The 71,466-nt window shown below is 42.4% G+C and overlaps 4 protein-coding genes across 8 annotated transcripts; 1 reads left to right on the forward strand and 3 right to left on the reverse strand.

Annotated features, from left to right (window-relative positions):
• Positions 1-3,665: 3,665 nt before the first annotated feature.
• zc3h10 (zinc finger CCCH-type containing 10) lies at positions 3,666-12,479 on the reverse strand. Of its 2 annotated transcripts, none has more exons than XM_017684292.2 (3): positions 12,190-12,479; positions 7,678-8,985; positions 3,666-4,542 (listed from the first exon to the last, which is right to left on the reverse strand). In XM_017684292.2, exons 2-3 carry the CDS (start codon positions 8,848-8,850, stop codon positions 4,030-4,032), a joined length of 1,686 nt encoding a protein of 561 aa, XP_017539781.2. In that variant the 5' UTR covers positions 8,851-8,985; positions 12,190-12,479; the 3' UTR covers positions 3,666-4,029. The 2 variants fall into 2 exon arrangements, with proteins under 2 accessions (XP_017539781.2, XP_017539782.2); XM_017684293.2 differs by lacking the exon at positions 12,190-12,479 and adding an exon at positions 10,716-11,342.
• A 2,597-nt stretch (positions 12,480-15,076) lies between these two features.
• LOC108412307 (cytochrome c oxidase subunit 6C-1) lies at positions 15,077-19,462 on the reverse strand. Of its 2 annotated transcripts, none has more exons than XM_017684286.2 (4): positions 19,343-19,462; positions 17,633-17,747; positions 17,396-17,522; positions 15,077-15,215 (listed from the first exon to the last, which is right to left on the reverse strand). In XM_017684286.2, exons 2-3 carry the CDS (start codon positions 17,735-17,737, stop codon positions 17,397-17,399), a joined length of 231 nt encoding a protein of 76 aa, XP_017539775.1. In that variant the 5' UTR covers positions 17,738-17,747; positions 19,343-19,462; the 3' UTR covers positions 15,077-15,215; position 17,396. The 2 variants fall into 2 exon arrangements, with proteins under 2 accessions (XP_017539775.1, XP_017539776.1); XM_017684287.2 differs by having other exon boundaries at positions 19,270-19,372.
• A 2,812-nt stretch (positions 19,463-22,274) lies between these two features.
• On the forward strand, positions 22,275-36,075 carry tomm34 (translocase of outer mitochondrial membrane 34). 3 transcript variants are annotated; one of them, XM_017684291.2, is made up of 8 exons: positions 22,275-22,790; positions 22,945-23,079; positions 24,139-24,238; positions 26,965-27,117; positions 29,127-29,284; positions 31,025-31,163; positions 32,537-32,663; positions 34,515-36,075. In XM_017684291.2, exons 2-8 carry the CDS (start codon positions 22,950-22,952, stop codon positions 34,614-34,616), a joined length of 909 nt encoding a protein of 302 aa, XP_017539780.1. In that variant the 5' UTR covers positions 22,275-22,790; positions 22,945-22,949; the 3' UTR covers positions 34,617-36,075. The 3 variants fall into 3 exon arrangements, with proteins under 3 accessions (XP_017539780.1, XP_017539779.1, XP_017539778.1); XM_017684289.2 differs by having other exon boundaries at positions 22,277-22,790; positions 31,022-31,163; XM_017684290.2 differs by having other exon boundaries at positions 22,276-23,079; positions 31,022-31,163.
• Positions 36,076-43,619: 7,544 nt separating this feature from the next.
• Positions 43,620-58,756, reverse strand: ywhaba (tyrosine 3-monooxygenase/tryptophan 5-monooxygenase activation protein, beta polypeptide a). Its single transcript, XM_017684288.2, has 6 exons — positions 58,605-58,756; positions 50,640-50,940; positions 49,352-49,475; positions 46,669-46,832; positions 46,397-46,492; positions 43,620-45,526 (listed from the first exon to the last, which is right to left on the reverse strand). The coding sequence occupies exons 2-6, from the start codon at positions 50,931-50,933 to the stop codon at positions 45,470-45,472; spliced, it is 735 nt and encodes a 244-aa protein (XP_017539777.1). The 5' UTR covers positions 50,934-50,940; positions 58,605-58,756; the 3' UTR covers positions 43,620-45,469.
• Positions 58,757-71,466: the final 12,710 nt, after the last annotated feature.

Below are 71,466 nucleotides of genomic sequence, written 5' to 3' on the forward strand. Positions count from 1 at the left end.
AATAACAACTTTGCTGTCTTGAGATCTTGACTTAATTGTAATGATTTCAAGATAGCAAAGTTACTATCTTGTGATCTCAAAATAACATAGTTGTTATGCTGAGATCTTTATCCTGTGATTTCAAGACAACAAAGTTGTTATCTTAATATAAGTTAATTGTTAATCCAAAATAAGTTATCTTGAGATCACAAGTTAATTGTACTGTGATGTCAAGATAAGAAGGGCTGCTGTCTTGAGTTCACAAGTTAATTATTTTGTGATTTAACTATCTTAGTTATCTTGAGACAAAGTTATCTTGAAATCATGAAAATTATCCTGATATTAATTATCAAGATAGCAAAGTTGGACTGCTGAAATGTTGGATAGTAAGAATCAGTAAGTTTCCAACAAAACGTTTCACATCAAACCACTCCGAACGACTTCAGTCACATCCTGATCACGGAATTATGCAGGAAGTGTGAGTGAAATTCTCCTTTAATCTATCGATCTGATTAATTTAATCTGTGGATCTGATTCATTTAATCTATGGATCCAATTCCTTTCATCTATGAATCTGAATCCTTTCATCTATGAATCTGAATCCTTTAATCTGTGGATCTGAATCCTTTAATCTGTGGATCTGGTTCCTTTAATCTATGGATCTGATACCTTTAATGTATGGATCTGATTCTTTTAATCTATGGATCTGAATCCTTTAATCTATGGATCTGAATCCTTTAATCTATGGATCTAATTCCTTTAATCTATGGATCTGATTCCTTTAATCTATGGATCTGAATCCTTTTATCTATGAATCTGATTCCTTTTATCTATGAATCTGATTCCTTTAAGATATGGATCTGATTCCTTTAAGATATGGATCTAATTCCTTTAATCTATGGATCCGATTCCTTTAATCTATGGATCCGATTCCTTTAATCTATGGATCCGATTCCTTTAATCTATGGATCCGATTCCTTTAATCTATGGATCTGAATGCAGTTCATGATTTGCAAACTGTGCCTCATGTTTAGTGCTGTGGTCTATTTAGTATTCAGCACACACTTGCATGATTCTGCCTACAGCCTGTGTGGATTTCTGCACCTGGAAGGCCACTTACCTTTACACTGGTGGTGATGGAATCCAGGCGCCACCATGACTACAACACAGATATAGACATTTTATTTACCATCCAGAACCACCAGAGAACCTACATGAGTCTTGAGTTTATATGGAATGTTGACGACAGTCATTCCAATTTCTTTGGGGAATGTCTTGCCATGAATGTACCAGATTCCCAAATATCTCAACCAGATTCCCAGAGGATATGGAAGAAACAGCCCCACAGTAAGACTGATCCACCCCAGCACTTCAGTGTGGATTAGATTCCTTGTAGTAACTGCATTCAGGCTCCTTCTCCACGGCTGCTAATGCCAAACCCAACTCTGGTGCTTCCTGCTTTTGTCTCACCTCGGTTCCAGTGATATTATCAAACTCCAGTCTGACTTTTGTGGCGTGATGACGGCAGAGGGTTCTGGCGAGTTCTGTAAAACAGCCTGTTGGCATGAAGGTGGAGTCTAGTTTTAGTTGCGCAGACTTTGTGACCCCAGAACTCCAGCAATTTTAACACTTAACCATCTACAGCACGTTCTCCATCAATCTGAAGAACCATTTCACAATCCAAAGAACCCTTTATTCATATAAATGAACCACTGTCTTTACTAGAACCCTTCAAGAACCCATCTTTAAGAGTGTAGAATCTTCAAGATATTGTCATTTTGCAACTTTCACAACCTCATAGCAACACCCTAGCAACCACTTGGGATACCCTAGCAACCATCTGGAATTGCACAGCAAATGCCTAGCAACACCCTACACACTTAAATATGATGGATCTCAAGGGTTCTTCAGTAAAGGGTTCTTACTGTTACAATGTCAAGCTAGCTACACTCTTAAAAATGAAAAAAAAGGCTCTATATAGAACCATGAACACGCAAAGAACCCTTTGCATGATTAAATGGTTCTTTGCATTGTGAAACCATTCTTCAGATTGATGGAATCCTCTCTGGTGCTGTATAGAACCACCTAAAGCACATTTTATCAATCTGAAGAACCCTTTCACTATGCAAAGAACCCTCTAATCACGCAAAAGCTACTTTGACTGTTCATGGTTCTATACAGAACCATTTTCTTTACTAAAGAACCCTTGAGGAACCATCGTTTTTAAGAATGCAGAAGCCTCAAGGTATTAGTCATTTTGCAATACATTCACAACCTCATAGCAACACCCTAGAAACCACCTAGGGTATCATAGCAAACATCTGGGGCTGCACTGCGAATGCCTAGCAACACCCTAGCAACCACCTGGAATGCCAGAGCAACCACTTAGCAACACCCTACACCCTAAAAAAAGTGATGGGGGTTCTCCTCAAGGGTTCTTTAGTAAAGAAAATGTTATTTTCAAATCAGAAGATAATTTACTTGTTATCTCAGGATAACAACTATCATTTTGAGATCACAAAATCATTAACTCGTGATCTCAAGATAACTTCGCTATCTTAAGATGGAACCTGGGATACCACAGCAACCATCTGGGGGTTGCATAGCAAACACCTAGCAACCCCCTAGCAACCACCTGGCAACATTCTACACACTTAAATATGATGGTTCTCTAGGGTTCTTTAGTAAAGAAAATGGTTCTATATAGCACCAAAAAAGGTTCTTCTATTGTTACAATGTCAAGCTTGTTACACTTTTAAAAACAATGGTTCTTCCAGGGTTCTTTGATAAAGGAAATGGTTCTGTATAGAACCATAAACACAAAGAACCCTTTGCATGATTAAATGGTTCTTTGCATTGTGAAAGGGTTTTTGAAGTGTTCTATGTAGCACCAACAAAGGTTCTGTTATTGTTACAATGTCGAACCTTTTTTAAAAAGGTGCTATATAGAACCACCTACAGCACATTCTCCATCAATCTGAAGAACCCTTTCACAATGCAAAGAACCATTTAATCATGCAAAGGGTTCTCAGAGTGGTCTTCTATAGAACCCTTGAAGAACCCTTGTGTCCAGGTTTTTCTCCAGGTGAAAAGTTGGTATTTGTTCCTTTTCATAACCAAATGTTTTAAACCAGAGCAGTAGAGTAAAGGCCTGGAGGCGAGGCAGGGTGTGTGGAGTCAGTACAGCTTAGAACAGATCATTTCAGTGGAATATGGTTCCGTATGTTCCCTGACTAAAGGGACTGAGATGGAGCCTTGAGGGTTCCACCCCAGTGACGAGAGGGGAACTGCCCCAGAGACAGTCTAGAACCTTTTTAAATACATTTTCTGAATAAAATCTCAAGTTGTATATTTACTGATCCTGTAAAGCTGCAATTTTGGAGATATGGAGATATAAAATGTCACTGCTTTCAAAACAAAGTCTCCTATCTCTGAATACTAACTTCACAGGGAAAGGAACATACTTTACTTTTAATGAAAGTCAATGGAACCAGACGGTCATTTTTGGACCATTTCCTTTGATTAAATCATCATGGAACGTTCACATACTGTAAAGGGCAACAATCATTTTTTTAAATGGTCAAAAACTGAAAAACAGCAAAAATCAAAAACAATTTTCAGAGCTGTAGCTGCGAAGCTGCCATGCATTATTTAGTCCCTACGTGAATAAAAGACCACAGGCCTCGTATGGTTGACATTTTCATTCATTTTGTGCAAAAAGATCAAAAAATCACTTCACATAAACGTAATTCCACAAAAAAAAAAAAAGACCACAAATGAGAGCAAACGTGTAAATTTCCAGTAAATCGACGGGTAATGGAATACGTTACACGGACAATTCCGCGTTCAATGACGTTCATACGTGACTTTAGTCCAAACACGTCACTGGTTTACAGGCTGTCAGAAGCAACTGATCATTAAAACTCTTCATCAGAAATAAAGGGAGGTGCTGGGTTCCTCATAGCTCAGCGTGCTGGTGTGCAGTAGTCATTTCTCAGGTCCATGGAGAAGCTGACCGGCTGTATGAGTTCTGACCGATGCTGGCGTCTGCTAATGTGGCAGTGTGGTGATCCTCATACTCTGACTTGCGATGGGATACGACACCATCGGCGTTGTGGCGTGACTCATCGTGATGCCCGGTAACGGCTGCGCCATGGACACGGCAACCGGTGCCACAGAGACCGCGACAGGTGCCATAGAAACGGGCGGGGCCATGCCCTGCGCGATAGTCTGAGCGAGCGCAGCAGAGAGGGGGGCAATCTCTGGGTTCAGGTGGGGCGGCGGGGCGGTCGGGGGCGCGGCGTTGGCCGGCGGGGCCGTAGGCGCTCCTGCCGGAGCGACCAGGTCCTGCTGGGTGACGGGGCGAGGCTGGAGGCCGGCACTGCTCAGGGTGGTGTGAGTCTGGGCAATGCCGTGGTTGTAAGAGCTCACAGAGCCAACAGGGGGCGCCAGATTCTGCTCAGACGGGGCAGGGGTGGTGGACAGAGTCATGACTTTAGCCTGGCTGCGGAACTGAGCGTTCTGCTCCAGTAGGACTTCGTTGGTGGCGATGAGGTTGGAGACCTGAGGTGAAGAAAAAAAAAACAAAGGCACACATCAATAAGAATTTATTCAGTACAAATCAGCAAAACAATTATTAATTATGAAACTGCCTCGGTTAATCCTTCCACCGATGCGGTGCTGAAGGAGGTGTGTGTTGCAGATTTTCTCAGCATACACAATTTGTTTGAGATGACGCCAGAGATAAAAGTTAGATACACTTTACTTCCTACTCTCCAACACTAACTTATATCTATTTTCCACTTCAGCCTCATTTATGTCTAGTCCCATTTCTGTTTCTGCCTAATATATGCAAGTTATCCATACATCTACACATCCATCAGTCTGGCTGTCTATCAATTAATCAATAGATCAATCAAATTATCTATCTAGAAATTAATCAGTCTGACTGTCTACCAATCAGTTTTTCTGTTCATCCATCCATTCATCCATCTGGCTGGCTATCAATAAATCTATGTATCCATCTATCCATCATTAACACCTTCTCTACAGAAGCAACACAACATAAAATATTAAATGTGGCCTGTGCAGTTATTTTATGGCACATTTTATATCTTATTTGTCCCCCCAATATGTTCAATTCTGCAAATAAACAGTGAGTCTGCATTAAAAATGCAAAAGTGTGTTCTTCATTATTTAAGCCATTGTAAGGCTGGGCGACGCATCGTCTACATCACCGTATACCGTGATACTGACGTACTGACAAGCAGGAAAAAATAAAAACCTCTAGCACTGCTGACGTCTCAGTAGCTAGCTACGTCAATTTTCCATTCCACCTTAAGTGGTGCAGCAGTGCTGATGCCTGAAGTGCCAGAATGTAACAGCTGCTTCATTTAAGGTGAAATGGGAAAAATCGAACCAGAATCTGGTGAATATCTGACTTCAGCTTCACATCACTGAAGAATTAGGGGGGGTGATAATAAATAATTGCCCCCTCTTTGAAGGCTTATGATGCCCTAAATGTAACTAAAGCCCAGCAGTGAGGAGCTGAACTTTCCCCTCCTCTGCTGTCCCTGCAGACGGGCAGGGTCGCCTACAGAGCGGCGCTGGTAGCTGTTAATGAAGTGATGCTCTTTTATTTGAGGGTCTCATTTCAGAGGGAAGATCTCAACCACTGCCCTGTAGCTCATTTCCATGGTTGGACTGAGAAAGACAGGACAGACTGACCACTGCAGGGCACAGAGAGCACAGTCCTCTCTAACCACATCAGAGAAATATGATCAGATTTATCACGGTTCCAGACTGAGTGACGCGGCCAACATCGATTCTCTATTGAGAATCTACGTCATTTATGATCTCGCTGCGTAAGTGACTATGACTGATCTGCTCCTTCAGTACAGTTTCTCTTACAAAGCACCTTCCAGAGATGCACTTTTACCCTGGACTTACCCTTAATTAAATAGGAAGAGGTTAAATGTGCATGGCATGTATGCACACATGCATCCTAGTGATATACTATATTTAAGAGCTGAGTGTGTGAATGACATACAGCCTGAATACTATTGATAAAAGCATCCTGATATGTCCAGGTTTTGAGTGTGAAAAGGGGCTTAAAACATCCACGAGGTCAGGGGTCTTTAATTACAATTCAATAAGGTCCGGTTAGAGAAAATTTCCTCCTGCGAAGGTCCAGAACCTCATAATGTCTAACCTGCATCATGACTCAGGGCCATATGCTGTTTACTGAAGTAGCCGAGTAGGAATATCAGCATCTTATACAGTCGACAGCTGAATATCAGATCAAATAAAGTCCAGTTCGGTCAGATTTCAACAACATTTACTGAACATCAGATCAAATAAAGTCCGGTTCGGTCAGATTTCAACAACATTTACTGAATATCAGATCAAATAAAGTCCAGTTCGGTCAGATTTCACCAACATTTACTGTCAGTTTTCTCTTTTTAGATCACGTCATGTAGAATAACTTCCCTCTGACTCACTTTCTTCTCTGACTGCTGTTTCTCTCCTCGTCCCTCCCTTGTGTGGCTCACTCACTCCAGTCTCAGGGCTCATCATAATGCACAGATCTGATTGGCTGAGCAGCATCACATGTGATATTTACAGTACATGCGATTGGTCAGTGAGTCTCCAGCTGCTAAAACTACCGTAATGACTAGAAAAGTTATGCAAATTAAACAGGACCAGCCCGTCAAAATGAAATAATTCTGCATAGTTTATCGGTTACAGGTCCAGATCCACATAGGGCAGCGTCTGGGTCCAAACTCGGACCGCGGTACGCCTATTAGTGACCTCTGCACTTGAGCGCCTCCCTTCATAGGGCTGATAAAGTTCAATATCCTGATGTTCTCTGAAAACATCACAGCATCAGACGATGTAAACGGACTGATTTGTTCCATTTTCTTCTCTTAACATAACAAAGGGAACCTTTCAGAGTTCTGCAAACCAAACATTTCCTAAAAGGAAACCTACACTCTCAAAAGAGATGGTGCTTCAGGGGTTCTTTAGTAAAGAAAATGGTTCAACACAGAACCATGAACACTCAAAGAACCCTTTGATTAAATGGTTCTTTGCATGGTGAAAGGGTTTTTCAGACTGATGGAGAACGTGCTGTAGATGGTTCTATATAGAATCTTTTTGAAAATGGTTCTTCTGTTGTAACAAGCTTGATATCATTTCTTTTAAAAGGGTGCTATTTAGAACCACCTAAGGCACATTCTCCATCAATCTGAAGAACCCTTTCCCGATGCACAGAAACACCCTTAATTGTGCAAAGTGTTCTTTGAGCGTTCATGCTATATAGAACTCTTTTCAAAAGGGTTCTATATAGAACCATCTTCAGCACGTTCATCAATCTGAAGAACCCTTTCATGACAAGAATAACCACTTATTCATGCAAAAGGTTCTCTGAGTGTTCATTGTTCTATATTAGAACCATTTTCTTTACAGTATGTACCGTTTACTAGGTTTCATGGATTTTAAACTGTTCTTTCAAAATAATCTGAAGCTTCCAGTAAATGAAAACACTGCAGGTAACCGTCAGGTTCCGGATACAATCAGTAAAGAACCCAGAATATAATTTAAAAAATAAAAACAAACCATTCAGTGAAAGGAATGGTTCTATTTTATGGCACTGTATCGTGGATATGATGCTCACTGTGTTGTTCTCTTTCTCCTCACCTGTTTCTTCAGCTCCTCCACCCTCTTCCTCAGTAAAGCGTTCTCCTCCTCTAGGAGGCGGTACTCCAGTGGCCGGGTGGTCAGGGTGGCCTGCACCCCCAGGTCATAATGCCCTCCACCAGCGCCCTCAGCCAATCGCAGACCCTCCAAGCGCCTCCTCTTCAGCTGGAGAGCCGTGTGGTCCACAGGGGTCTCCAGCGGCCCAGCCTCAAACAGCCCATTCTCAAAAAGTGGGTCGTAGACTGAACAGGGACCCCTGTCGTAGCGTCGCTGGCTGGCAGCCCCCACAGACAGACAACTGCTCATTGAGCCTCCTACACCTCCCCCACCGCACAGTCCCTGCTCCCTGCAGCCTCCTAGATTAGGGCTTCCCATCCCCATCAGGTTCCCTCCACTTCCCCCAACCAGCCCGGACATCCCACCACAGACCCCACCTCCACTCCCCACTCCGCCACTGCCCACGTTCACCATCCCACTCACCCCGCCCGAGACCCCCATCATGCCCCCCATGCCGACCCGCGAGGCCTCGAGTTCGTGGTCTTTCCGCACGTGGCGGAACTTGCACTTGTTGCCTCGCTGGCACTCCCCTTTCAGGTAGTCCCTGCAGATGGGCGCCTCCCCCCGGTTCTGAGGGAGGTCGGTGGGCGACAGGCCGAGACCCGCAGCCACTTTCCACCTCAGCCAGAGGGGCAGCTCGCCCGTCTTCTTGTAGTAGTCCTCGTCCTCCTTGGAGCCGTGCACGAAACGGCAGTTGGTTCGCACGCACTCCTTGTTCTGATGGTCGTGGCAGAAGATGAACTCGTTCTTCTGCACGCCCAGGTCAGGCACCTCATTGAAGTCTGGGTGCCGGAAGCGGCAGCGCTTGCCGCGCTTGCACACGTTGCGCAAGAAGTCCCGGCATACGCCGTCTAACGCCAGACCGGCCCCGAAGCCCCCGCCGGCTCCACCGCAGTTATGGCCGTTACCCAGGGCCCCGCCGCATCCCATGGCCCCAGACACGCTGCTACTCCCGCCACAGCCAGCCGAGCTTCCACCAACTCCCCCTCGGCCTTCGCCGCCTCCGGGCAAACCCGAGCCGGCTCCCCCGTCCTCACCAACTACCCCTGTGCCCACCCCCGCCGCGCTGCCGCCCCCACCGCCGCCTGCCAGGTAGGCGCTATCCCGGTCAGGCATGGCGCTCAGCGCAGCCGAGAAGAAATCCTGCGTTCATGTGGGCCAGACAGAAGGAGGCCTGAGTAAAATTCAAAGGCCCGACGGGTGTAGAGACGTGATTGGCTCAGACTCCAGTTAGATGCAACAGCTTGGCACCTGTAAGAAAGACGTGCACAGAAATCAAAATAATAAATTACAATACAGTAAGTTACAATGTTTGTTGAGACAATTACAGCCATCATATTACTAAACTGGTTTTCAGAGCCTGTAACCTGTACTGGACTATAGCTGTGTCCCAATTCAGGGGCTGCATCCTTCGAAGGCTGCATTTGGAGGCCGACTGCATCACAGCGGCGCGACTAGGCTGTCCCATTTCGAAGGCTCCTTCATACGCGGCCTAGAAACGTTCTTTTGCATACCGGGTGGATCCTTCACGAGCCAACGGATCCCGTGGTTCACTGTGTGCTGGCGAGGATTCGAGAACATGATGTAGCAAGCAGAGGAGCGAAGGACGCAGACCGTGAATTGGGACACACCAAACTGTCTCGTTTTCCAATGTCGTTCTATTTGTGTTGCCATGTTTCATCTTTGCCTTCCTGAGATTTGTGCAACATTTTAATGTAAGCATCGTTTGGGTCCTTATAAAGTGCTACATAAATAAAAGGCATTATTCTTAACCAAATCAGCATCATATCATATATTATTAAGTCTATTAATATTACTGCCTTTCAGCAGCTGTTCGATAAGGAAGTAGTTTTGCTCAATTTTGTCCAGTTCGTCAGTTTTTCTTTCTGATCATTATTTTTTAGTTTTACAGCTAAATTAGTTACTGTAAATATACATATCACTGTTGGCGGAACCCTCGCATCTCCAAAAACATTACAGGACAGGGAAATATAAATACATCAATCAGGCATCACATTCTGACCGCCTGCTCGTTTCTACACTCATTGTCCATTTGATCAGCACCACTTACTGTATAGCTGGTCTTTGTAGTTCTACAGTTACAGACTGTAGTCCATCTGTTTCTCTGATACTCTGTTACCCTGTTCTTCAGTGGTCAGGACCCCCATGGACCCTCAAAGAGCAGGTACTATTTGGGTGGTGGATCATTCTCAGCACTGCAGTAACACTGATGTGGTGGTGGTGTGTTAGTGTGTGTTGTGCTGGTACGAGTTGATCAGACACAGCAGTGCTGCTGGAGTTTTTAAACACTGTGTCCACTCACTGTCCACTCTATTAGACACTCCTACCTTGTCGGTCCACCTTGTAGATGTAAAGTCAGAGACGACAGCTCATCTGCTGCTGCACAGTTTGTGTTGGTCGCCCTCTAGTCCTTCATCAGTGGTTACAGGACGCTGCCCACAGGACGCTGTTGGCTGGATATTTTTGATTCTCAGTCCAGCAGCGACACTGAGGTGTTTAAAAACTCCAGCAGCACTGCTGTGTCTGATCCACTCAGACCAGCGCAACACACACTAACACACCACCAGCACGTCAGTGTTACTGCAGTGCTGAGAATGATCCCCCACCCAAATAGTACCTGCTCTGTGAGGGTCCATGGGGGTTTTACATACACATACATTATATACATACACACACACACACACAAAAGTTAGTGCTGCTTGGCAACAAACATATCAGACAGTCAGAAGTCTGGCTTGGGAGACTAGTGCGTCACCAATTAGGATGCTGTGCTATATCTAAATTTTCATGGCCTGGCCCAATAGATAACACAGTAGTGGGTCATACTATTAGGAACAGTTTTTAAGGAAAATTTTAGGCTCTTTCTAGCAGAAACCCGGACAAACAAACATGCTGTTCAGGTTGTTTTGGTACAAAGACTGTATCTGGTACACATGACCATGTTGGGCATCTCAACTTACCCTAAACAAACAGAACCAGCAGGGGTGTAACGTTAAACACTGTATAACGCTTGATACGATTCTGGGTTCTGAGCCCAAGATTCTCAATATTTTAGATGTTAAAAACGTCGGGGTGTAATAAACACTAATTGCTTTGGGGGAAAAATGTGGACTTTAAACTGTTCTTTCAAAACAATCTGAAATATTCAGCATACTGTGGACGGCACGTTTAACCACCAGGTCCTGAATACCTCGAGTAACCGGTGTAGAAGATCACGCAGCCCTGCAATACACTGTTCTGATCTTTGGATACTGCATTTAAATTGCTGAATCATTTAATCCGCACTAGTTTATTCCCAGTAAACCCGCATGGAGCACCTGTCTTCATGTCGAGGATTGGCTTTAGATACTTTCTACTTCAGTAATAATTCTGTCTGTTTTGCTGTTGGTATGGAAGCTCGTTTCCACCACTCGAAAAAAAAATACATTGCAAATAAGTCGTAATTATGAGTTTATAGGTTTTCCATAATTTTAACTTAGCATATCAAAATGACGATGTAGTATCTCACGTAGATGATCTAGTAGGTCATAATTGCGACTTACCATCTCATTATTATGACCTAGTATGTCATATAAATGACCTAGTATGTCATAACTACGTTGCATCTAATAATTATGACTTACCGTGTCATAATTATCACTTAATCATGTTGATGACTTGGTATCATATATACACATATATATATATATATATATATATTATAATTATGAATTAATATTTCATGTGAACGACCTACTATGCAAAATTACGGCTTATCATCTCATAATTACAACTTAACATCTTTTAATTATGAGTTATGTTGTCTGAATTACTCATTTCTGTCTCTTAATTCTGAAATATGATCTCATAATTGAGTTAACATCTCAAAAATGACTCAGTTATGACTTGGCATCTCATATTTCTGACTTACACCCTCATAGTTTTGACTGAACATCTCATGGTTATGACTTATAATTAATATATGACTTATAATTAATATGATATATAACATATTTCAATCTTATCATTATGGCCTTCACACCAGCATCTCGGAGTAATGAGTAAGTCGTAATGACTTGGTATCTCATAATTATACTTTCTGGTGATTGTGAGTAAAATGTTTATGTATCACGAGATATTAAGACATGATTATGTAAAATGTTTCGAGCTAAAATGCACATTAGCTGCCTCAACACAACAACACAGCACATCTAGACAGCGCTGTGGTGGCTGGCTAGCGGTAAATATAAGCTCTATAGGTCACTATTATGTGTCCGGCTTCATATTCGACCACAAGTAAACAAAACCAGCCCGAACAGTCCGAGTTTGGAGCGAAACTGACCAACAAAGGCCTGTTTACCAGCTAGCTAAGCTAGTGGTAGCCGGACGGCGATCATTAGCCACGAAGCTAACACTAACTTGGCAACCCACAGATAAACCGGCGGCTTAACTCACCACACGTTCACACTGGGCCGAACGGACCGCTTAAAAAAAACGAATCTCCACAATATCGCTTTTCTGGACGGGTCAGAAGGAACGACGAGCTACCGCTAAGCTAGCTGTCGAGGTTGCTACACGCTGAAGTTGGTTCGACAGCGACGTCCGTTCGCCAGCCCGCTGCTCGTTTCGCCGATCTCCAAGTCATGGTCAACGGACAGTCCTCGGCGTGTATGATATGTAGATCGCAGGACCTGCGCAAAGCACCGAGTCCGTCGAGCTCATCTTAGCTCCGCCGATCTACAAACAATGCGCAGGCGGGATATGCTGCCTCCACATGGCTTGGAGATCCGCGGACACCACAGCCTCGTTTGAGATCAGATGAAAAAAACACCCTTCACAATAAAAGCTTGTCTAAAAGGGGAATTCCACCGATTTTTCAAAATTTCTGCATAGTTATTCAGAGTGGTTTGATGTAAAATGATTCATCGTAGAGAAACCTGCCAACTTAGACTTCTTTACAGTGGTGGTGATGGGAACCAGATGTCGCCATGACTACAACACAGATACAGACATTTCATTTATCATTTAGAACCACCAGAGAACCTACACGAGTCTTCTGAGCTCTATATGGAATGTTTATGATGGTAAAATAGTAAAAAATCTGATTTTTTTGTACTATTTAATCCTGTGTGTACCTCTCTATAAATGTATCAATCCATCCATCCATCCATTATTTTCCACTTCTCTGGGGTTCGGGTCACGGGGTCAGCATCCTAAGCAATGAGGCCCAGACCTCCCTTTCCCCAGCCAGGACCCAGGACACCCTGGTGTGACTATATTGCCCAGCTGGCCTTGGAGCGCCTCAGAATCCCCCCCGCTCCCTTTCCCCAGGGGGGGTTCTGAGGCGCTCCCAGGCCAGCTGGGCAATATAGTCACACCAGCGGGTCCTGGGTCTTCCCCGGGGTCTCCTCCCGGGTGGACTTGCCTGTGACACCTCCCGAGGGAGGCGTCTAGGTGGCATCCTAACCAGATGCCCGAACCACCTCAGCTGGCTCCTCTCGACATGCCTTATGGCTCAGCTCTTTTTTTACCACAACAGACCGGTAAAGAGCCCGCATCACTGCTGACCCAGCACCAATCCGCCTGTCAATCTCCCGCTCCCTTGTATCATCACTCGTGAACAAGAGCCCTAGATACCTAAACTCCTCCACTTGAGGCAAGAGCCTATCCCCGACCCAGAGAGGGCTCTCCGCCCTTTTCCGCCTGAGAACCATGGTCTCGGATTTAGAGGTACTGATCCTCATCCCGGCCGCTTCACACTCGGCTGCAAACCGATCCAGCGAAAGCTGAAGTTCACGGCCTGATGTCCCCAATAGGACCACATCATCTGCAAACAGCAGCGATGTGACCTTGAGGTCACCAAACCGGACATCCTCCACCCCCTGACTGCGCCTAGAAATTCCATCCATAAAAATTATGAATAGAATCGGTGACAAAGGGCAGCCCTGACGGAGTCCAACTCTCCCTGGGAACGAGTCTGACTTACTGCCGGCCATGCGAACCAAACTCCAGCTTTGTTTGTACAGGGCCTGAATGGCTCGTTCTATAAATGTATTAAAAAGTATTTTGTGTACAAATCTCAAAACTATCCTAAAACAATGTGTCACACATTATACAAAGTATTTGTCACCATCCCACCAAGGTAGGAACCTTCTGTGAGGAGCTTTTAGAGGTGGACGTCTGGTTCCTATCCCCACCACTGTGAGCAATTCTGACTCAGCAAGTTTATCTAGAACTGAGTTTTTCACACCGAACAACTCTGAGTGACTCTGTTTACATCTTTATCATTGAGGATTATATTGGTATAATGTATAGACATAAGACATAGCGATACTCTGTGGGTACATCTGGTTTCAAAGATCTGGATTAAGTCTAGTTTAAGAATCAAATAAAAAACCAATGGCATTTAATCATTAAAAATACAAGCTTAGACCTAAAGGGGCATTTTTAATTTTTCATTGTGTTCTGATGTAAAATGTAGAGAAACTGTGATAGGAACCAGGGGTCACCATGACAACACAGATATAGACATTTACCACCCAGAACCACCCGTCAAACTAACCCGCCTTCTTTCTACGTGACGTTCACAATGGTTTAAAAAGGTGGAGAAGCTATTTTACCTGACAACATCCTGAATGTATCCCTGCGCAATGAATAGTGGATCTATTTTACTCCAATCTAAAGACGTTTTAGGCCTAAACTTCATCACAAGAGCACCATAAAAAACGTCTCAGACATCAGGCAGTGAATTCTACGGAGCCCCGCTGGTGACATCTTGTATACATGAAAATAAGTCGTGGCCACCACTTAATCATCACATTCCCACGCCTTACTATGTCATGGCCATGCATTAGGATCTCGTTATTTTTATTTATACAGGAGGTCAGCAGCAGGGCTCCGCAGAATTCATAACCATTCCCTGTAGGAACTTTCTGTGAGGAGCTTTTAGAGGGGGACGTCTGGTTCCTATCACCACCACTGTGAACAGCTCTGACTCTGCAAGTTTCTCTAGAACGGAGCATTTCACACCAAACCGCTCTTATCTACAACCAGCTTGTTAAAATTTCTTTAAAATACTGTACGGCAAACTGCTACCAGGAATTTTATCCATTACATGGAGTTTCTGTTTCTGGAGTGGCACAAAAAAATTATGTGTTGAGAAAAACTTGGAAAAACAAAAGTACCATGTTAATTATTCACTCACTACAGTGGGACAATAGTTTGGTGTTTATTACATTAAATACTTACCAAAGCATCACATGGCTTTTACGATTTAAATCGCTGTCATGCGTCCCGTTTCATTTGACTAAATGGGCACAAACTAAATGGGGCCAAACACACGGAGGGTCAAAAGACATTTTATTTTACACAGACGTCCCAAAACATCATCGCAGTAGGACAGAAGTTCAGAATAGGTTATTTGTTCACATCCAATAATCAGGGTGCGGGAAACAGACCAGGAATGCAGAGGTAGAGGCCACCTGTAAAAAACAGAAAGAAAGAAAGAAAGACGGGGGGGGGGGGCAGAGAGAGAGACAGACAGAGAGAGATGGGGGGAGATGGGGAGGGGGAGAGAGGGAGAGGGGTGAGATTGGGGAGAGAGAGAGAGAGAGAGAGAGAGAGAGAGAGAGAGAGAGAGAGAGAGGGGTGAGTTTGGGGAGAGAGAGAGAGAGAGAGAGGGGTGAGTTTGGGGAGAGAGAGAGAGGGGTGAGTTTGGGGAGAGAGAGAGAGAGAGAGGGGTGAGTTTGGGGAGAGAGAGAGAGAGAGAGGGGTGAGTTTGGGGAGAGAGAGAGAGAGAGAGAGAGAGAGAGAGAGAGAGAGAGGGGTGAGTTTGGGGAGAGAGAGAGAGAGAGAGAGGGGTGAGTTTGGGGAGAGAGAGAGAGGGGTGAGTTTGGGGAGAGAGAGAGAGAGAGAGAGGGGTGAGTTTGGGGAGAGGGAGAGAGAGAGAGAGAGAGAGAGGGGTGAGTTTGGGGAGAGAGAGAGAGAGAGAGAGAGAGAGAGAGAGAGGGGTGAGTTTGGGGAAAGAGAGAGAGAGAGAGAGAGGGGTGAGTTTGGGGAAAGAGAGAGAGAGAGAGAGAGAGGGGGGTGAGTTTGGGGAAAGGGAGAGAGAGAGAGAGGGGTGAGTTTGGGGAAAGAGAGAGAGAGAGAGAGAGAGAGAGGGGTGAGTTTGGGGAAAGGGAGAGAGAGAGAGAGGGGTGAGTTTGGGGAAAGGGAGAGAGAGAGAGAGGGGTGAGATTGGGGAGAGAGAGAGGGAGAGAGAGAGAGAGAGAGAGAGAGAGAGAGAGAGAGAGAGAGAGAGAGAGAGAGAGAGAGAGAGAGAGAGAGAGATAGTGAGCAGACGGCCTTTATACTGAGCTGAACCATAACACTATCTCCTCTCTGATCAATACACACTGCAAAATATCACAACTATTACTGTAATGACACTTTTCACTGCACTTCACGTGAAATCCTGAAGCAGCTCAGAGTTAGTCACGTCTATAATAACTGCTGTTAGACCTCACACCACTCAGTGCCTGCTGTCTGTAAATACAGCAAATCTCTCATCCGCCCTGTAAATATTCTTTTATACTTCCTTTCATTTCTCTTGTACTTTAAGTTCTGTCTAGATTTAGTTCTATTTTGTATTTTTCTGCATAGTTTGTATAATAATATGTTTTGCTACCGAAACACTGCGATTTCCATCCATCCATCCCACTCACAAATGAGTTTTTAAAACGTGGTTCTTTGGGGAACCAGATGTAGTTTTCTTACAGCACTGCTTAAAAAAAAAAAAAAAAAAAAACACTTTTTAAATCATTTATTTAAAAGGTGGTGTGACCACATATCTTTGGACAAACAGAGTGTATAAATAAACATCTTTTTTAATCTGTGAAGCTACATACATTTTAAATCAGAACATAAATTTGCATATACGTGCTCAAAAACTTTTTTTTTTTTTCTGAATTTTGCATTTTAATTCTTATTGTACTGGTTTATGTGGATATATGAACATGTACATTTTACTTTAGCAAGTATCTAAAATAGTAGTTGGTATACAAAATTTAAGGCAGGCCAACATACTGTTCACTAACCTCATATTCTCCAGGGTATATTTTGGTTTGTCCATCTGAATTTACATGACCAAATCAAGGCAAATTATTCAGTAACTGCATGAAATAAATGTAAATTTTATTATTTTTTTTAATAAAAGCCCCTCAAATGACCAGAACGTGTGCTTAATGATCTCCACATATCACTATACTCTTACAATTTACTGCTGAAAGCCAAAAATCTCCAACGCTCTTTGTGTTATTTTCTAAAAGTGATGTTTCCAGAGCAGATCACTGAAGAGACGCCGTCTGTTTATAGTTTAGAGCCCAGATTTGGGGAAAAACGGGTCGACTTTCAGTAGAAAAACAAAGTTCAGCTTCTTTTATTCTAAGGGTTTAAAATGACATCACCGTCTATTAGACTGGAGAGAAGAGCTACAGCCTCACACGACGCCCAGCTTCTGAATGGAGCTTATGGAGTATGAACCTTATGAAGAACATATAAAGTCACCACAAATTTTGACACAGAAAACAATGACATCCAGGTGATTCTCACAATCCCAGCCACGTTTTTATATTATGTGCTATGGGCATTTTAATGAAAGGTATGATCAAACAGCAGGACTCACTTTATTCACCAGAGGGCCTCACGCTTTCAAAAACACCAGCTTCCCTCATGGCGTTGAACTCCTTCATGGAGTCATAATTCTTGTAGAAGTCAGCGTAAGCCCGTTTCCGGGGGTCTGCTACTGCAAACTGCATTAGAAGGTGAGGAGAAGCAATTAGAAAATCAAAACACAGATGATTTGTTTCATATGCAGGTGTCACCAACGCTCGGTTTGAACCGCTATAATGACACAACTGACCTTGAATGCAGCTGCAGCCGAAAGGGCCAGGACGAAAGCAATGGGCAAGTGAAACCTCAACCTCTTGGCAAGGAGACCTCTCATCAAAGGCTTGGTGAGGGACATGGTGAAATATCTGGACAGACAGGGAAAAACCAGCACTGCAGCTGCTCGTATGGAACGAAGCATTAAAGTGCGATTATAGCCGTACCGAGTATTAAGGACATCACATATGTACCGTACAAACAAAACGTCAAATATTACTACAGTCTCCACTTTATTTAGTATAATGCAGCCCCTAAGGTGACATGGTGATAAGGTGGGATCACAACATAATGTAGGCCACACATTAAATTTTCGCAATAATGTGTGGCCTCAATATTAATTTGTGGTCTGGATGCAGTAAATTATAGCCTCTATCCATTCATTTATGACCTTGCCTTATTAAAAACAAACATCTTAGTGGCTTTAACAGTTTAGTGTGTGGTCCACCTTTATTCTCCTGGGTATGCTTTGGTTTGTCCATCTGAATTTAAATGACCAAATCGTAAGGCAAATTATTCAGTAACTGTGTGAACTGTAATTAATTAATTAACTTAATCCCCCCTCAAATGAACAGAACGTGTGTTTTATGATCTCCACATATCACTATACTCTTACAATTTACTGCTGAAAGCCAAAAATCTCCGCCGCTCTTTGTGTTATTTTCTAAAAGTGATGTTTCCAGAGCAGATCACTGAAGAGACGCCGTCTGTTTATAGTTTAGAGCCCAGATTTGGGAAAAACGGGTCGACTTTCAGTAGAAAAAGTTCAGCTTCTTTTATTATAAGGGTTTAAAATGACATCACCATCTATTAGACTGGAGAGAAGAGCTCAGCCTCACACGACGCCCAGCTTCTGAATGGAGCTTATGGAATATGAACGTTATGAAGAGGTTATAACCTGCAGATGTTGACGTGCAGCACCGGTCACCTCTGAATGGTGGCTGTTTAATGTCATGACACTGTTTCAGCTACTAACCCTGCACTGCTGTCATTATAATAAGATGACCACTCAGAACAGACAGGAGGCGCTGAACCTGCTCGCTTTAATAAAAACTACACATCGCTGATGTCGGATCAAAACCTCGCATCTCCAAAACGCCAACTTTACAGGAGAAGGAAAAAACCCACCTCACTTTTAATGCAAGTCAACGGAACCAGACGTATTTCAAAGTGATTTGGGGTCATTTGTTTTGGTCCATTCATCATGAAATTTACAGACAATACATAGGACCACGGGTATTTTCAAATTATGCCAAAAACTGAAAAATGACAAAAATGGAGATATGAGGTCCAACTTTAGCTGCTGTTAGCCGAACGGGCTCGGCTGTTATTACCGCTTTCGCGCTAGAGGGGAATGAGGATCTAAGCTAAGCTACAGAGCGTGGCTCTATATTTGGATATTCAAGCTGAAGTTGTAAAAAAAATTAATAAACAAGTGCAAAACCGGTGATTTACATGGGTTAGCTATGCTATGCTATGCTAAGCGAAGCGAAGCTAAAGGAACTTGCCCGCTTCCCGTTGACACACAGCGCGCACTCGATTAGCATTTTAGCGCAAATTATGGGTCAAAATTTCCCACATACTGCCTTCAAAATATGCCAGGAACATGTTTACCTTAAACACCCGATAAACTACGACGTTTGAGGGCTTTAAATGCAATAAAACCGGACCGGACCGAACCTCTCACCTCTTCGCTTCACGACCTTCACTGGAAACGACCGCAGCTCTACAGCAGCGCTGTGACACCAGGCCCGACCACGGCGCGCGGCGAGGGACAAACTAAAGGCGAAGCGAGAACGAGGGCGGAGTGAAGAGCCGCCTACTAAAAAGTAACGGAGAGTACTTAAGTAAATGTAATTGGTTTCTGTACTTTTTTCGTGTATCTGTACTGAAGTTTCTCCATTCTGGGCGACTTTTTACGTTTATGTTTATGAACAGAGGCCTACAGATCAACATAGTAAAGGAGCTCATCTGTGATCCTGAGTTTAAAGCCAGTTTTTATTCAACTTAAACTTGGAACTAAGTTGTAAATAAATCTGAAACTGAAACTTTGCTTGTGTGTAAAAAGTGATTTCAGAGCCACTCGGTTCTCCCTGATGGAAACTGTTTACCTTCAGTGTTTTGTGCTTCTGATCATTTTAATAGACGTCAGCGTCACTAATTAATGACGTTCTATTAAAAGACTGGTTTACCAAGAGAGACGCTGGAGGACTTTCACCTGAAATGAGTTCATGAAGCCAGTCTGGTTATAAAAATGATAACAGGACATCAGAGCCAGAATTACTCTTTTAGTACTTTTACTTTATACTTAAGTACATTTGAAGGTAAATACTTTAGTACTTTTACTCACGTGGAGCTCTAAAGGGAGGAACTCGACTTTAACTCAGGTACATGGTTTGTAATTCGTCCACCTCTGGAATGCAAACCTCTTTGTCCAAACTGAAAACGAAATGCCTACATTTGCAATTTCATTTTTCACATTAGCATTAGAGTAATTTGCGACAAAAATATATTCAGATATTGAAATTAAATTCCAAATTGAAACAGAATTGCACAAAAGGTCATTTAGTTTAATATTAGTTATCAACTTGTTTGGTTGTTTTTGTTGGCGACTTTCGCTTGTGGTTTATCTTTAGTATGGATGTCCATGAGTGTAATGATATTTAATTCATGAAATGGTTCAGATGTCTTTACAGTGGTGGTGGTGGTGTGTTAATGTGTGTTACGCTGGTATGAGTGGATCAGACACAGCAGTGCTGCTGGAGTTTTTAAAAACCTCAGTGTCGCAGCTGGACTCAGAATAGTCCACCAACCAAAAATATCCAGCTAACAGTGTCCTGTGAGCAGCGTCCTGTGACCACTGATGAAAGACTAGAGGATGACCAACACAAACTGTGCAGCAGATGAGCTGTCGCCTCTGACTTTACATCTACAAGGTGGACCGACAAGGTAGGAGTGTCTATTAGAGTGGACAGTGAGTGGACACAGTGTTTAAAAACTCCAGCAGCACTGCTGTGTCTGATCCACTCGCACCAGCACAACACACACTAACACACCACCACCACGTCAGTGTTACTGCAGTGCTGAGAATGATCCACCACCCAAATAGTACCTGCTCTGTGAGGGTCCATGGGGGTCCTGACCACTGAAGAACAGGGTAACAGAGTATCAGAGAAACAGATGGACTACAGTCTGTAACTGTAGAACTACAAAGACCAGCTATACAGTAAGTGGAGCTGATAAGATGGACGGTGAGCACAGAAACAAGGAGGTGGTCAGAATGTTATGCCATAAGGTTCTATATGGAAGCATATACAACACATTCTCCATCAATATTTCCACGTAAAAAACCATTTACAAATTTACAGGGTTCTTTGAGTGTTCATGGCTCTATATAGAACCACTGTCTTGAGGAACCGTTTTAAGAGTCTAAATAGTCTACAAACCTGCTTCTCCAGCAAAACGCAGGGTCTTAATAACGAGTTTGAGCTGCAGTAACAGCCTCTAATCTTCTGGGAAGGCTCTAGATGTTGGACATTGCTGTGAGGATTAGATTAAGCATTAGTGAGGTCAGGTGCTGATGCTGCATGGTCATTTCTGGATCAGAACTCATCCCAAAGGTACTGGATGGAGCTCCATCACTCCAGAGAAGTGCTGGGGGGCTTTATAGTCCTCTAGCCCACAGTTGACATTGAGCATGGAGACCTTAGAGGCTCATTGATCAATGCCTCTCTATAGAAATGACCACCTGTGTCACCAAAGGAGGCGTCTTAATGTAGCCGAATATATTCATTAGTGCGGAGCCTTCAAGGTGACAGGGTGATTACTTTTTAATAAGGTTGGCCACACATAACTATACTGAGACCACAGATTACTATAATGAGGCCACAAATTAATATATTGAGGCAATATATTTCTGCACTCAGGCCACACATTACTTTATTGAGGCCAAAAATTAAGAAATAGAGGCTACAAATGACTACATCCATCTATCCATCCATCCATCCATCCATCCATCCATCTATCTATCTATCTATCTATCTATCTATCTATCTATCTATCTATCTATCTGTCTGTCTGTCTGTCTATCTATCTATATATCTATCTTAAGGCTACCAGTTACTATATAGAGGCCACAAATTAAGATATGGAGGCCACAAGTGACTACAATAATCTATCTATCTATCTATCTATCTATCTATCTATCTATCTATCTGTCTGTCTGTCTGTCTGTCTGTCTGTCTGTCTGTCTGTCTATCTATATATCTATCTTAAGGCTACCAGTTACTATATAGAGGCCACAAATTAAGATATGGAGGCCACAAGTGACTACAATAATCTATCTATCTATCTATCTATCTATCTATCTATCTATCTATCTATCTATCTATCTATATTAAGGCTACTAATTACTATATTGAGGCCGTGAATAAATATATTGACTCCACAAATTCATATCTGGAGGCCACTATTTACTATATTCAGCCCACAAATTAATATATGGAGGCCATCAATTACTGTATTCAGGTCACAATGAACTATAATGAGGCCAGGAGTTATGAGAAACTTCTGGCCTCAGTATATTAATTCGTGGCCACGCCTTACTAAAAAAATAATCAGCATGTCACCGCAGGGGCTCAGTAAGGTACCTTAGACTACATTCGGGATCTCTGTGTTCTCGGGATTCCGCACTAGTCAGTCGGTGTTTCTGCTCCTGAAATAGCGGCGGGAGGGAAACCGGATCCGGCGAGCGGAGAACTGAAACTGAAACCTGACACCGAGTCCGGGGCTCACAGAGCCGGTCAGCGCGCTGAGCTTCACCGGGAACCCTGCGAACTCGCCGCTTTTCTAGAGTTTTCCTGAATGAACTGGAGTGTGCAGATCGGCGCCTTCTGCCCAGAGGGAGACTGAAAGGCAGGGTAGCGGTCTGTCGGCTGAAGTATTGAAGTTATTCAGTTAATTCTGAGAAGTTCGGTTCCGGTTTCAAGCTAAAAGGCGCGGCACAGGAACCGCGGAGCCCGAAAAGCCGCTCGTTCCTTCGGTTTCACGTTAGCCACATTCGCGCCGGCCCGCGGCTCGTTAGTGTTTAAACCAGTTTATTTCTTATACTTCCTCGCATTTCTGCGGACCCTCAGGTAAGACTCTGTTACAGGTCCTCACTGCAGGTTTTATTAGCGCTGTTCACTCGGCCCAGTGGACCGAACCTCCGTGGCTAAGCACCATGTTAGCGTTAGCTCGTTAGCTTAGCCGCTAGCGCTAACCCTCCGCTCTCCGTCTCGTCCGATCCAGAGAAAATGCCCCAGAAGCGGCGCTCGCAGTCCTGGGCTGAGCTCAAACAGGCCGGCAACGAGCGCTTCAAGACCGGCCAGTACGGAGAGGCCGTGTCCCTCTACAGCCAAGCCATCCACCTGCTGGAAAAGTCGGGTAAGAAAACGCACAAAGCCAAGAGAAAGATCTCGTAATGACGGTTTAGCGTGTCGCACAGGCGGTTTAGCATCTCACAGTTTTGGCTCAGTGTTACATGATTACGAGCATTGTTTACTCAGAGTCACGAGAAGGTGATTATTATGACGTACCAAGTCATAATTATGAGATGCTGTGCCATAATTGAGATATTAAGTCATAATTTTGAGATGCTAAATCATAAGTATAAGATATAAAGTCACACATGAGACAGTGAGTCGCAGTTATGAGACAGTGAGTCGCAGTTATGAGATGCTAAATCATAATTATAAGATATTAAGTCACATATGAGACAGTGAGTCGCAGTTATGAGACGCTAAATCATAATTATAAGATATTAAGTCACACATATGAGACAGTGAGTCGCAGTTATGAGACAGTGATTCGCAGTTATGAGACGCTAAATCATAATAAGATATTAAGTCACACATGAGACAGTGAGTCGCAGTTATGAGACAGTGAGTCGCAGTTATGAGACAGTGATTCGCAGTTATGAGACGCTAAATCATAATTCTAAGATATTAAGTCACACATATGAGACTGAGTCGCAGTTATGAGACAGTGAGTCGCAGTTATGAGATATTAAGTCACACATAAGAGATAGTGAGTTGCGGTTATGAGACAGTGAGTCATAATTATGAGATGCCGTGCCATAATTGAGATATTAAATCATAATTGTGAGATGCTGAATCATAATTATGAGAGGTTAGCAAGTCGTCATTATGAGGTGAGTAATAATTCTAAGATGTTAAGTCATAATTATGAGATGCTTAATCATAATTATGAGATATTAAGTCACACAAGATATGCTGAGTCGTGACTCTGAGATGCTGAGTCGTGACTCTGAGATGCTGAGTCGTGACTCTGAGATGCTGAGTCGTGACTCTGAGATGCTGAGTGGTAATTATGTACTATCAAAAACTGAACGCTGTGTTTTATTTATTCAGTATTTGGGATTAAATGCAGTTAAACTGGATTCATCATGATGAGCCATAACCTGTTACTCAATTCCATTTACAGGTCAGAAGAAACCGGAGGATCTGAGTATTTTGTATTCAAATCGGGCAGCCAGTTACCTGAAGGATGGAAACTGCAGTGAATGCATTAAGGATTGCTCAGTGTAAGTACGTTCATTAATCATTAATAAATGCGCCTCGTCTGTAGGCATTGGAGCATTTTGACCATTTGACCAAAACTTCTGAATTGTTTCTTCTGAATTGAAAGGTACTAATACGTCGCTGTGAAATGAAAACCATGTGTGTCCATTTTTGCTGATTTTTATTTTTCTACATCATTTCAACCCACCAGCTGTCCTTTACGTTATCTAAAACAATCATAATAGAAATAGAAATGCTGTAAAATCACTTGGAACAAAATCTCTTTACATTGACGTACATTGAGAGGTAAGAGTGTTTTTGCCCTCTGCTGTAAAGTAAATATTTTGAAGATACTTGTTTTTCTACAGCGATGAATAGCGAGTTTGTGCTGCAGTAACAGCCTCTACTCTTCTGGGAAGGCTGTACACTAGATTAGGGGTGCCCAAACCTTTGTTTTGGGGACGAAGGTGCAGTGCTGGTGGTGGACCAAAAACAAACATCAACACACAAATAAAAAAGCTAAGTAGGTTTTAAATCGAGTTTAAAAAAAAATTTCACAATGTGTTCATAATATTACACAGCATTAAAAAGATATTTAATATTTATTGTAATAAACGGTGGATGTTGTCAGTGCTTAAAGAACACCTACATGTGTATATATATCTCGCTGTTGTCGAAAGAAAACCTTGTATCTCCAAAATGGTAACTTTACAAGAGATGGCAAAAAATACTTTTAATATAAGCCAATGGAACCAGAATTTTTTGCAAGTAATTTCAAGTTGTGTGTGTGTGTGTGTGTTTATAAATATATATATATATATATATATATATATATATATACACACACTGCTCAAAAAAATAAAGGGAACACTTAAACAACACAATATAACTCCAAGTAAATCAAACATCTGTGAAATCAAACTGTCCACTTAGGAAGCAACACTGACAATCAGTTTCACAGCTGTTGTGCAAATGGAACAGACAACAGGTGGAAATTACTGGCAATTAGCAAGACACACTCAGTAAAGGAGTGGTTCTGCAGGTGGGACCACAGACCACTTCTCAGCACCTTTCTGCTTTCTGGCTGATGTTTTGGTCACTTTTGAATGTTGGTGGTGCTTTCACACTCGTGGTAGCAGGAGACGGACTCTACAACCACACAAGTGGCTCAGGTAGTGCAGCTCATCCAGGATGGCACATCAATGCGAGCTGTGGCAAGAAGGTTTGCTGTGTCTGTCAGCGTAGTGTCCAGAGGCTGGAGGCGCTACCAGGAGACGGGCCAGTACACCAGGAGACATGGAGGAGGCCGTAGGAGGGCAACAACCCAGCAGCAGGACCGCTACCTCCGCCTTTGTGTAAGGAGGAACAGGAGGAGAACTGCCAGAGCCCTGCAAAATGACCTCCAGCAGGCCACAAATGTGCATGTGTCTGCACAAACGGTTAGAAACCGACTCCATGAGGATGGTATGAGGGCCCAACGTCCACAGATGGGGGTTGTGTTCAGCCACTGGCGCCCTGAGCTCTTCACAGATGAAAGCAGGTTCACACTGAGCACACGTGACAGACGTGACAGAGTCTGGAGACACTGTGGAGAGCGATCTGCTGCCTGCAACATCCTTCAGCATGACCGGTTTGGCAGTGGGTCAGTAATGGTGTGGGGTGGCATTTCTTTGGAGGGCCACACAGCCCTCCATGTGCTCGCCAGAGGTAGCCTGACTGCCATTAGGTACCGAGATGAGATCCTCAGACCCCTTGTGAGACCATATGCTGGTGCGGTTGGCCCTGGGTTCCTCCTAATGCAGGACAATGCTAGACCTCATGTGGCTGGAGTGTGTCAGCAGTTCCTGCAAGATGAAGGCATTGAAGCTATGGACTGGCCCGCCCGTTCCCCAGACCCTGAATCCGATTGAGCACATCTGGGACATCATGTCTCGCTCCATCCACCAACGGCACGTTGCACCACAGACTGTCCAGGAGCTGGCGGATGCTTTAGTCCAGGTCTGGGACGAGATCCCTCAGGAGACCATCCACCACCTCATCAGGAGCATGCCCAGGCGTTGTAGGGAGGTCATACAGGCACGTGGAGGCCACACAATACTGAGCCTCATTTTGACTTGTTTTAAGGACATTACATCAAAGTTGGATCAGCCTGTCGTGTGTTTATCCACTTTAATTCTGTGTGTGACTCCAAATCCAGGCCTCCATTGGTTCATAAATTTGATTTCCATTGATGATTTTTGTGTGATTTTGTTGTCAGCACATTCAGCTTTGTACAGTATAGAATACTTTGTAAGTATTCAATAAGAATATTTCATTCATTCAGATCTAGGATGTGTTATTTGAGTGTTCCCTTTATTTTTCTGATGCAAAGCTGTCTCAGTTACACTCCTGGATTCTGTTTGCTTTCAGAGTTACAAACCAAACTAATCGGCGTATTTGTATTCCAGGTTTTCATTTAACTGCTTTTATTTTATGAAGACTTGTTGGCTTATTATTGTAAAGCCCAGTGCTTTTTCCACAGAGACGAGCTGTCTGTGCACAGTTGAATGCCTGTGTCAGTAATTGTAGCCCCTTAGGGTGATCTGCTTTCTAGAATGGGTGTCTGGATACTTTTGAACACATGGTGCAAGAGAAAGTGATTTACATTGAACTGAATGATAAGTGGGACTGAGCACATAGATTGAAGTAATGCTCACTGGAACATCATTAACCTGAATAAATTCTGCTTACTGTGAACTGGTTATAACAGGTCCCTGGAGCTGGTGCCGTTTGGGATTAAATCCTTGCTCCGCCGCGCTGCAGCTTATGAGGCTATTGAGAGATACAGACAAGCCTACGTTGACTATAAAACAGTACTGCAGATCGACTGCAATGTACAGGCAGCTCACGACGGCACCAACAGGTAGGTGTTTGTATAAAGCATGAATCTTAGATGAAGTTGATCTTAACATGTTGTGGTTTTGAGAAAACCGTTATAGTTACATTTACAGAGTTTAGCAGACGCTGGGATCCAGAGCGACTTACAGGAAGTGCTTTGTCCATCTAGAGAAAGTATCTTTGCTAGTTACCAGTAGGTTGGAGAGAAAGACGGTCCTGAGCTCAGATACTGATAGAAACACAGTCACTGTAGATACAGAGAGAAAGGAACCGAGTGGAACACAGAACAGTGCAGTACACTACACTACACTACAATACACTACACTACACTACACTACACTACACTACAATACAATACACTACACTACACTACACTACAATACACTACACTACACTACACTACAATACACTACACTACAATACACTACACTACACTACAATACACTACACTACACTACAATACATTACACTACACCACAATACAGTACAGTACAGTACAATATACTACACTACACCACAGTACAATACACTACATTATAATACAATACAATACACTACATTTCAATAAATGCAGTACAACACACTACAATCAATAATTCAGTGCTCATTTAAATGTTGTATAAAGAGGTTCAGCGGGGACCTGCCGCACTGAATCCGGTCAAATTGCACTCTGTCCAGTTTTAGTCCCCATGTAATAAATAAATTAACGTGATCTCCCTGTAGAAATCATGAAACATGACCTGTTCAAATGAAATATCTCACCATTTAGAATTAATAACAACTGCCTGATTATTAGGTCACTTCTTACACTACTACAGGAAAGTACACCAGCAAGCAAAAGTCTGGAATCACTGTTTTCATTAACTTTTTAACTCCTTGTGACCACCAGTGGTACCAAAACCCTCTTGGTCATGTTCTTCATAACGTTCATATTCCATAAGCTCCATTCAGAAGCTGGGCGTCGTGTGAGGCTGTAGCTCTTCTCTCCAGTCTAATAGACGGTGATGTCATTTTAAACCCTTATAATAAAAGAAGCTGAACTCAGTTTTTCTACTGAAAGTCGACCCGTTTTTCCCCAAATCTGGGCTCTAAACTATAAACAGACGGCGTCTCTTCAGTGATCTGCTCTGGAAACATCACTTTTAGAAAATAACACAAAGAGCCTCTGAGATTTTTGGCTTTCAGCAGTAAATTGTAAGTGTATAGTGATATGTGGAGATCATAAAACACGCAGACTGAGGAATATTTATTCTCACTCTACTCAACAGTCTGATGAAAATCTCTGTTTGCATGCTCACTACAAGTAATCTGATCCAAAATGACACGCATGTGTAGACAACTGTTTAGTGTAGACGTTACCATGACAACCAGCATCACGTGAGTCCAGTCAGAGTGAGATGAGCAGCAGTGAGCAGTGATTGTGTTTTTAACTGCTTTAAAATGACGTCAGACTCAGGAAAACGTCCTTCACATTAAAGAAGGCCCGAGAGGAAGATGTCATGTTCTGAGACACATAAGCTGGACGTCCGTCCCACCGCCGTCTTTTAAAGATCAGAGCATGAACTTCGTCTCCTCTACAGACCAGTTTCTGCTCCGCCGTGTTGAACAGTATAGATGCGATGCACATGCAGCACGGACTTAAACTTTCCGACTGGGAATGTAATCGGAATGTGGTGGTGGTGTGTTAGTGTGTGTAGTGATGCGTCTGATCCACTTGTACCAGCTATGAAGTAAAGAATATGACGAAGCACGCTTTGGAAGCACCGGTGCCCCAAAGAGTTAAGAAGGTTAATAACTTCTTATCCACAGAATTCTTGAAATATTAAATAAAACATTTGCAAAAAATATCTTTTGGCGAATAATAATATTGTAATAAGTAAATCCAAACTGATTAAGTTATTATTGTATATAAAATAACACATTGATAATGACAAGTGATTCCAAACTTTTGAACCATGGTGTAAACTAAAACTGGAAATTACAAATAGTTAATCTTGTCTTTTATTTATTTGTTTGTTTGTTTTGTTTTTTTAGAATGACGAAGGCTCTGACCGACATGGATGGACCAGCTTGGCGTGAGAAGCTCCCTCCGATCCCCACTGTTCCCTTGGAAGTGAAGGAGAAACTACTGCAAGCTGCGAGCTCAGCGCCCCCTGCCCAGCAGAACGGCATCAAGGAAAACAGCAGTCAAAGTAGAAACTGCTTCTTTCTGTTGTTTCAAGATTTACATGAACACTATATGTCCAAAAGTTTGTAGACAGCTGCACTTCTTAAATGAAAGTGTTAATAGTGAGTTTGTGCTGCAGTAACAGCGTCTACTCTTCTGGGAACCAGAGGTCGGCAAACATGCAGCTCCAGATCCACATGCGACCGCTTTACTGCTTTCTTGCCGAGTTAGATTTTTTCATGACAGTAATAAAATAACCGCCCTATGCAGTAAAATAAAGCAATTCTAACACAGTTTCAACAATAAATAGTCTTAAATAAATAATCACTGAAATTTAACTTTAGCCCTGAAAATCGTCAAGCACAGACTGCTTGTCGCACAGTAACACTGACAGCTGTCTCGCCTAGCTGGTAACTAACGAAAGGGCATTTTACAAGAAACTGTTCTACTTTTGAGGAAAAGTTTCCTGCTGGAGATGCGAGAAAAGCGGCTATAGCTGAGCTGAAGCTTCAAGCAGAGCAGAGTGAGGCTGCATTTTCACTTAGATCATATATTTTAGTCTATACAGCACATCAGCACATACTGAGACACTTTTACAGCCAGGATGGTAAAATGTTACTTCAACAGGTGGATTGATTTTTATTTAAGGACAAAATGGCTCTTGACCCCTGGACAAGATGTTGCAACATTGCTGTGAGGATTTGATTGAGCATTAGTCAGGTACTGATGTTGGATGGTCAGTTCTGGATCAAACCAACTCATCCCAAAGGTACTGGATGGAGTTAGATTTTTTTTTATCAATTTAAGAGTGTAATTTTAAAAAAAGAAATTATAGCCTATACTCTTAAAAACATGGTTCTTCAAGGTTCTTAAAAAGATCGTTATTTACTAAAGACAGTCATTCTATATAGAACCATGAACACTCAAAGCATGGTGAAATGGTTCTTCAGATTGATGGAGAATGTGTTGTATGTGGTTCTATATGGCACCAAATAAGGTTCTGCTATTGGTACTGTGTCAATTTTGTAATAATAGAAGAACTTTCTTGGTGCTATATAGAACCCTTTTCAAAAAGGTGCTATATCCAACCACATACAGCACGTTCTCCATCAATCTAAAGCACTCTAAGCATGCAAATGCGTCTTTGATTGTTCATGGTTCTGTATAAAACTATTGTCTGTACTACAGAACCCTTGAAGAACCATCTTTTAAGAGAGTACATTAAAGAGGGGAAATTGAACGTAGTAACACAGAGCTTATGAAATGCTTGTAGATGTGTCAGACCAGTCAGAAGCAACCAGACCTCCATGTGTTGTGACATCACAACCACATCTTAGTTTGGTGCAGTGCGTTCAGGGGTCAAGGCTCAAGCCAGAAAAATGTGGATATTCTGGTCTTCTTGGCCAGTAAATATCAGGCACGAGCCCAAATTTATGAAAAATAATTGCGGTTTAAATTGCAGTCGGAATTTTAGTCGGAAGAACAGCAATTAGATATTTTCCCCAAATCCGTCAGTCGTATTTCAATCACTCCAGAGAGCGCAGCTCCACTGCTCCACAGCTCCAAAGCACAAAACCCAACGCGTTCACCTTAAAGAGGCTGAAATCATTCATTAGTAGTGCTGTCTGGATACTTTTGGACATATAAGGCCAGTGTCCTAGACAGATTAAGCCTGAGCTTAATCCCTGACTAAGACAGTGACCCATAGGGGCTAATTCAGGTATAATGTCAGTTTATTAATCTGAATATAATCCATTATCAGTAGTTGGTGACGTCAAAAAGGCCAGGCTTCTGAAGGAGGAGGGTAACGCTCTCGTGAAGAAAGGAGAGCACAAGAAGGCAGTCGAGAAATACACACAGTCTCTCGGTCAGGACCCCACTGAGGTCACAACGTATACAAACAGGTAAAACCTTACAGCTTAGCCTCAACGTTAGGGCTGCGGCGATATGATGGTGTTTATCGCTATGGTGATGAATTGGATCACAAAAGGCTTTTATGATTATATCGTAAACACTGTCTGTACTTATACACTGAACAGCTGCATGCTTCTTCATAAAGAGAGCACATTTAGTCCTGTTTAATCAGGTTCGGTACAGCACAGTGTCTGAAACATTGACTAAAATCATTGCATTAACTTAGTTTTAGATGCTTTCGACTTTAATTATACGTTTAATTATGGGGCAGTCATGGGCTGGAGGTTAGGGATCCAGCCTCGTGACCGGAAGGTCACCGGTTCGATCCCCAGAGCCGACAGCACATGACTGAGGTGTCCTTGAGCAAGACACCTAACCCCCAACTGCTCCCCGGGCGCTGCGGATTGGGCTGCCCACCGCTCCGGGCAAGTTTACTCACTGCCCCCTAGTGTGTGTGTGCTCACTAGTGTGTATGTGGTGTTTCACTTCACGGATGGGTTAAATGCGGAGGTGAAATTTCCCCATTGTGGGATTAATAAGGGTCACTTAGTTATATTTAGTAAGAATTTCTACAATAATTATTATATTTGTGTAATTTAAAATATAACTTATTATTAATCTACATAAGAATTAGAAAAGTTTTTTCTTTAGATATAGCACTGCTCTTGTATTGTCTGTTCTGCGCAAACGTTCTCAGTAGAGACTCACAGTTAGGGGTGAGGTGATACGACATTTTATCAGCTCCACTTACTGTATAGCTGGTCTTTGTAGTTCTGCAGTTACAGACTGTAGTCCATCTGTTTCTCTGATACTCTGTTACCCTCATGGGCCCCCACAGTGCAGGAACTATTTGGGTGGTAGATCATTCTCAGCGCTGCAGTAACACTGACGTGGTGGTGGTGTGCTAGTGTGTGTTGCGCTGGTACGAGTGGATCAGACACAGCAGTGCTGCTGGAGTTTTTAAACACCTCAGTGTCACTGCTGGACTGAGAACAGCCCACCAACCAAAAATATCCAGCCAACAGCGTCCTGTGGGCAGCGTCCTGTTTAAATAGATTTAGTACATCGCAGTGCATGAAACATCACTGTATTCATATTTTTATACTTTGTTTTTTAAATATAGCTTTTTATATTGTGTCCCGCCTTCGATCCTCAGAGAAACTGAAATTGTCAAGTATCCTGATATATTTTTGCCATCGCCCACCCTTTCATATGGTTCCACTAAGCCGTGCATCTGAAGACAGATCTACATTGACTGAACCATTTTAGGCTTCGATGGATCACAAGGCTCCACAATCATGTGGATGAAGTTTCAAAATGATTTGATCATCTCTGTAATTCTCCCTCTTCTCTCTGCTCGCAGGGCTCTGTGCTACCTGTCTCTAAAGATGTACAAGGAAGCTGTGAAGGACTGTGAAGAGGCTCTTCGACTGGACTCGGCTAACATTAAAGCTCTGTACAGACGCGCACAGGCGTACAAGGAGCTGAAAGTAAGAAGCACAGATGTTCCCAGTTCTAACGTTCTCCTGCAGTTTCCTTTGCTTTTACAAACGTATTCAGCTCCTCAGATGTTGAATCAGGTGTGACACAGCAGGAAGCAACAGATTTTCCAACGGATGGTGTGATATGATTCTGGCATACCCACTGAATTTTGTTCATCTTCTTGCTGGGACTGATCTGGGACGTGTGGGTGGAGCTAGTATGGAAATAGTCCCCAGACGTAAATAGGGCTGCACTTTGAGATCACAACTGTCAGATTACAGTGTTTTTACAGTTAAAGCCTACATTACCTAGTGCGCCTGAAACACTGGATATTCTGGCCTTTTTGGCCAGAAAGCTGGCCTGAAAACTGATTTATAGAAAATAATTGCAATAATTTGGTAATTTTTTTTTTTTTTTTTTGCCCCAATTTCTCGTATCCAATTCTACCCTCTAGTTAGGACCCCCCCCCCAATCACCATACCACCAGCGCTAGGAGGGCAAAGGCAAACACAGGCTTCCTCCGAGACCACTGCATCTTTTTCGAACTGCCACTAACCCAGCGTCATTGGAACGTTATGCACGCTCACAGGAAAGCGTTTTAGACCCCTGGCTTAGATAGTTGCGCCACTCAGGAGTCCCTCTGTTGCAATATTAGTCATAATAGTTAGATATTTCCCCCCAAATCATTCTGCCCAATATGTAATTTAAGTGCCTTGTAAAAGTTATTATCGTTCAGAAGTTTGAAATCACTTAAATTTAAGTTGACAACATGCGTTTTAATATCAGTTTTATTTTATATATGTATTTTTTTTTTGATATTTCAAGAATTCTGTTAACAAATATATACTGTAAACATCTGTTTACAGTATGTTTTTGTCCATCTGTCTGCTTTGAGAGTTAATCTCCACTTTGGAAATACAGGGAGATTTGAAAAGATTCATCCAATTTCAGAATGATTTGTTTCACTTGTAAATCGTTACAGATCAATGCAGTGAGCTGTAAATAGTTTAAATGAGCACAAAGTTTACTATGTAACTGTACAGGGTCTCAGTCTGAACCTCCTCCAGCTGTACGGACATGTACTGGGCAGTCGTGGGCTGGAGGTCAGGGAACCAGCCCTGTGACCAGAAGGTCGCCGGTTCGATGACCAGTCCATGACTGAAGTGCCCTTGAGCAAGACACCTAACCCCCAATTGCTCCCCGGGCGCCGTGGATAGAGCTGCCCACCGCTCCGGGCAAGTGTGCTCACTGCCCCCTAGTGTGTGTGTTCACCAGTGTGGTGTTTCACTGCACGGATGGGTTAAATGCAGAGGTCTAATTCCACAATGTGCAAACACAGTTGGCAAAATGGTTCTAAACTAAACGCCGCAGTCAAACTTATCCCATACTGGATTGACTGTGTCGGGTGTCGCTGCACTCACGGCTCTTTCAGTGGGATTTCGGAGATCATCCAGTGCTGTGGAACCAACGCCGAACGCTCTGAGCTGCTGGAGCTTCACTGCCTACGAACATCCCACTGCACAGTTATGACGGATTCACTCTTACTGACGTGGAGAACGCAGAATGCTTTCTGCTCAGGGGTCTCAGCTCCTCTCAGATTGAAGGAGCCAGTCAGAAACTCTATGACCCCCTCTTACAGTTGGATTGTGATTGGTTCCTCGGCGCCTCATGGTTATACAAATATGGCCCTTTGAAATTGGATAAATCTTTTTGAATCGCTCTGTTGTATGTCGACTGAGCTTGGGCTATAAATTGGCCTTGCCGCACTGTCCGATGACGAGCGCTGTAACCGTGCAATGCAGGTCTAGAATGGAGAAAGGGTTATTTGTGGTAATTAATGGTCTGTAATCTCTCCTCAGGACAAGAAGGCCTGTGTTCAGGATCTGAACAGCCTGCTGAAGATCGAGCCAAAGAACACAGCCGCACAGAAGCTACTGCAGGAAGTACAGAAGATGAAATAACATTTTTTTTTGTAAGGCTCCCACAGACATGAGGAATGCAATCCCTTGAGTGCCTCAAGTTGATCTGCCTCTGAAAGCTGCTCCCCCCCATTGAAACACTCCTTTCATGGAGGTGGATGTTTTGTCTTGGAAACTGGTATAGAGTTATAACGTAACATCATAAAATGGCCAAATGTCTTGTTACGTCCTTCCCATCCAGTGATAAAGTGCATGAGGGTCAACAGAGTGCATCAGCATACATACATGCACCAACTCTGATACCAATGCAGCAAAATGCTTTGACAAAAATTTACATACATTCTTCTAGTATTGATCGGTGACGGACTGACTACCCTATTCCAGTTTCTTTGTGCAAATGACAAATGGGTTTGTTATTATTAATGTACTGTTTTTCATTACACTGCACTGGTTTGTACTTTTTGTACTTTTATCAGGGTATAGATGTTTATTTTGACAGTTTGTTCTTGCTAGGTGATGTAAAATCCACATCTTGATCGAGTATTAATTAATGCAGATAATAGGGCCTCATTAATAAAATCCCAAAATTCAAAACTCTGATGCTCACACCTTTTATTTTAGCCAATAATGCATATTAAACCTGAATGTACTTGTTCGTTTGTGGACTGTTATACGTCCTATAGAAATGCTTACCGCAAATTATGACATTATAACACAAACTCATAACTCAATATTAAGGTGGTGGCGCTTCTAGTGATTCTAAGGATCAACCAAATGCATGCAGAGCTCCTGAATGGGTACCACTTTAGAATGAGACGAAGACTACATTTATGAAGGGTTTTTGAATGGTTTAAAATAAGTTAATTAACAGGTATTGTTTAGGTCATAAACACCTTTGAAATCATGAATAAGCTCACAGTTTAATGCTCAAAAGTTCAAGATCAAAATCTGAGGTTTAACCGTATAAATGAATGTGGTTTCACTATTTAGACAGACATCAGGTCAATGTTGCCCTTCAGACGGGTCAAAATGAGTTTACTAATGGTTATTAATTACGTCATGCACACCTTATAATCATCAATCAACAGTTATAACACAAAGAAAAAGGGCTATTTATTGCTTAGTAGTGAACCCACATTCATTTATACTGTTAAAGTTCAGATTTTGATGCTTATTGATGTTAATCCATCAGTCAGCCTTAAACTGATGGCTTCGTCACGCATTCATATCCATCAGATGTATGAGCTCACCTTCTTATTACTGTGATAACTGCTTATAAATGATTTGTTGAGTGTTTATGATCTAAGTAATAACCATTAATAAACACATTTTAAACCATTCACTTATTCTATAGTGGTGCCCCTGAATAATGGTCATTTCGTAAGGAATGGGTATTTATTTCAATTCCGCTATGTGTTTAAATCATTTTAGAGTTTCCTGTATTCTACATATTCATGTATGACGAAATACTTGGACAATAAAGAAACTGGTGTTGCTTTGAGACTCGTGGCAGATATCTTTTCATAACTATTAGAAAGGAGATGTAAAATTCATGCATTTGGATTAAAAACTAATACAGTAAGCACACAATAGTGCCTTCAGTGCCTTAAAGGGGAACGCCACCCATTTCGGAAAATGTCTGCGTAATTAAACTGCTGAGCGGTTTGGTCTACATGAATCGGACAGTAATCAAATAATGGGGAAACTCCAGGTCTACATGGATCAGACAGTAATCAAATAATGGGGAAACTCCAGGTCTACATGGATCAGACAGTAATCGGATAATGGGGAAACTCCAGGTCTACATGGATCAGACAGTAATCGGATAATGGGGAAACTCCAGGTCTACATGGATCAGACAGTAATCAAATAATGGGGAAACTCCAGGTCTACATGGATCAGACAGTAATCGGATAATGGGGAAACTACAGGTCTACATGGATCGGACAGTAATCAAATAATGGGGAAACTCCAGGTCTACATGAGTCAGACAGTAATCAGATAATGGGGAAACTCCAGGTCTACATGGATCAGACAGTAATCAAATAATGGGGAAACTCCAGGTCTACATGGATCAGACAGTAATCGGATAATGGGGAAACTCCAGGTCTACATGGATCAGACAGTAATCGGATAATGGGGAAACTCCAGGTCTACATGGATCAGACAGTAATCAAATAATGGGGAAACTCCAGGTCTACATGGATCAGACAGTAATCGGATAATGGGGAAACTACAGGTCTACATGGATCGGACAGTAATCAAATAATGGGGAAACTCCAGGTCTACATGAGTCAGACAGTAATCAGATAATGGGGAAACTCCAGGTCTACATGAATCAGACAGTAATCAGATAATGGGGGAACTCCAGGTCTACATGAGTCAGACAGTAATCAGATAATGGGGAAGCTCCAGGTCTACATGAGTCAGACAGTAGTCATATAATGGGGAACTCCAGGTCTACATGAGTCAGACAGTAATCAGATAATGGGGAAACTCCAGGTCTACATGAGTCAGACAGTAATCAGATAACGGGGAAACTCCAGGTCTACATGAGTCAGACAGTAATCAGATAACGGGGAAACTCCAGGTCTACATGAGTCAGACAGTAATCAGATAATGGGGAAACTCCAGGTCTACATGAATCAGACAGTAATCAGATAATGGGGGAACTCCAGGTCTACATGAATCAGACAGTAATCAGATAATGGGGAAGCTCCAGGTCTACATGAGTCAGACAGTAATCAGATAATGGGGAAACTCCAGGTCTACATGAGTCAGACAGTAATCAGATAATGGGGAAACTCCAGGTCTACATGAGTCAGACAGTAATCAGATAATGGGGGAACTCCAGGTCTACATGAATCAGACAGTAATCAGATAATGGGGGAACTCCAGGTCTACATGAATCAGACAGTAATCAGATAATGGGGGAACTCCAGGTCTACATGAGTCAGACAGTAATCAGATTTCTGCTTTATAACCAGCCGATAAACTCACAGAAGATGATGTGACGTAAACATAATGTAAAACTCAAACTTCATGCTGCGGCTTTTTTATAAACATTGTGCTTAAAATATGAACTTACATCATCTAGAAGACGAAGAATATTTAAATCCTTTATTTCGTGTTTGGTTTCAATGTCGCTCCAACAGGGTTTTGCTGCGTCTCTCGGCGATGCTGGTGCCACCGCTGTCTGTTCTCGTTAAGACTGAGAAATGTGAAAGAAATCAGAGTAAGAATTCACAGCACTGAGAAATCTGATTACTGAGCTGAAATCTGGCCTCTTTATCAGATTTCTTAATCAGATTTCAAAATCGGAGTATGACGTTTACATGCGCTCAATAATCTGACACCTGCAGAAAATCAGATTTTGCCAGTAATCTGATCAACTTGTTTACAGGCACCTGAGTAATCAGATAATGGGGAAACTCGAGGTCTATGAGTCAGACAGAAATCAGATTTCTGCTTTACAACCAGCCGATAAACTCGCACTCAAAGAAGAAGCAACGTAAACACAATGTAAAACTCACACTTCATGCTGTGGATTTTTTTTAAAACATCGCGCTGCTTTACCTGAAAATATGAACGTATATCATCTAGAAGACGAAGAATATTTAAGTCCTTTAGTTCGTGTTTGGTTTCAGCGCCGCTCCAACAGGGTTTTGCTGCGTCTCTCGACGTCCACCGTCTGATCTCGGGCATGCGCAGACTGAGAAATCTGAAAGAAATCAGAGTAAACGTTCACAGCATTGACAAATCTGACAACTGAGCTCGTTAACGGCAGCTTCTGTGAGAGCAACATGACCTTGTGGTCAGTGTAGTCATCCTCATCTCCTGGTCTTCCCAGCGCTATAGATGCTGCTCACTGGCTGAAGTGCTAATATCACTGAATGAAATAAGGCCTCATAGAAATGAAGGTGTTAAATAAGTGGGCGCTGAACTGAGGGGCCCTTCCTGCAGTCCCTAATATCACTAGTACAACTGTAGTTTTTATAAATTGCTGACAAATCTCTCCTTTCTCAAAACAACACACTTGATTTTGGTACTTAAGCGTGATTGGTAACTGTAAGTACGACGTTTTCAGCCATATGGAAAAACGAGAACACTGTCGAATTACACTTCGTTGATTTTCTAAGAGAAAAGCCGCCTTTTCTGTAAATTTCAGTGCACAGTTTCTAATTATTTGGTGAGTTTTAATACTATAATAATACATGGGATAAAAAAAATAAATTACAAAATGTGCTGTAACCTTTTGTACAGGCCACCTTTTGTCTTATTTATTCCCCCAATGTGTTAAATTCAACAAATAAATCGTAACTGTGTATTAAAATGTGCAGAAGCATGTCTCTGTAGAGGATGTGTAATTTATTCACACTCAGAAAATGAAACATGGAATTTGGCCAGGGCGCGCAAACATTGGAATACAACTATATGTAATAAGGTTTCCATTCAGATTCACTGGTTTAGCAGCCAATGCGTGTATATATGATAACTAGATGTGCATTTCCGAAAGGAACTGCAAGAGTGCTTGAAAAGAGCTGCAAGTGTGTGTGTGTGGTTTGTGTGTGTGTCTGTGTGTGAGAGGGAGAGATGTATGTGTTGGAGGGGGTCATTCAAACGAACTGTCACTCTGTTACGCAGCTCTTAGTGGAGAAGCCTTGTTTGAGTCCGATTTGCACCCTCTGAACAAACAGTCATAACTCGGGAAATGTTTACTCTATCGCTTAACCGGATAGATGGTGTGAGATGAGACCCCTTGCGGATTATTTAGGTGTAATGTTGTGTGTATTGAGAAGAAAATGTCCGAGTTATGACGAGATAAACACAGAGAAAATCTTGAAATAAGCAGATTCTGATTTTGAGAAATTAACATGGGAGCGAATGGGGCAGTTTTCTGTGCTTAGTGCCAAACAAATGCTCATAACTCTAAAGCCAATTGATAAAATGATGAGATATTTCGAGGTTTCAGAAAGGACAAGTTCCTCTACCATATAAAACTGAAATGGAGTTTCTAGGAGAAAGTTTAAGGATTTTAAAGCAGATTCCCCGCGTGATCAGCTGTGTCTGAGACTGAGTGGCCTGCTGTGACGTCATCGATGTCAGTTAGAATCTGAAGTTCTGAATATTCTGCCGTTCATTCTTATGGGAGGTTTTTAATTTTTAAGCTTAATTTTATTAAAAACTGCCAATCCGATCGACTCCAAAAATACAGAGCACAAGTCACAGCGCCGAGACCTTCGTAACGCAGTTTGAATGGAGTCTGTACATTAAGCAGTTGGGGCTGTATGAATTGCAGAAAAGTGTGGAAGAAGAATAAGAGGAAGTATGATAGAAAACAGTGGAGATGACAATAGAGATAACAATAGAGCGCTTTTTCAATATATACAATAATACAGCCACACAGACACACATACACACACCACACAGACACACACTTGCAGCTCTTTTCAAGCACTCTTGCAGTTCCTTCAGGAAACGCACATCTAGTTTATATAGCACTCTTCGTGCCGGTGGCAGCTCAAAGTGCTTTACAGACAGGTGATAAAACATAGTTATACAGGAAATGATATGTATTAATTTAGAATCAGAAGAAAATGAAACAGATCAGACTAAAAGATAAAAACCACAAGATGTTTAGTTTTAATGAAGCTCTGAGTTAAAGAGCTGCGTTTTCAGTTGTTCATTAAAAGTGAGCTCTGAGCTCCACTGTCTAATAAAAGCTGAACTGAGCTCCACAGATTAGAAGCAGAATAACAGAAAGAGTCTCTCCACGTTTTCTGTTTGAAGGTCAGAATATAAATGTATGTTATACACTATATTATGTTATACAGTATTCAGTCACCCACCCAAATCATTGAATTCAGGTGTTCCAGTCACTTCCATGGCCACAGGTGTATAAAGCCGAGCCCCTAGGCCTGCAGACTGCTTCTACAGATTGGGAACGACAGCAACTCGGCCAAGAAGTGGTCGGCCACGTAAAATGACAGAGAGGGCTCAGCGGATGCTGAGGGGCATAGAGCGCAGAGGTCACCAACTTTCTGCAGAGTCAATCACTATAGACCTCCAAACTTCACGTGGCCTTCAGATCAGCTCAAGAGAAGCGTAGAGAGCTTCATGGAATGGGTTTCCATGGCCGAGCAGCTGCATCCAAGCCTTACATCACCAAGCGCAATGCAAAGCGTGGAATGCAGTGGTGTAAAGCGCCGCCACTGGACTCTAGAGCAGTGGAGACGTGTTCTCTGGAGTGACCAATCACGCTTCTCCGTCTGGCAATCCAATGGACGAGTCTGGGTTTGGCGGCTGCCAGGAGACGGTACTTGTCTGACAATTCTTGTGGTTTATTTAGTAGCGATGCTGTGAAGGTGTAGGAATAAACTCTTCGGTGACACCCGTCTCTTGCATAAAAAGATGTTTATTAGCATTGAGAGGTCGAAGTCACAAACAAGCCTTCGCGAAACAGCTTGGAGAGAACAGCCAAATGTCTCTCCCATACATCCCAACTCCTGTTTTTTTATACCTGCTAAGATAGCCTCAGTTTCGATGTATGGCCCCTCTCAAGCCATATTTGGTATTTAACATACATTCTTTTCCAGAATGACCTTGGTCACCAAATCCCATATCTAGGCATTGTTTACATTCAGGGGGCCCCTTTCAAGCCAGATGCCTCTTTTCTCAGGTCCACTGATACCCTATGGTCCTACTACTATTTCAGTCAGAGGCCCACACAATCAACTTCAGCCAGGATCTACACAGTATACTAACCAATATGATAGAAATTAATGTTATGACTATAGAATTAATAAGATCAAATTCACCACACTGCATTGTGCCGAATGTGTAAAGTTTGGTGGAGGGGGGATTATGGCGTGGGGGTGCTTTTCAGGAGTTGGGCTCGGCCCCTTCGTTCCAGTGAAAGGAACTCTTAAAGCTTCAGCACCAAGAGATTTTGGACGATTTCATGCTCCCAACTTTGTGGGAACAGTTTGGGGACGGCCGCTTCCTGTTCCAACATGACTGCACACCAGTGCACAAAGCAGGTCCATAAAGACATGGATGAGCCAGTTTGGTGTGGAAGAACTTGACTGGCCTGCCTGTCCTGACCTCAACCCGATAGAACACCTTTGGGATGAATTAGAGTGGAGACTGTGAGCCAGGCCTTCTCATCCAACATCAGTGTCTGACCTCACAAATGTGCTTCTGGAAGAACGGTCAAAAAATCCCATAAACACACTCCTAACCCTTGTGGAAAGCCTTCCCAGAAGAGCTGAAGCTGTTATAGCTGCAAAGGGTGGGCAGACATCATATTAAACCCTATGGATTAAGAATGAGACGTCACTCAAATTCATATGCGTGTGAAGGCAGGCGACAATACTTTTGGAAATATAGTGTGTGTATATATATATAAATAATTGTCAATCAGTTTCAGCTGTTTTGGTGTTAATGAAATTAACAGCTGCACTAGAGGAGCATAAGACAACCCCCAAAACAGGAATAGTTTAACAGGTGGAGGCCATTGACATTTTATCCCTCCTCACCTTTTCTGACTGATTTTTTTACTAGTTTTGCAGTTGGCTTGGGTCAGCGTCACTACTATTATCATGGTGCAGTACCTGGACCCTACAGAGGTTGGACAGGTTGTCCAACTCCTGCAGCATGGCACATCAATAAGTGCCATTGCCAGAAGGTTTGCTGTGTCGCCCAGCACAGTCTTAAGTGTATGGAAGAGATTCCAGGAGACAGGCAGTTAACTCTAAGAGAGCTGGACAAGGCCATAGAAGGTCCTTAACCCCTCAGCAGGACCAGTATCTGCTCCTTTGTGCAAAGAGGAACAGGACGAACGCTGCCAGAGCCCTACAAAATGAACTCCAGAAGGCCAGTGGTGGGAATGTGTCTGACCAAACAATCAGAAACTTCATGAAGGAGGCCTGAGGGCCCGCCGTCCTGTAGTGGGCCCTGTGTTCAGTGGCAGATCCGCCACTGGCACTGTGCTTTTCACAGATGAGAGCAGGTTTCACCTCAACACATGACAGACGTGACAGTGTCTGGAGATGCCGTGGAGAACGTTATGCCTCCTGCAACATCTTTCAAATTAACCGGTTTGGTGGTTGGTCAGTGATGGTCTAGGTAGGCATATCCCTGGAAGGACGCACAGACATCTACAAGCTAGACAACGGCACCCTGACTGCCATTAGGTATTGGGATGAAATCCTTGGACCCATTGCCAGATCCTGGGTTCCTCCTGGTGCACGAAAATGCCTGGCCTCATGTCGTGAGCATGCAGGCAGTTCTTAGAGGATGAAGGAATTGATACCATTGACCCCCCTGCTCACCTGAACTAAATCCAGTAGAACACCTCTAGGACACTGTTTCGGTCCATCCAACGCCACCAGGTTGCACTTCAGGCTGTCCAGGAGCTCAGTGATGCTCTGGTCCAGATCTGTGAGGAGATCCCCAGGACACCATCCATCGCCTCATTAGGAGCATGCCCAACGTTGTCAGGCATGCATGCAAGCACACGGAGAGCATACAAACTACTCCGTACCATTCTGAGATGCTGCAACGGAATTACGGCTAAATGGACCAGTCTGCTGCATTGTTTTATCGCTTAGATTTTTGGGGTATCTTTGAATTAAACCCTCTTAAGTCCATATCAGGAAAGATATTCGGCATATTTTTCCCATTGAGATCTGATTTTTCAGTGTTTTACTTTTTTTGAAGTGTGATATATATATAAATACATACACAATAAGTATATAAATAATATACTCCATGTATATTGAAATTTGTTAATATAAATGTGCACGTCTACCCATTCACCAACATCCCATATAAACTCAGAAGACTCATGTAGGTTCTCTGGTGGTTCTGGACGGAAAATAAAATGCCTGTGTTGTTATGGCGACGTCTGGTTCCCATCACCACCACTGTAAATTCATCTAGACCATTTTACACCAAACCTCCCACAAACTGGAGAAATCTCTGAAACTCCCTTTTAAAAATAACACTGAAGTGAACACGATGGTCAATAAGAACACAGGGAAATTTGGAACTGATAAAACTTTTATTTCACTTAAATTGTCTTTTACACTTTCCTGATTATAACATGTAAGGTGAAACTAGAACTGTTTAAAAGACATACACAAATCTAGTATTACGTCAATAACCAGGTTGTAGTAGGATTTATTATTTTTTTTTTCTTTCTATTTTTTTTTCTTAAGCTAGTCTAAATTTTTCACAACCACGTGCGCGCTAAGCGATAAAACCGTCACAGAAGCTAACTGTAGGCAGAATACTGGTCAGTAAAAACAAAGCAATTGGAGATACCAGATATACAGACAGGCTCGGCTCCACATTCACTACTGTATTTTTTCTCAAGCGTAGAATAACTGCCGTTTGTTCAGCTAAGGGGAGAGACGTTTGTTTTTTTTCTGCTTCTTCAGTGCATGAACGTTGTCTTCAGTTGGAGACAAGATGAGTTCTACACCTAAGTGGAATGTTATGGTGATGTGACAAGGTATTGTGACACTGAATGAGAACCAACTCTCTGTCTCTCTCGGGTCTCTCGAAAGCAACCGCTCGTCTAAGGTCCCCCCCGAGCCTGAGCCTGAGCCGAGCTCGCGTTTACAAGACTGGAGCACTACGCCTCTCGGCAGCACCTCGGATACGGCTGTAGTCCGCTCCCGGCCGCAAACTACCCCCAGTCCTACACCAACACGAGCCTTTCGGTGGAGACTCTCCACTGACGCCGAGTTCCCGCAGGACTGAGCTTAACCTGCGGCCAGAAAACAGACCCAAACAACCTCAGCGGGAATTTAGTGACTGGATTCACGTCGGCTGGGAAACAGATTTCTATTCAGATTGATTGACGGGGCAAACGAAAGTGTGAACGGTCAGCAGAGGGTTTTTTTTTTTTAAAAGAGGAAAAAAAAAAACAAACAAAAAAAAAAAACAAAACAAAATTACAACCAATAAAGTAACGGTTTGTGTTTAAGCAGGTTTACATTTCAATTTAAGACAATTATATTTACCTTATGTTTACAATTTTACAGTCTGTGTTACAGTGAGTAATTAACGCGAAGGAAAAAAATGGGAGAAGCATCTAGATTTTTTGTTTTTTTACTGATGTTACAGCACCTTTATGCCACCTGCACTTCCGAAAACGCGCTAGGATCGTTACAGTTGTCCAGTCTGATCTACGTCCTCGCTGTTCACTGATGGAATGCTTTTAGCTCTTCGTTAGATTTGAGTAGAAGTGGAATGACAAAACCTAGGGTCCCTTTTATTTCATTCTCAGACTCATGCAAAAAAAGTAAAAATGGCGAACATTACACGGCAACAACAGTAATGCATGTTAGTCAGTGTCACAATACAGCCTGTATCCTTCCTTTCTGTATGAGCTCGCCACGGAATTGTACCGCTCGCCCAAGTCCGTTTCGGATTATCCGTGGAGACGCGAGGGGGAAAAATAAGCATCACAGTGTTGGTTAAATTAAACGAACCTTTTTCGAATAAAACCAGCTGTCGCCAGTGAGCTGCAGCTGAGAAGAGAAAGGGGGCGCTATAATGCATAACCTGAAGAATTTTTAATTTTTTTTTTAAATATTAAAGGGGTAAAGAAGGATGGTCTCATTATTAATCCACTATTTAATTTCCTAATGCTTTCCCCACACATGCAGACAAATCTCACTCGTTTCCAAATCTCAGCCTTTCAGCGACTCAACGTCACCCTGTCACTTGATGTCAGAGGGGCAAAGACTTGTAGGTCGGGTACAATTCGCGCTGCTCGTCATACAGAAAGGGGGGTTATGGTGAAGTGGATGGAGCAGGGTACTATGGGCTGTATGTGTAAGATAAAGAGTGTGGGTGGATTTAACAGTGAAGTGCAGCGCCTTTTAGTTCTCCCCCTCGCCGGCGTCCCCTTCGTCACCCTGGTTTTCTGATGTCCACAGCTGCGGGAAAAAAAAAGGAAATAAGTATTATACTCAGGTCTGCACAGAACTAGGGCGGGGACAGCAAGCATTTAAAGAAAATGTATAATGAGGATGAAATTAGTGCTAAATATTGATTACTTTCATTATTTTTAAATCACAGGTGTTTCACAGGAACGTTCAAGTCCAAGACTGTTTCCATTTACCAAAAATGAACAAATAAATACAAACAAAAAAACCAAAAACTAGAGCTTCAGATCATAGACTGGACGGCACGGCTTCATGGCTGCTAACAATAAGTCAAAAAGTGGTCCCAGCTAGGGGTGGGCGATAAAACATCAAGATTTATGATGCATATTAAACCTCCAAAACACTAAAGATCTTCCCAATGCACCAGAAGCTTCACGTTTGGTCAATAAATTGAAGTGACCATTATCAGTCAAAAGTGCCACTTTTTATCAATAAATTAAATTAAGAGCTGTTATCAATAAGTCAAAATAAAATAATGGTGCTAGCAAGGGTTGGGCAATCAGAAAATATATATATATACATAAATAAATAAAAAAAGCTGGAGCACAGTGCACCAGCAGCACAACAACTTAAAAATTATTTTAAATAATTGTTAAGCGTTTTACACCCGGTGCTAAACGCAATTAAAATTATCTGCGCTTGCTTTTGCAGTGAAAGAGCTCTCTTTAAATAACATCATCCATAATGAGATTAGAAGCACACATTTTGATGTAATTTATGATGATGAATAAAATATAGTGCTCTGCCCCTCACAGACCTCCAGGAATCTTGGGGTCTTGGCTTTATTATCTGCTAAAACGCTTTTCAAAGAAAAGCCCCCCATAACGTGAATAAATAACGCTGTGATGAGTAAATACTCACAGTGAGGTTGTCCCTTAGTAGCTGCATGATCAGAGTGCTGTCTTTGTAAGAGTCCTCATTCAAGGTGTCGAGCTCAGCAATCGCTTCATCGAAAGCCTGCAGTGGTGAGAAACATACAAGCCTCAGGTCTTCAGTGAATAAACGACGCTTTCACTCTTTGCACTTTAAATTGAGTATTTCACAGAGATCTTCGGCTATCGTGACATGAAAAGGACTCGTAACAGAACTACACCGTCTCAATTTTCTCTTATTTTACTTTACACTTATTTTACCGTCTTCGCCAAACTGCAGGCCTGCTCTGGGGTGTTCAGGATTTCGTAATAGAAAACGGAGAAGTTGAGAGCGAGACCCAGCCTGATGGGGTGCGTCGGCTGCATCTCCTTCTTGCTAATCTCAAACGCCTCCTGGTAAGCCTTCTGAGAGTTGTCCACCGTGGCTGTGGAGCAAAACAAATAATTAATGAAATAGGAATGAAAAACAGCTTGTGAACAGGAGGTCGCCGATTCGATTCCAACTGAACGCCCCTCCCTCACCCCTCCCTTTCCAAGCATTTAGTAGAACCTGCACTGGCCACCAGGTTTTCTGTCATCACCTGTCCTGATTTTGTTTTGTTTCATGTTTTCTCTTTGTCGGTGAGGATTCACCCTTCCTTGCCTTTTCTGGTGTTAAATAATAAATCTGATCCTCCAATGTGAAAAATTGGGTTCTCAAACTTCTCACAAAACGGTCAGCCGACACCTGAGCCACCAGCACGTGACTGAAATGCCCCCGAGCAAGGTGCCTAACCCACCACCTTTTCCCCAGGCACTGTGGATAGGGCTGCCCACCACTCTGGGCAAGAGTGTATATGGTGTTTCACTAAATATACGGGTTAAATGCAGAGATGAAATTTCCCTGTTGTGGGACTAATAAGGCTCAGTTAAACAAGCACAGTGCACTAAGGCTGCTGCATGAATAAAAAAGCTCCAACACCGTTAGAAATGAAGATTCTGTTCATTCATCAAGGTACAAACAGTGTAAATGTTACCTCAAAAGGTTCTACAGTGGTTTTAAGGTCTGTTTGTGGACCTTAAATCAGTTTCCCCAGGTGAAACGTCGGTATTTGTACCTTTTCATAAGCAAAGGTTTTAAAACAGAGCAGTAGAGTAAAAGCCTGGAGGCGAGGCGGGGGGTGTGGAGTCAGTCCAGCTTAGAACAGATCATTTCAGTGGATTATGGTTCAGTTATGTTCCCTGACTAAAGGCACCGAGATGGAGCCTTGAGGGTCCCACCCCAGTGACGAGAGGGGAACTGTCCCAGTGACAATTTCAGGCCTTTATATCTGAGTGTAAAAGCTTTTAAACAGGAAGAAATATATTTTTTGGATGGTTATTCACGTATTTTAATTATGGATGCAGGCTTTGACAAATCAATAAGAGTACAGGGAGAAAAAACCATCACTGCTTGCAGTTTGATCAAGTTATTGGCCCCAGTCGATGTAACCGTTCCATTATCCAAACGTCCTCATGTATTCACAGATAAACACAAATAGAAACCGCCTGCTTAGGGGTGCAGTGTGTAAGATTCCAGGGGATCTATTAGCAGAAATGTAATGTAATAAAACTTTTCATTAGGTGTTTAATCACCTGTGACGACGCATCGTTACGCTTTCGCTATCTTAGTGAGCGGCTCCTCTTCCAACAGAGGCTGCCATGTTACACTGCCATGTTTCTATAGTAGTGCAGAATACACAAACCAAACAATGGCACCCTTCTTGTATTTACGCTGAAGTGGCAGCTTGAATTTGGTGGCGCTGTAGCTCCGGTTGAAAGACATAGAATGAAGGAGGATCAGTGACTGACCATTTAGTGTTGTGACATGTTTGAGATCCCACATTTTGACAAAAAAAGAGAATCAAACTTATTTAGCACAAGATAAAAACAAGAGAGGGTGAATCCTCGGTGTTAAGAGAGGAGAAAAAAGCAAAATAAGGATAGACGACGACAGAAAACCTGACAGCCACCGCAGGTTCTACTACACGCTTGGAAAGGGAGGGGGTGAGGGAGGGGGCTTCAGATGGCTGCAATCTGCAACCTCACCACTAGATGTCACTAAAGCTTACACACTGGTCATTTAAAAAGCTCAAAACATGCAACTACTTTATATGAAGTTTGCTGTTTGCTCTCTTTTACGGCTGGTGCCATGTTAATCACAGAATTGGAATTCTGAAATGTTCGAGCTCTTGGGAATTACGAATTTGATGGCCACCGACATTCAGGCTTTCTCTGCTTGAAATGTTTAGTAAAAAAAAAATAAGCACAAACTACTGATTATAATAATCGATTCAATCATTCTGAGAAATCAACGAAAAGCTTCTCTCTGTTCATTTTAAAAATGTTTATTTTGTAGCTTTTGTAATTTTGTATTTTGCTATTTTTTAAAGAGGGATTCAAAGAGAAGCTAGTTAGATTTCTGTTTACACCTACCAAAAAAGGGTAAAATTTTAATTTAACGCTTTTCATATTGTCATCTTGATGTCCAACAGCTTTATCGATCCATTTCATGTCAATATCATATAGCCCTACACGCAGCACGCACCAATTTCGGAAAAACTATAAAGCAATTCCCAAAAGCAGTAACACACAATAAGGTGCATGCTACTGGACATATATCCCCAACATCAGAAGACCAATCATCTGCAGCTTCTGCAACCACTGTAGAAAAGAAAGGTACTTTCCAGCTAATGAATCGTCGTGAAACACTTCATTACCACAAACTGCATTAGAGATGCCATTTAATAATAACCCATCGCTGCCCACCCACAAACCGACGTCATCAAATCTCCAAAATTAACTCAATAGGAAGTCTCTCTTTTACTTCCCTATTTGACAGCAGTTCTTCTGTCATAGCTAAAACATGCCAGATGCTTCTATTCTGCTTTAAAACGACAGAATCAAACCAACAAGTTCCACTCACTTTTCTTTGACTCTCCAGATGCCACCTCAGATAAGTATCTGTAGTAGTCTCCCTTCATTTTCAGGTAGAAGACTTTGCTCTCTGCCTGGCTAGCGTTGGGTATGAGGTACTTCTCCAGAAGGCCCTGGGAGGACAGAGAAGAAGCACAGATGTAACAGCAGCATTAATATGTATATCAACAATACCAGCCACCATTGGCCCTCGGAGAGACAACTACAGCCTTTAATAGTTCACTAAATGCAACACAAACACTCCGTACTAGGGCCCAGTCCCTTTTCACCCCTTGTCCGTAGCACTTAGCCCTCGCCCCCCGTTTAGCATGCTCACGTCAGGGCATAAGGTGTCCCGACTCTTATTGAGATAAGTGTTGGGGCTACATGAGCCTCCAAACGGCGGTTTTTCAGAGACTCCTCAGTCGTACCATCAGCGTTGGGGATCAAACCAGCAACCTTCTGGTCACAGGGCCAGTTCCCTAACCTCCAGCCCACGACTGCCCCCAAATAAACAGAGCATCACTTCACTATCAGCTACTAGCACTGCTCTGTAGGCAACCCTGCTCGTCTGCAGTGACAGCAGATGGGGGGGAAAGTTCAGCTCCTCACTGCTGGGCTTTAGTTATATTTAGAGATCATACGCCTTCAAAGAGGGGGGCAATTATTTATCACCACCCACCACTAATAATTCTTCAGCTTCTTATTCAAATATTCCTAAATTTAGCCAGTTAGCTACCGAGGCATCAACTACTACTAGCACATTTTTATGATCATTATGAAGGACCACAATATTTTGAAACAACATTAAACTAAATTCACCGGATATCACATTTTTAACGGAGAAAACTCTCACGTCTGTGGGTTTCTTCGTCTCGGTCAGCCGTCTTTTCTTTTGTTCTACCAACACTCTTTTTGTAGCGTCTCTGAAAAGCCTCCGTTTGGTGAGTCATGTAGCCCCAAAAGTTTTCCCTACCCCTCTAGCTCAGTAAAAATCAGGACCCTAACCCTAACTCCTAGGCGTGAACGTGCAAATAGAGGGGTAGGGCTAAGCAATAGGGGCAAGGGGTGGGGTGGGATTAGGTCATACGTTCCTGCCAAGTTTAGCTCCAACCTGCATCTAACAAGCTGCCACCTCTGACCCAAAACCTCTGAAGGGCCTCTGAAGACAAACTGCTAAATAAGGTGAGAGACAGACTGTGGCTGAAACTAGAAAATGCAGGCTGGAAGAATCCCAAGACCAGAGTGGGTTGACCACCCACACTGCCTTCGGTCCACCACAGCAGTTTTTTTCTTACCAGCACATCATTGCAGATGTCCTGTAGCTCACTCTCAATCTTCTCACGGTACTCGCGCGCCATCTGCTGCTTCTTCTCGTTGCCCTCCGTCTTCTGCTCAATGCTGGAGATGACCCGCCAGGAGGAGCGGCGGGCACCAACCACGTTCTTGTAAGCCACAGACAGCAGGTTGCGCTCTTCGTTGGACAGCTCACCTCCACCCTCTGTGACGGCCTTCATGGAAGCAGCCATGTCATCATAGCGCTCTGCCTGCTCGGCTAGCTTGGCCTTCTGCACCAGGTCACTCTTGTCCATGTTGATGCTGCATTGAGAAGACATTGTGATGTTAGATGCAGAAGCGGTGGGAGCATGGACTCAATAAAAGAGGTGGGCAACATAGCAAAATCTTATATCACGATACTCTAGGGAGTTTTTGTTTCGTTACACCATGGGTCAATATTTTTGTCATTGGATGAGCTAGAACGAACGAAGGAACACCACATTTTAAAAATACTACCAAAAACAGTGAATCCAATTACTTGCATTCAACACTTCCCATAGTGTGCTGCACTAAATCCAACTAAACGGGACTAATCAGCACTTTTAAATCCAACATGCAGTTGAGAATCCTTTTTAAAGCCCTGACGATATCCATCGTTTGCTCAGAAAAGAGTATTAAGACATTGTTTAGTAGTTTGAGTGTCTCATACTGTCTAATTCTACTTAATAGCCAGGTTTTCTTCTAACTAAATTCAAGCAAGAGACTAATGTCTAGGACTGGCCTGAATAATAATATTTTATTTCCTTATTTAGTATTCAGAAGATCTGTCTTTTGCTAACCTTTTTTAGACACCAACAGAACTGAAGCAGAGCTTCATGGGCTCCCAGGAGAAAACAGATTCACAATAAATGTGTCACGTTACACAAAAAAAATCAAATCATGCCCAAGTATTCCAAGCTAAAGGCTGAACCACACTCCCCCATGATTTCACGTCACCCCTTTTTATGTAAACAGCTTTTCTTGTGCTACTCCTTACATTTAAGCACCATGACATGTCTGACCTCCACCAAGGGAGGGCGAAAAAACATCAGGAGGTATTGTCAAAGATTTTGGTCAGAGGTTTTAATAATAATAAAATAACAACAAAATTACTGCATCATTTCTTGACCCAAGGCGCAAACACCTGCGAGTCACAATAGATATAGTTAACCATGTCATAGAAACAAAAGCGTGACACCTTCTTGGAGCAGCAGGACTAAGATATACGAGAACACAGCACCTAAACCGAACAAACCCCCCCTCAGGGGTGGCCTAAATAAATAAATAAATAAATAAAAAACACAAAAGACAACACGTCTGCTGCTTTAACCCCGACTCACATTTGTTGAATAACATTTGAATAATGTAGTGAAAGACCTATTATCAAATTTAACTGAAATGCCAATCCTATGTAAAATGTTTATAGTATATACACCGATCAGCCGTAACATTCACCACCTTGTTTCTACCCTCTTTGTCCATCTTATCAGCTCCACATACTGTATAGCTGGTCTTTGTAGTTCTACAGTTACAGACTGTAGTCCATCTGTTTCTCTGATACTCTGTTACCCTGTTCTTCAGTGGTCAGGACCCCATGGACCCTCACAGAGCAGGTACTATTTGGGGGGTGGGTCATTCTCAGCACTGCAGTAACACTGATGTGGTGTGTTGTGCCAGTACGAGTGGATCAGACACAGCAGTGCTGCTGGAGTTTTTAAAACACTGTGTCCACTCACTGTCCACTCTATTAGACACTCCTACCTTGTCGGTCCACCTTGTAGACGTAAAGTCACAGATGACAGCTCATCTGCTGCTGCACAGTTTGTGTTGGTCATCCTCTAGTCCTTCATCAGTGGACAGTTACTGCAGTGCTGAGAATGACCCACCACCCAAGCAGTACCTGCTTTGTGAGGGTTCATGGGGTCATTGGCCAGGGGGCACACTTGGGCAGCCCTGATCTAGACATTATTGCAGACCTCCTGATGAATTTGCTGATCAATAACAAAAAAGGCCTCAAATGCAACACGCATCAAAATCAGAGATAAACTACAAAAACAAACCTTAAGTGAATTCAACCAATCAGGTCACTGATGTCTAACATCAATCTATGAGTCTCCCTGTCAAAAACAAATGAAGCCAGAACGATGTGAGCATTTGTAAAGAATTAAAACAGCAGATTTTGTAGACTGTACAGCCCGACGCGTTCTCAGAGAAGAAAGCTCTGATTATTGAATTCTCTCGTTTGGTGCCAATCATCATAAACATGTTCAGCACCAGCGAATTGAAGCACAGCTCACTCAGAAGCAGACAAAGCCTTTACAGTTTACAGTGGTGGCTCTTCTGACTAATCAATCACTCTTAATCACTGTTTCAGAAAGAACGCACATCAACACACTTCACCGCTGAAAAATACCCAAATAGATTTTATTGCCCAGGTCTAACTCAAGGTATCTCATCGTGCTCCGGAGCCTTAGACATGTTCCCTGATCAAGTCCACATTAAATGCTACTGGCTTTATAGCTGGTGCTGTAACAGCTTCAGGCCAATATATGTCCACTGGTGCTAAACTCATGTTTACAAGCCTTACTGCTCTATTCTGATTTTTCGGATTTGATCTTTTGCATTTGTGTTTAAAAGGTATATATATATACACACACACACACACACACACACACACACACACACACTTTAACAGCCAACAACAATTTTCTATATAAAGACCGAGTTACAGCATCCTGAGCAAAGAATGAAGCCCCATGTGTGTAAATCTGAGCTTCTCTGTGCTCTCCTCTGTTTTCTGTCTGACCACACGTGCATGTTAGACCGTTTACACAGCAGGTAAAAGTGGCCCAAATCTGATTTTCCCACCAAATCCGATTGTTTGGTTTGGCTGTTCACATTATTTTTCAATGTGATCGGTATGCGACATCAGTCTGAACAGATCAGCTCCTAAACCGCTTCACGTGGCTCGATCAGAAGTAAACAATCATGACTGTCAGCGAACGCCTGTCGCTCCCAGAGCTTCAGTGTCGTCTTCGCCAGCATCACAGGAACGATTATGAAGTTCCAGTTGTTGACAGCTGGGCTCATCACCCACAATGTGTTCGAGTTCGCCATAAAAAGAGCACGTGATCCGGCCACAGCTGCTTCTGCGGTTCGAGTCCAAGTTTACTTGACGCTGCAGCCTCGGTCTCCTCCGGCCATGCTCGCCCGTTTCGTTCGGGAAAATTTTTTTGAATTTTTGAATGAAACAGAAACATCAGCCCAAATGTTAACGAGCCTCAGCAGAGTGAAATTATGAGTGAATGTCGAGTTGTACTGACACCCGTTTTGCTGCAGATCAGATTTCAGTACCACATACGAAAGCGTCTCAAACCGGAATTGAAAATGTCAGATTCTGTGTATTTATCTGTTCACACTCACACACATCTGAGTCACGTAAAGAAAAAGACCTTTTACCTGCTGCGTAACCGTAGCCTCAGTCCTGCCCTGTGACCCTCCCCATGCTTTGTTTTGCTGTCCCCATACAGTGACAACCCACACAGCATTGTGTGGGCACCACTTAATGTGGAATAGGAAAAGTCGAACAAGCTAAGGCACCAAATGTAGTGGAATGTGAAAGTTGTTTCATCTAGAAGATGAATATTTAAAACCTATATTTTGTGTTTGGTTTCAACACGTTTACATCCACGGAGAAATCTGATTACTGATCAGAGAATTCTAATCGGATTTCTAGATCAGAGTATAGTGTTTACATGACCATTTGAATAATTATATAACTGCAGAAACCCGACTACGTTCGGACTGTGTGCATGTACATACACGTGGTCATTTTATGTAAAACATGCTCATATTTGCAAAACAAGTGTCTTAAAGCTGCGCTAAACACATTTTGGGGATTTGGAGACCCCTATGGTGGAAATATGTAATTGCATGCAACATGCAAAACATTCCGTAGCGCAAGTTGTTTCGGCCCCCTTCCCCAAGCGGATGAATCTGACGACTAAAAGAGAATTCAAAGAACTCTGTCTAAACTTGAAGCAGCACCATCTGAGGATGTGAATGAATCATCTACTGTATCATCACCTCAGAACCACCACACACTGATATCATTAGAGGTCTAAACATCGTTTAGACGTTTTCATTGTTTACCTCCTTTTACAGTCTGTACGCGTGATGTTTCAGGTTTTGTGTTTATTTTGTTTTTTACATAATATGAAAATTTGTCCTTTACACTGTATGTGAATTTCATGATGAATGGACCAAAATAATTGGCCCAAAAAGACTTGGAAAAAACTCTGATTCCATTGACTTGCATTAAAAGTAAAGCAGGTTTTTCCTTCTCCTGTAAATTTTTTCCATTTTGGAGATACAAGGTTTTCTTCTGACAACAGCGATATATATCTTTTTTCAGGGTAGTACACAAACACTGAAAGCACCCCCCCCCCCAACATTTACTTGCCCGCTGTGTCTCACAAACGTCAAATAGGAAGTGCGACTGTCACACCTACCACTGCCGAAAACCTCAACAAGCCCAGGCGAGCACCTTCACTTATATTTACTACTAGCTACCAGAACTTTACACAAAGTTTGAAGTAGAAAATGTGATCTACCTTCAAGAAAGGCTCAAAATAACTAAATTTGCCTTATTCTGCTTCCCCCCTCTCATTTCAAAACAAGGATAATCTTCCCCACCAGTAAAATCACTTGTCAAAGGCTGAGACGTCCACAAATCATCAAAAGACTTCTCCATCTTCACGCTGTGCTCCTTCTGACCACTGCGTTTCCTTTATGATCTAAATTAAATGCACTGCAAGAAGTTTGTTGGTTATGATTATTTTGCTAATCTAGTAATTCAAGAAGCACATCATACCTTTTATGATGGCCAAAAAAAAAAGCATAATTCATGGTTAAGATGTAAACAAACTCATTGAAATCAGAGAATGACTGACAGCAAGTCAGTATTCATAGTGGTGGCAATTGGAGCTGGTGAATTATTTGCCTCTAATAACCACCTCACAGAAATTTAATAGCTGAAATGGTCATGGCTCACGTCTAGGACATTGTTTTATTGCAGGTTTAAAAAGGTTTTGGCCAAAATACACATTAAAAAAATAAATAAATTCAAGGCAGAGAGGTACATGCAGGCCACTGAAGGACAAAGCAGCCAGAATAAGACTAGACTCGCCATCATCTGTATCACTTATACGGCTTATTCTAAACAAGTCAATAATGTGCCTATATTTGTGTAGCTGACACTGAACCCTGGTTCCCATCACAGTCACTGTGAAAAGCTGGAAAGTCAACAAACCACTGCACATGCAACCATTTATGAACTTGTTTACATCTCAACTGCTAAATTCTGCAGAAATTTTTGGTGGAATTCCCCTTTAAGCAGGCAAAGCTTTGAAATGACTGAACAGCCTCAAACAATTCAGCTTCCATGCTAAAATCTTAAGAAGTTGCCCTTGACTGTGAGCAGCGTGGCTTACAGACAGAAATCTCTGGTGCCAAACCGGCACGACTGGCACTATCGAACAGACACTCTCGCATCACGGCAGGAAAACACTGACTGGCACTTTAAAAGCACTCACACTTGAAGTGGCCGTGATCGGACAGTGATGTAATCCTTTCCCAGATATCTGACTATTAGCTACACCCTTAAAAAAAAAAAAAAAAGACAGTTCTTCCATGGTTCTTTAGTAAAGGGAACAGCTCTGTTTAGAACCATGAGTTCTAGATAGAACCACCTGCATGGTGAAACAGTCCTTCTGATTGTGATGCACACAGTTCTACATACAACCCTTTTGAAAATGGTTCCACGCAGGACCACAAAGGGTCCTTCAGGTGTTTGCAATGTCAAGCTTATACACGACCGAAGAACCATGCAGCCATTCTCCATCATTAAAGAACCACTTAAGTATGAAATGGCTTATGGAAACAGAACCATTTTTAAGTGTACCTGGCACTTTAAAAGCACTCACTCGATGACGTAATCCTTTCCCAGGTATCTGACCATTAGCCAAGCTCATAAAAAGACAGTTCTTCAAGGGTTCTATAGTAAAGGGCATGGTTCTGTATAGAACCATCTGCATGGTGAAGTGGTCCTTCATATTGATGGATGGTGTGATGTACACAGTTCTACTTACAGCCTTTGAAAATGGTCCTATGCAGCACCACAAAGAGCTTGTATACAACAAAAGAACCCCTTTTTGGTGCTACAAAGAACCATGCGGCCATTCTCCATCGGTTCACCATGTCAAGAACCATTTAAGTATGAAATGGCTCTAAACAGAACCCTTCCCTTTACTAAAAAATGTGTAGCTGGCACTTTAAACGCAGTAGCTGTGCTCGGACAGTGATGTAATGCTTTCCTAGGTATTTGACTATTAGCTAGGTGTTTGCATATCGGTGACAACGCCCAGGGCGTCGTCTACACGCATGAATGGACTCAGCTCTACTACTTCATCTCAGGTGAAAAACCAACAGGTAACTTAATGGTGTCACAGATGTAAAACAAAGTGCTGAAACACACCAAACGGCTTCAAACCCACAAACCACCCACCCGACTACATCATGAAAGTCTTCACATTTCTTCACACCTGACTTGCCTCTAAACTGTGAATTATTAAGACTGTTGAGACAAATAAACCACTAACAATACCACCTAAAAAAATGAGGGTTCTTCAAGAGTTCTTCAGTAAAGAACTCAGCTTGGAGCCATTCGCATGCTTCAGTGGTTAAGCATGGAGAAACTGTTCCTTAAGTTGATGTACCTGGTTCTGTACAGCACTTAAAAAGGTTTTACTACTGTTACAACGTCAGGCTTTTGACCATTTTTGATGCTTACTTGGGGCCAGTTTCAAAGGTGGCTTACATACAGAACCATATACACACCTGAAGAACCACTTAAGCACCAAAATAGTTCTACTGTTCCAAGCTGGGCATGGTAACAAACCCAAAACCTCCACTGCTTTACAGACCCATTTCCAGAAAGGTTCCCTACACAAACCCAACACATTCTCCATCGATGTGAAGATCCACTTCACCGAGCAGAGAGCAGTTTAAGAAAGAAAGGGCTCTTTACAGCTAGATCTCATAGTTCTTAACACCATCACTGCATTTACCGAAGAACCCGAGAAGAACGAACCGCCTTCTGCGAGAGTGTATGTGAAACCCGCAGCCTCGCCTGATCATGGTGGATCGAGACCAGCAGAAAAGGCCTAAAACGCGGCCTAGCGAGCTGAAAATCCAGCCATCCCCCCAAAAAATGAGCCACAGAGGATGCTTTACTGAGGGGGTTCTGACCGAAACTCGCCAAAACGACCGGGATCTCCAGCAGCGCCGCGGCAGAGCCCTGCTGCAGTAAGTTAGCCGATAGGCTGCTTTAATGCTGCAGTGCAGCGGCAGAACGGGTTAGCACGCAGGCTAACAAAGTAGCCTCCCAGCTACGCCCTCTCCCCCTCTCTCTCGGATTCACTCATCCTTTGCGAGGTTTACACAACAGAAACGCGCTCTGGAACATTTAAGCCCAATAAATAAACTCAATTTTAGTCATCTCCGGCGAGTTTATGGCGAACTCCCTCCGTCTTTTTGTCGTTAAAGCGCGGCGAATTCCACCGCCGCCGTCCGTTAGCTTTAGCCTGGATGCTTTTCGCGACGGGCAACGGGCGCAAGAGCTTAACGCTGGCGTTAAATAACTGTCGGGCACGGAACACAAGCGCACAGACGTGTTTATAGCTCGCCCCGGGTGGTAAAGAGGGCGATATTTCACCGAAAACCCGAAGTGGGGAAGCTACTCAGCCCTCAAGGCTGGCCGCAGCGCTTCGGCCTGCCGAGTCCGAGCGGAGACAGCCGAACCACAATAGCGCGCGCCTCCCGCCATTCACAGCGGCGGAGACGGAGCGGCGTGCGGCACCGCGACCGCGTCGGGCGCTGAAACTCACATTTAAATAAAGTCTGAGTCCCGCTTTGCGCTCGCTAATGGACCGGGAGAACCGAGCCGTCCCTCCGTTTTCGCTGCTCACGGTCTTCAAGGGCTGCACCGCTTCCGCCTGCGCTAACACTTCCGCTTCCTCTAAGCCACGCCCCTCTCCCTTCTCTCCTCTCCTCTCCCCCGCCAGCCCCCACCCCCCCACTCCTCCTCCTTCTCCTCCTCCCGCCGGTATCCACGGCAACCACATGCACGGGTTTTCCTAAGCGGCTCAGAAGGGGCCGTTTACGTCAGCGAGCACGGCCATGGCAACCGTCGCAGCATGACGTGCGCGGTCGCTCCGGCAACCGTTGCCGGGAGGCGATTTCGAAGAATGAAGAAGATATTTTATTATTGTTATTATTATTTTTTATAAGCTCCTAATATATATATGTATTTTATTTTTAAATTATGAATCATTACGGCTTGTTAAAGGCTCAAATACGTTTCTAAGCTTCTCAGTAATTATATTCTTTGGCCTCTGTTTGTTTGTTTGTTTGTTTCTTCATTAAAGCTAACGGTTCAGTTTGGAGCCAAGAGTTCCATACAGAACCATTTCATGCTTAAATTGTTCTTTGCATGGTGAAAAGGTTTTCCAGATTGTGTTGTTTTATGGTTCTACGTAGCGCCAAAAAGGGTTCTGCTGTTACCATGTCATGCTCGACTGCAATAGCAGCGACCTCTATGATGCCATATAGAACCATTTACAGAAAGGTTCTATACAGAACCCTATACACAGACTCCATTAATCTGAAGAACGATTTCACCATGCAAAGAGTAGTTTAAGCATGCAAATGCTTCTATATAGAAGCTCATGGTTCTAAATAGAACCACTGGCATTACTAAAGAAGCCTTGAAGAACCTTTTTTTTCAGTGTGTCCTTTTCCAGGTTATGCAGTTCTCTAACGCACTGTCCTTTCTTCACTGGAACACGATCTAGTCTCGGATAGTTTGTGTCCTTCTTTGAATTGGGGAGATAAACAGTTCAGATACTAGAAAAATACAACAAGATTATTTTCATTGTTGTTTATTATGAATCTTCACTATTAAAAATATTGTAGAATCAACTCGGTTCTCATCAGGGGTGTAGCCAGGATTTTAATTGATACTTATTAGTCCCACAAACCGGGAAATTTCACCTCTGCATTTAACCCATCTGTGAAGTGAAACACCACATACACACTAGTGAGCACACACACTAGGGGGCAGTGAGCACACTGGCCTGAGCAGTGGGCAGACCTATCCACGGCACCCGGGAAGCAGCTGGGGGTTGGGTGTCTTGCTCAAGGACACCTCAGTCACGTACTGTCAGCACTGGTGATCGAACCTGCGACCTTCCGGTCACAGGGCTGGTTTCCCTAACCTCCAGCCCACGACTGCCCCAAGTGCAAAAAGAATACTGTCCTCTTATTAAACAACACAATGTTATTTGTCTTGTTTGCTTGCTATTTAAGCAAGAGAACCCGAGAGGGAGTGTATCATCGTGGAATACCATCCCGGCTGTGATCTGGTGGCCGTAGATCATCTCAGCCGTGATGTTATTGGTGATAACTCACTCCTCGAGTGTCTCTACTGCTTTAATACAGCAGTTAAATAAATACAGTAAGAAATTAATAAACTGGCCGTGAACGCGGCGTTTAATATGTTTTAATGTTCAGTTCCTTCCTCCTAATTATAGCTCCTTAACCAGCAGCTTGTTGCTACGTCAGAGTAACGAGCTCCACCCACTCGCTGCTCAGCCGGCAGTTCGTCCTCCAGCTCCTTACACTAAATTCCCAAACTGGCGTCACCACTGAGCAGCTTTTCTGTGTTTTATTGGGTCAGTTTTACGGCTCAGTCTGATTTGGTCCGACTCTGAAGATCAGACACGTCTGGCGAATGGTGTTGGGTTCATTTCTGGCTGATTCCAGGTTGTTCAGCTGTTCTTCTGTCACAGCTGCCGACTGAAAAGCTGCTCAGTGGTGACGACAGTTTGGGAATTCAGTGTCGTCTCGTCTTCAGAGTCGGACCAAATCAGCTGTCGGTCAGATGTGATCTTAACAGTGTCCGTTTTCTGTTTGTGATCAAAGTAAGAAGTAAAAACGTTCAAATGGCTTGAGCATCTCCTACAGCTGTCAGAGTCGTTGCTTAGCAACGGTGTCTCAGCTCAGTGATACAGTGTTTGTAAAAAAAAAAAAAAAACCTTTTTGGGTGCCTTATAGGACCCTTTTCAAAACATTAAATATGTTTGGGTACAATTCGCTCATACTGGCCACTGGATATTCAACATCTCTGCATATTGGATATTCAACATCAACACTCTCTGAGGATGTGAGAAATAGAATTTTTGCTCTCCACAAAGACGCCTAGGCTATAAGAAGACTGCTAACACCCTGAAACTGAGCTATAGCACAGTGGCCAAGGTCATACAGCGGTTTTCCAGGAGAGGTTCCTCTTGGAACAGGCCTCGCCAGGGTCAACCAAAGAAGGGTCCACGTGTTCAGCCTCATATCCAGAGATTGGCTTCAAAAAACAGACACATTAGTGCTGCCAGCATTGCTGCAGAGGTTGAAGAAGTGGGAGGTCAGCCTGTCAGTGCTCAGACCATACGCCGCACAATGCATCAACTCGGTCTGCATGGCCGTCGTCCCAGAAGGAAGCCTATTCTGAAGCTGATGCACAAGAAAGCCCAGAAACAGTTTGCTGATTACAAGCAGTCCAAGAACATGGATTACTGGAACCATGTCCTGTGGTCTGACGAGACCAACATAAACTTGTTTGGCTCAGATGGTGTCCAGCATGTGTGGTGGTGCCCTGGTGTGGAGCACCAAGACAACTGTCTCTTGCCTACAGTCAAGCATGGTGGTGGTAGCATCACGGTCTGGAGCTGCATGAGAGCTGAATTCCAACATGTCCTGTGACATTTTGAAGCAGAGCATGATCCCCTCCCTTTGGAAACTGCAAGGCAGTTTTCCAACACGATAACGACCCCAAACACACCTCCAAAATGACAACTGCCTTGCTGAAGGTGAAGAGGATGGACTGGCCAAGTATGTTTCTAGACTTAAACCCAACTGAGCACCTGTGGGGGATCCTCAAGCGGAAGGAGGAGGAGTGCAAGGTGTCTGACATCCACCAGCTCCGTGATATCATCATGGTGGACTCACTTGTGCTGCCAGCTATTTAGACATTAATGGGTGTCTGTTGAGTTTTATTCAGAGGACAGTAAATCTGCACTGCTATACAAGCTGCACGCTGACCACTTTAAGTTATATCAGAGTTTCATTTCTACAGTGTCGTCCCATCAAAAGATAGAATAAAATTATAGTAAAATATTTGCAGATATGTGAGGGGTGCACTCACATGTATCGCTGCTACTGGAACAAAACCTTGTATCTCCATTTTTGAAGTTTTTCCGTTTTTGACATAATTTAAAAATGTATGTTGTCCCTTACACCGTATGTAAATTTAATTAAGAATGGACCAAAACAAACAGCCCAAAATCACTTGGAAAAAAAGTCTGTTTCCATAGACTTCCATTAAAAGTGAAGTCGTTTTTTCCCTTCTCCTGTAAAGTTACCACTTTGGAGATAAGAGTTTTTGTTCCAACAGCAGCAACAATTATAAACAACATTAAAAACATAATTAGATTCAGATTCAAGATTCTTTATGGTCCTTGAACAGAGCACAACGAAATTGGGTAGCAGTCCTAACGGGGTAAAAAAGATCAAACCAGGAATAAAGCAAAACTATGGGCTACTGTAAAATATATGTATATATTTTACATATAAATGTAAGATATTAAAAGAAAGACTACATAACTTAAAACTAGTATAAAAAAAATTAAAATGAAACCCTTCAACTAAAATAATTCAAAATAAAGTTCTAAAAGTAAAATAAGTAAAATAAGGACAGTGGACATAAAAGAATGTAGCAGCTGTGGTTTTGCACATGAGGGTATTGCAATACATTAAAAAAAAACATTAAATTAGAAATTAAATTAGGAATTAAATTAGGAGAGTTAAATAATCCAATTAAAAACTGAAAGTTAGATTAGGATTAAAAAACAAAGTGCCGTTACAGAGTAAAAGGGTTAGAAATGCCAACAGTGTTTAAAATGAGCTGAAAGCTGCTCAACCATGAATTCATTTAAAATGTCCAGTGTCGAGGGCTCTTCTAATGCTCTCTGTCCACTCGGTCCATTTAAGACCAGCAGAGAAGGTTGTTACAGCAGGTCAGATAAATATCCTGCTCCTGCACCATAAAGACGTTTATAGAGCAGCACCGGTGGACAGTAACTAAGTAACTGAGTAAATGTAATTAGTTTCTGTACTTTAGTATTTTTGGTGTATCTGTACTGAAGTTTCTCCGTTCTGGACTTTTTCCTTTCACTCCACTACATTTCAGAGTCTAATATCCGACTTTTTCCTCCTACATTTTGAGAAATCTGTCGTTCCTTTTGGTTTCTGTGTGTATAAAAACGTAACAAGTCAAAACGAAAGAAACGCAAAGCCAGAGCACCAATCAGGGCCCAGCGGTCACTTTGTTTAGAGCTGGTTTTGACCTGTTGGTCATACCGACCCAGTGCAGCACGCGGTTCAACGTCAGCGCAGCAGCGTAAAACTTTGGGAGAGTCTGTTCAACATAAATGATGAACTAACCTAACTTTGTGTAAATAGAGCTCAATATAGAAATATGTCCACATATGCAGTCGAGACTGACGCGGCTTTTTTCTGAATTTCTACAAACACCATTTCATTTTATAGTAAATGAGTTTGGGCTGGTTTATGTTTATGAACAAACGCCTACAGATCAACATACAGTTCCTGACAGAAGTTCTGTCGCTTATCCATGTTGTGAAAACAAAAGCTTATAACCTGAGTTTAAATTCATCCATTGGTTTTAGAAATGATTCCTATGAAAGCTGAAACCCTCCCAAATGAGGTTTAATTTTCGAAAATAAATTTGCTTCACTGCAGAAATATTGATCATTAAATGGTTCCATTGACTTCCATTAAAAGTAAAGGCGGTTTTTTCATTCTCCTGTAAAGTTACCATTTTGGAGATACGAGGTTTTGTTCCAGCAGCAGAGATATGCTGGTTTTGCTTGTTTTCAGGGATGTTTGTGTCTGTTATGGTTGTATTTCTAAGTACATTGAGCCATAATTTGAGCTGATTGGTTGCTGATTCTTCACGCAGAAGTACAGCTGATCAATATGTTTACAGATTTTATCTATGTCTGATCGATATCAGTCAATACGCAGGGTTCATATATCAGCATCGCCGCAGGAATGGCCACATCAAGCCATCACTACACCTTTAAAAACGATGACTCTTCAAGTAAAAAAACGTCAGCACTCAAAGAACTCTTTGCATGATTAAATGGTTCTTTGCATTCTGATTGAGGGAGAACGTGCTGTATATGGTTCTATATAGCACCTTATTGAAAATGGTTCTATATAGCACAAAAAAGGGTTTGTCTAGTCTTACATTCTTGACATTAACCCTTTTTAGGGCACATGACACTAGAACTCTTTTCAGAAGGGTTCTATATGAAACCCATCAACTCTCTCTCTCTGTTGGGGCTCAGAGTGAGGTTCTAAAGCTAAAGCAGTAGCGCTCAGGAGAGAGATCTCTAATGCTTATGTTGAGGGTTCTATGAGTCTTTATTTCATATGCAAATGTTCTATGCATTACTCATCCAGTTTTTTAGGTCATAAAGAAAAGTCATGCTGTGCAGAAGACAGAGAGACCATGGTAAATGGGGTGTTGGGGGGTGTTGGGGGTGTTAAGTTTCACAGGGAAATAGATTACAACACTGTAAATCAATCAGGTAATTCACAGCATTAGCCAGTAGGGGGCAGTGGAGACTGCTCTATCTGAAACTACACTCCATCAAGGGTTCTTTAGTGAAGAAAATGGTTCTATAAGCATCTATGAACATCCAAAGAGCCCTTTGTGTGATTAAAGGGCTCTTTGCATTGTGAAAGCATTTGATGGGGAATGTGTTGTATATGATTCTATACACTTTAATTGGATGTTCCCCTATAGATGATCTATAGATGGGTCATTCTACAGAAGTGTCCACTGTTCGGTCTCTACACAGGAGTCACTGGTGTTACTGACCGTCATCGGTGTTCCTCATAATAAAGGAAACACCAGGGACGTTTTTAATGATCAATGCATTTTCCAGAACGGCTGCTGCAGAACATCAAACCACACGCTGTCAATCAGGGAACGTCCACTAAAATATGGAATTTAATCCATTTGTCTTCTATTTTTTCACAGTGACCTCAGAGTAAAGTCGGTCGCACCGGTGACGTCAGCTAAAAGCTTCGTATGAGATCATGAGCTGAATGAGAAGATCTCTGAGAACTGAGAGACACAGTGGACTCACCATGAGCTTTTCTTCAGAGATCCTCAGAAAACAGGTGAAAGGAGGTCGAGTGACGTCATCGGTGTGACTTTTATTTCAAAATAAGAGATTTTAGTTACGTGGTGACACCAGTGACACGACTCCTGGGGGACTTTCATTATATATTCTATAATATTTATCTGGCTTTCGTTTTCTTTATCATTTAAATCATATTTTTCATAGTCATGTAGAGATTATTGTGGTTAAAATAGTAGAAAAATGTGTTTTTTTCTTATGTAAATATGGCCTCAGCCATCACACACGACTGTGGGGACGAGCTCTTCTGTGGTGATTGGAATTCTATATGATTGATTTAAAAACCAATATTGCTAAATTGAAGCTCAAGACAGTGTAATTGTTAAAATAACTTATTGCTTTTTTTTAATGTAAATAAATTGTAACCCTGACACGGTTTTAAGTGTAATATATCTGTAAACGCTAGAGACACACAAATGGACGGAGTCTCGTCTTCAGAGTCTGACCAAATCAGCTGTGGGTCAGATGTGATCTTAAAGTGGCCATTTTCTGTTCGTGGCAAAGTGAGAAGTAAAAACGTTCAAATGGCTTGAGCGTCTCCTACAGCTGTCAAAGTCGTCGCTTAGCAACCGCGTCTCCGCAGACCAATCAGCTTGCGTGGCTGACAGTTGTGTAAGATTATGTAACTCATTGTGAAGTGATTTTATTAGGTAAATTCATCTCACCGTGTTGGCGGATAATTTTGCTTGTTGTAATAAATGTGTCTGAAACCAGTTAAACGATCTGCCACTGTGGTGAGATCATTTTACTCGATGCAATTACTTAAAATAAATAAATAATGTCTAGAAATAAGCTGGATGATCTTATAGTAAGTGCACAATCATCTCAAAATAAGAAAGGAGATATATTGACTAGATTTAAGACCTTTTCACGTGACATGATGCTATGTTTTTGCAGTGCTCATGTTCAGGATGTTGTTCATTTAGAGGACGCCAGAATGTGGCAAGATGCTTCCAAACCTCATTCTGTAGCCTCCGCAGCAATGAAGCGCTATGCATGAGTCAGACCACAACGAAGCCGGGATATTTTGGGACTGAATGGATGTAAAAGGCCGAAACGAGCTCAGTATTCAGCACAGGAAGTGATAAAAATACCAAAATGCTGTTTTTGCTCCAAGAGCTGCTGCTGTCACTGATCGACACCAAACAAACACAAATGAGTCTCTCATGTTGCACTTCTTCTAAAATAAAGTAGGGACTCTTCTCGAAAAGGAGGGATGGAGGAGTCGTGAATAAAATATAAGGAAAGAACAACGACAGAAACAGATAGAAAGAATTAAACGAGGGGCCTGGTTTCGTCCTCGGGCGCTGGAGCTCTGTTGGAAATGCTAATAATAAATAAGCCAGCTATGGAGAGGGCTGCATCGACAGACGTCAGGTGACGAGGCAAGAAGGCCGGATCCCGGGGGTCTGAGAGTAATTTCTGCAGCCGCTGGTCTCTAAGGAAACCTGCAGCAGACCTAGTTAAGAGCGAAGTATGAGAAGCCTTTCGGTTCACTAAGCAATCATAGCCTTTCTCATTAAAGCTTGTATCCGGTCATTCGCTGTAGGCTGACTGTAAACATTGCTGATAACTGCACATAATGGATGCATGACGTACACTACCAGATCTCCAAGATGATCCAGACAACCTTATAGTGTGAATTTAGCTAATGTAAAGCTTCAAATCCTACATTTTTCTCGTATCTTCTTGTTTGTGTTGGTTTGCATAACAAAAATGGCCATAATTCATTTTTACATGACCATTTTCCAACCTGTTTTTTTATCTATTAACTCTTTAAACTATGTTTGTTACTGTGCCTTTAAGACTGATATATGTAAATATGCTCTGTTCTGATTGGCTGCCCCAAATTGTGGCTCATTCAAACACTCAATCTGGGTTGAAACACTCCTTATAACTCCTTAAACTATGTTTGTTACTGTGCCTTTAAGACTGATATATGTAAATATGCTCTGTTCTGATTGGCTGCCCCAAATTGTGGCTCATTCAAACACTCAATCTGGGTTGAAACACTCCTTATAACTCCTTAAACTATGTTTGTTACTGTGCCTTTAAGACTGATATATGTAAATATGCTCTGTTCTGATTGGCTGCCCCAAATTGTGGCTCATTCAAACACTCAATCTGGGTTGAAACACTCCTTATAACTCCTTAAACTATGTTTGTTACTGTGCCTTTAAGACTGATATATGTAAATATGCTCTGTTCTGATTCATCGAAGTTATTTCCAAATTTCAAAAATCAGTTTTCCATGAAAACAGGCCTTTTCAGTTTCACCCATTGCTGACACAGCTTGTATAATCTCCATAGAAAACCACTGACCAATAGAATGGGCCGCTCTGTAGCAGCCACATATGAGCAAAAGTCATCATGTTCAACACCAAGCGTGGACTACAGAGGGGTATAAAGCCCCTCTAGTTGGCCTCCAGAAGCACTGCTGTTTCTGATCCACTCGCACCAGCACAACACACACTAACACACCACCACCACGTCAGTGTTACTGCAGTGCTGAGAATGATCCACCACCCAAACAGTACCTGCTCTGTGAGGGTCCGTGGGGGTCCTGACCACTGAAGAACAGGGTAACAGAGTATCAGAGAAACAGATGGACTACAGTCTGTAACTGTAGAACTACAAAGTGCAGCTATGCAGTAAGTGGAGCTGATAAAGTGGACAATGAGCACAGAAACAAGGAGGTGCTCAGAATGTTATTTTGAATTTATGCAGAAATTCTGAAAAAGATCTATTGTTATTTGAGATACAGACGCTTCCATTGTTTACCCTTTCATCTGAACATATATCTCCATACATTTGCAAGACACACTTCATTCCCATTGACTCATTATTGTGCAGCATAAAAATAGGCATCTGTTCTTCAGTAACATAATGGAGAGAGGAGGAGGATCTTTGCTGTGGAATGAAAGAAATGACTATGATAATGTGTGACTTGGCCTTATTAACATGCCTTTTGCGCATCATATTCTTTCTGTGACAGGAAACTCTGACAGCCAAACAATTAGGAGGAAGGAACAAATTCAGATTCGGAATTTCATGCCATCCATGGCAGCTTCTTCTCTGCAGGCCCCATCTGTGCCATACTGTACCCGAGCCTTCTGCACTTCCCTGTCAAAGCAGAGGACCTAGAGTTCCGGGAAAGAATCAGTTGGAGACAGTTTTTGTGGCTCGGTTCATGATGTAGTACCTACTCGGTCACCCAGGATAGATTATTCAGTGGAATTAGGCTGTTATATCTCAGGTAACTCTGAGTTCCTGAGAATTCAGTTGGCTACATGTACACTCAGAAGATAATGCACTCAGAAGTCACCCAAATAGCCCAGATTTTTACATTTCTGTAAAAATAAGTGCCCAAAAAAAATCTCTGAAGCAGCTCAAACTGCATCCAGCTCTTCATTAAGGTGGTGCAGGCTTGTTGATGTGGTTTGTGACTGACTGCAAGCAATCCATTCCTCCTGAGTTATGATCTGACAGGTCAAGATAAACTTTTTCACAAATTCACATCACAGAAGCAAATTTAGCTTAGAGTTATATGTAATCTTACATCATCTTATCTCAACTTATCTCATCTTATCTCAACTCAACTGAACACTGAGAGAGCGCCCCCTGCTGTTTATCAGAGCATCGCCGCTCCACAGTTTCAGTCTCCATTTCCCAAACGCTTCAGCCGAGCGCACTAACGTTACTCCTCCTTATAAACAGACGCACATTCAGCTCCGCCTCCTCATTATTCACCATCATCACTGTAATATTCCATCATCCACATTAACACAGGAAGGTGATCAGAGGGGCGGTGGAGTTCGAGTCGGCAGCGTCTGAGATGTTTAAAACACAGAGTTAGAAAAGAAAAACTTCTCCCAGTGAAAGCCGCGTTTTACAGTAGAGATAAACGGTGCTCATTATGCTGGTAGTGAACTACGCCGCCTGACTCAGCCACCTCAAAACCAGAGAAACGGACCTTAAACAGAAGTTAGGACCCTGTTGGGGTTCATCCTAAAGTTAGGACAGGATTTAGGAGGTTTAGTCTAGTTAGGATGTTTGTGTGATGCTGTTTTCTAATCTGGAGTTAATAATGAGATCAGGAAGGGAGGAGCTGGTATTCTGGAATAGCTACTGAACTAAATTCAGTCGTCATGGAGACCAAACAGATTGGGTTTAGGAGTTCTGAACCTCTTCAGGAGTTGGAGTGCTGATCTATGGTCAGGATTTCTGAGAGCGACCGGTGTATATCCTTAATGAAGGCCTGGATGAGGTTTGAGCAGGTGGAGAGAAGCTCACCTGTTCCCCGCAGGACAGCTTACAAGACGTATAATCGTTGCTAATTACTCAGTAGGAGATTCACAAACAATGATGTAGCACATTTTGGTTAATGCTAAATCATAAACATTTGAAAATTTTAAATCACCACAGCTTTCATTTCATTGTATATTTTATAATATTTATTTGGCATTATCTGAGCAAGATGAATATTTTTACATATGCATCCCAATATTAATGATCTTCTCAGCGAAGCTCGTTCTGCTCATTAGTTTGTGCTGATGATGCAGTGATTCAGTTACATGGTGTTACTGAGTAGGAGGAGCTCATGAGGGTCAATTCAGGCCAGTTCATCACATTAATGACAGATTTGAATGACTGACCTAAACGAGTGAGAACCACCGAGTCAGAGAGCTCGGATTTGAGCAATGATATTAGTATTTACTTTTAGTTACTACGGTAACACAAAGTTGACTAAAAACATATCCTACTGGAACCTGTTCAACTACATTAAATATCAATGTTACATCAGTTTATTTGCACAGGACAATTCATCTGCATGTTAATCCATGCTTTAATCTGCACTTCAGTCTGTATAGCTGGTACATCTTACATTGTATATGGACCAATGATATACTGAATTAGCCGTTTGAAAAAGACAATAAAGCATTCAGACCTTAGGTAATTAGAAGGATTATGTTCTGATCTCTTTAAGGCATTAATAGAGATAGTAATAAGTGGAACATGTACAAAAAACATATACAAATTCATAATTTATAGATACTATTGTACCGTTTTTATAATCCCCAACCTCAAAATTTACACTTGTTCTTTGATTTTTAAAAAAAAATATATTTTTGATGTTTTTGAGTGAAGGAGAAAGATTGAGATTTATCATGAGTTAAATTTTTAAATGAAAAAAAAAATCTTTATTCAAAAACTGCCATCCCACTACTGAAACACAAAGAGTTGTGGTCTGTGGGCGGAGCCTCATTTTAGCCCCGCCCCTGAATTTTACAGGAGGAAGTGAGGCTGCATCCCTGTCCCTCATGGCCACATGGTGAGCAGTTAGATCCCATTGTTTTGAAGTAAAAGTCTGAAAGTCAGTGAAGAACATTAAGAATCGTCATATTTTCTGCACTTTTTAGTGTTTTAATGTAAAATCTGGTGATTTTGTGTGTGAACAGCTGTTCAAAGCCGTGTCTGCTGGTCATGAACTGCTGGGTTTCTGAGCTTAAAATGAGCTGAAATTGTCACTGAAACAGTCACAACTGACCCATTCGGTACAGTTTGGGTGGTTATAATTGTTTAGGTGGTGACTAAATGGAACAATACAACTTTTAATAGTTGTAATTACAGTTTAGAGTCAGTTAAAAGTCCCGTATGTGTTTATAAAAGTCTGAAATGTTCTTTGAACCAGTTCAGTAAAATGATCCATATAGGCACATTTAAATTCCATATTTTTTATGGCTGTTTATCCTCTTATTCTCACCTTATTCCAATTTCTCTGTTTGTCAGGTCTACTTATACTGTCCGCTGCCGTACGTCATGCTGCTGTTAACACCTAGATTTCCCACCAAGTGTGATATTATCTGATCTCACCCAGTGTTAGATTGTGCCCTGCTGTCCGCTGCACGGTTGCATGTTACAAGACAAAATGCTGCAGTTGAATTTACAGTTTTACTTACTTTACTTAATTTGCTATTTTAAAGTTCTGGTCTTACATAAGTCATCATAGGTGCTAAATGGCTCCTGACACACTTAGATGTAGTCCACTCCTTCTGCACCTAGTTATGTTTCATGATTAGCAGGCAGATTTCAGACATGAGAAGTCCACTGAGCCCCAATTTCTATATTAAATGACAGGAGGCTGCTCCATTTTCTGTGAAACTAGGTTGAGATGTACTGGAGGAAACCGATCGCGCTCTATAACAAGTGCCAAGAGATTGTGGTTGGCATATCAACGTTAACTCTTGCCTGAGTGGTCTGATGAATGCGGGATGATTCAGAGGAATGCGTTGAATTCCCTGATTATGAAAAAGTACATCTTAATCCATCCAGTATAATTTGGGAGGAAATATGTTTCATTTTCATGTTATATAGGCTCATATGGAGCTTCACTATCAGGCAAATA

This window comes from Pygocentrus nattereri, chromosome 26 (genome assembly GCF_015220715.1).
Source record: "Pygocentrus nattereri isolate fPygNat1 chromosome 26, fPygNat1.pri, whole genome shotgun sequence".
Taxonomy (NCBI): Eukaryota; Metazoa; Chordata; class Actinopteri; order Characiformes; family Serrasalmidae; genus Pygocentrus; species Pygocentrus nattereri.

Bases quoted from the DNA above. Each gene is read 5' to 3' on its own strand.
- tomm34 (XM_017684290.2), top strand. From the start codon at position 22,950: ATGCCCCAGAAGCGGCGCTCGCAGTCCTGGGCTGAGCTCAAACAGGCC. The intron at 31,164-32,536 runs GTAAAACCTTAC...CTCTGCTCGCAG, and splicing joins GTCACAACGTATACAAACAG to GGCTCTGTGCTACCTGTCTC. The intron at 32,664-34,514 runs GTAAGAAGCACA...ATCTCTCCTCAG, and splicing joins AGGCGTACAAGGAGCTGAAA to GACAAGAAGGCCTGTGTTCA.
- ywhaba (XM_017684288.2), bottom strand. From the start codon at position 50,933: ATGGACAAGAGTGACCTGGTGCAGAAGGCCAAGCTAGCCGAGCAGGCA. The intron at 46,493-46,668 runs GTAAAATAAGTG...TCACCACTGCAG, and splicing joins CCTGCAGTTTGGCGAAGACG to GCTTTCGATGAAGCGATTGC. The intron at 45,527-46,396 runs GTGAGTATTTAC...TTTTTCCCGCAG, and splicing joins TACTAAGGGACAACCTCACT to CTGTGGACATCAGAAAACCA.
- zc3h10 (XM_017684292.2), bottom strand. From the start codon at position 8,850: ATGCCTGACCGGGATAGCGCCTACCTGGCAGGCGGCGGTGGGGGCGGC. The intron at 4,543-7,677 runs GTGAGGAGAAAG...TCTTCACCTCAG, and splicing joins TGGAGGAGCTGAAGAAACAG to GTCTCCAACCTCATCGCCAC.
- LOC108412307 (XM_017684286.2), bottom strand. From the start codon at position 17,737: ATGTCCCTCACCAAGCCTTTGATGAGAGGTCTCCTTGCCAAGAGGTTG. The intron at 17,523-17,632 runs GTCAGTTGTGTC...CTTCTAATGCAG, and splicing joins CGGCTGCAGCTGCATTCAAG to TTTGCAGTAGCAGACCCCCG.